Source organism: Archocentrus centrarchus, chromosome 11, assembly GCF_007364275.1.
Source record: "Archocentrus centrarchus isolate MPI-CPG fArcCen1 chromosome 11, fArcCen1, whole genome shotgun sequence".
NCBI lineage: Eukaryota > Metazoa > Chordata > Actinopteri > Cichliformes > Cichlidae > Archocentrus > Archocentrus centrarchus.
The window spans coordinates 4,115,699-4,187,787 of NC_044356.1; the positions used below are offsets into that span (position 1 = coordinate 4,115,699).

Sequence of the window (72,089 nt, forward strand, 5' to 3'; positions counted from 1 at the left end):
AGGTCCAGGTTAAGTGCTAATACCAGGGTTATAATGTAAATGCAATCCTAAATGTGACAGGTACCTGTGCAATTGCTAAGAAAGTGATTGAAAGCCTATTTGAAAATGTACTAAGTTTTATTTCAAAATCGTAGAATAAAATCACAGTTTTTTCATTGTTTTACCCTTAAAATGTATTAACGACTGGCCCCCAGATTTGCTGGATTAAAATCCCTCTAGAATGTGAACCCCTGGTCTGATTTCCAAAAACTAAAGTGTTCTGTAATCTGTGGGAAGAGTTCTATCAATTTAGCTTAGAACTGAAATCAAACTGACAACTTTATCCAAGTACCTACAAATGTATATGGTGTTTTGATGTATTTGTGTATGTGTATGTGTATTGATATATACACTCCTGATCAACATCTTAAGACCAGTAAAAAACTGCAAGAATTTGCATTTTGCACTATTGGATCTTAAGAAGGTTCTAAGTAGAGCTTCACAATGCTTAAAGAAGAAATCATCAAAAAGTCAAAAACTTTTGAGCAGGGAATCTTTTGAAAACTTCATTTACACTCAAACATGATTTTTTCAGCTGATCAAAAGTTTAAGACCACAGTCTTTAAAAGCCAAAAGCTGTGCAAAAATTTGGATTCCATGTCATTTTCTGTCGAGTCTTTACACTGTCAAGACCTCCTGATGGCAAAAGCAAAAAAACTCACTGACTTTGAACATGGTAGGATTGTTGAGCTGCATAAGCAAAGTCTCTCACTGCATGAAAAGTGGGGTTTTTCGACAGTTTCTTGTATGTAATATTGCCGAGCGCCTTGAGCTTTCGGGCTGTCAGCAGGAGGCTTTGGTCAGAACAATAAACTGTAGGGAAACTGCAGTGGACTCTCTGTGTCAGTGCTCCCTGAGCTCCCCCCCTCTCCTCAGGTCTAGGGCAGGCTCTCATATGTAAGGGAGGTTTCTGTGAGTCATACAAATGCAAATCAAGTACTCACCAGTGGTCACCAGTACTCACCAGAGGTCTACCCCTCCCAAGTTGTAACCAACATATTTTTATTTTGAGATATGTATAATCAAATTTACATTATCATCTTTTAAGCCTTTTTCCATTACAATGTGACTACACATAAATTATTATACAGCGAAACATTCAAACAAGACTAAACTCACAATAAATCATTCTAATATATAAATTAGTATTATCTAATTGGAAATATACTTTTGGATGTCATAATGTTTTTGTTTTCTTTATATATATATATATGGATTATATGGTGTGTGGGTGTGGGTGTGTGTGGGGGGGTGTGTGTGTGGGTCTGTGTGCATACCGCGAACTGCTTCCTATAAGATGAAACCAAATAAAAATAAGAAACCAAATCACAACACGTCTGTCAGCTTACTGTGATCATTCCGCCACTCTTAGTATTTTTGTTTTAGAAAGGACCAAGTCTTACCGCAGTTTTCAGATCATGCTGCCGTCTTTTCCTCTTGGGTCCTTCTGTAGGTGAGGCTTTGTTAGAGTCCAGACCATCGAGTCTCTACACAATAGAAGCCATCTTGTCGTCTCTGGAGCTGGAGCACAACCGTGCACCTCCCCTTGTCGGCTGGCAGTATGGTGATGTTTTGATCCTTGCTTAGGGCTGTGATGGCCTTCTTCTCCTGAATGGTGAGGTTGGATGGAGGAAGTCTTGCACTGGAGAGAGTGGCTGAAACTTTCATCCTGATCTGTTCTGCTTCAGGATGAGAAAGTTTGTTATTTCTTATAGCGGTTTCTGTTGCTGTGATGAGGTCTACTATAGGAAGCTGTTGTGGGGCTATGGCAAAGTTGAGTCCTTTGGCTAGCACATTTTCTTCTGGGCCTTCATCAAATCAGCTAAGATGCACAGGAATGAAGGCCAAACACAAACTACAGAGAAAAGGAAGGACAAGAGGAACAACATTGTCATCCCATATGTGTCAGGCTTGTCAGAGAAACTCAGAAGAATTTTCTCCAAGCATGACATCTCAGTATACTTCAAACCAAGTCACACCCTAAGACAAAAACTGGTTCATCCCAAGGACAAACCCGCCAAACACAAGATCAGCGATGTAGTGTATGCTGTTCAGTGCAGTGAAGAGTGCTCGGACCTCTACATTGGTGAAACCAAACAGCCTCTTCACAAACGAATGGCACAACATAGAAGAGCCACCTCGACAGGACAAGATTCAGCAGTACATCTGCATCTGAAGGAAAAAGGGCACTCTTTTGAGGATGCCAATGTTCACATTTTGGACAGGGAAAACAGATGGTTTGAAAGAGGAGTGAAAGAAGCCATCTATGTCCACTGTGAACAACCATCATTGAACAGAGGAGGTGGATTACGTCACCAACTTTCCCCCGCTTACAGTGCTGTCCTGAGCTCCCGTCCCAGACGTCTCAACCCCCATTCACACCTTTGTTCCAGTGACCTCAATAGGCCACAGGAAACAATGGAGCGGAGTCCTAAATTGGTTTCAACTGAAACCACTGATTAAATATGACCCACGCCCCCTTCACACCTGGGCACATGTGTTCACACACATGATCAATAGAGGGTCATAACCACCTCCAGGGGACTACGCCCACAGGGGTTTAAATACCTGGGTCTCTCCACCATTTGGTTGAGAACTGAAGAAGCCTTTCGGATGAGAGGTGAAACGTCTTTAAGAAACAAAAAGAAGTCCAGTCGCCTTTTTCAAGCTCCAGAGACAGTTGATAATAGACCACCCCAACTAGTTTAAGACACTGTATCCAGACAGACCACTTACCCCAAGCACCATTTTATGATTCACTATGGCAGAATGATGATTAAGTTTGGGCCACTTGTGCAGTTATGGTGCATGACGTTTGAAAGTAAACATATATCAACATATATCAAAAACACTGGCTTATAAGACTCAAATACAGAGGATGTACAACTGGAAATTGGGGAAGCCACTTGAGAGAAAAATATGCATTCCAAATGCTTTTCCTGTCATTGTAGGATTATTGGAACATGGTGAACTGCTTTTTGAAAAGCTGCATGCAAAGAATGCTGATCTTGACACTCTAAGCACAGTCCATGTCGCACACACAGTCAGCGTGTTTGGTCAGACCTACAGAACAGGCAGTGTTGTCCCTCTTAACTATGATACAAGAGGTGAACGCCTGTTTGGTGAAATAGTTCACATCCTTCCACAATGTGAGAAAGTAGAGGTATTGCTGTTTGTCAGAGTTTTATCAGTTGAATGTTTTGATGATCATTTCTATGCTTATGTGGTTCCTAGAAGTGATGTATTTGAAATGGTTAGCATAAATGACCTTGCAGATGTCAGACCATTAAGCCTGTTATATCTTGAGGGAGACAGATTTTACTTAAATCCCAGGTAGAAAATTCTGTAGATCATTCTGAATTGCATTTTCAAAATCTGGAAGTAATTTGATATCCAGTTTAACATTGTAGGCTGGAAAAAAATGACAATAGGCATGAGCAATGTATTATTAGTGTATTTTGCTACAGTATGTTGGGAATTTTAGAAGGATGTTTTTCCTTTAGAACTGGTGATTTTATGCCTGAAAAATGAAATGTTTTGTTGAGGACCATGGTTGTAAAAAAAACTGAACAATAAATATTTACCTTTTTGTACAGTTTGTTGTTGGTTTAATTAAAATCCTAATTCAATTCAATTCAATTCAATTTTATTTATACAGCGCCAAATCACAACAAACTGTCGCCTCAAGGCGCTTTGTATTGTGGGTAAAGACCCTACAAGAATACAGAGAAAACCCAACAGTCAAAAACGACCCCCTATGAGCAGCACTTGGTGACAGTGGAAAGGAAAAACTCCCTTTTAACAGGAAGAAACCTCCAGCAGAACCAGGCTCAGGGAGGGGGGGGGTCATCTGCCGCGACCGGTTGGGCTGTGGGATAGAAATACTAGGAATAGATTAGCACATATTAATGTGTCAATATAAGGACCACACAAGCTTTGTAAAATGTACACAGGTTGTGTGGTCCTTATATTGACACATTAATGCGTTATAAATTGACACCACTTGTGTTGATATTAACACATCTGTTTTAAGAATGAACTAGAAATGTTTAATGACTGAATCTTCCTGAGATGCAGAAATAATATCTGTCAACATGATAGGCAGAAAGACAAACATGTTATATCCCTCCAAAATATTCTTTGTTGTTTCTGCTATGAATCAAAAACAAAGGAAACATGATAAATGCTGAAGTCTTACAGTTTCCCCCAGTTTTTTTCTTTTATTGATATATGTAGTATCATCAGTTGCATATATATTTCAACACAACCTTATAGGTTGTGGTACTTCCATGTTTTACAGGTTTTTTATATAAGGAATTCTTGTTAATATGGGAGGTTAATAAAATATACCAGCAGCAGAGTCCAATGGAGCTGTGTATGTGAGCTTTAACAACCTGTTTCCATGAATGCATTGTATATATAATTTAATCTCTTCCTGCGAATGAAGTTGGGAAGGTAGCGCTGAAGTTGGTACCTCCTACTATCTGAGTAGACTAAACATCCTTCTCTGAACAACACTTGAAAGACAACTTGTGCTGTTTCAGTTTCATTTTCAAATTTCTACATTGATCTTAATCTTGTCCTGTAAAAACATTCACACCCGCACTGGTGTGTTTACTGTCAGCACCCACAGTTTGATCAACATTACATCTACCATGTACTCCACACAAATGATGAAGATCTAGTTATACACAAATGTAGTGACATGTAATTCTCTGCAGTTGTGTCAGAGACAAATGACTCAAAAATGAAATGGTATGGGAAAATTATATAATATTATAAAAATAAAAGTTTTGCAAAGTAATAAGATCTACAAGTATCCCAGTATGGATTTATTTACTTTGCTTTTCAACAGAGCAAAAATAATGGGACGATTGTTCATGAAAGAAAAAAAGGACAGAATATTATATGTGCCCCTTCTTGACTTCTTTAGCACAAAAGAACAACAACAACATTTATTAGTCTTTTAATCTAAGATCAAAGACTATTTGAGAGGTTATTAATATATGCAGAAATCTGCTATCCACATGAATGTAATATATAATTTTTACCAAACTCGCTGTCTGCTGTCTCAAAAGTCAATAAAGGACAAATCGAGGTTCGGGGGTGTGTGTGCTGTCCCCCTCGTGCCAAAGAGAGGTCCGGTCGATGCCACAAAGGGACGCAGTAGGAGCGCTGTGTGTACACAAAACACAGTGACAGCGAAGTTTTCAGTTTTCTGGTGTTGTGTTGTTATTTCATTTTTTTTTTCTATAAACGTTTTTGCTTTGCTTATATCGGTAAATATACAGGTGCACGGGGTTGATGAAGGGCTTATATATAAAAATGAAGAAATGACTTGTTCTTACCCTCATTAATAAAGAATATATTGTAGCGTCTGTTAAGATTTTGAAGAAGATGGCGAGAGATTGCCAGCAAAAGTTGCCCTTTTATTAACAATTGAAGGGTTGATGTGTGCCGCAACCACGCCAAAAACAACAAAACGGGACTCACTCTGACTCTCTCTCTCCCTCCCCGCGCACAAATATGTTCAAGGACCACCAAAACGGTGGGGAATCACAGAACTTCTGCACAGAACCATCTAACTTTAACAGAATCGCTACAATATGAAAGTCACTTTGCCAAAAACTGACTGCAGCTTCTACCATGAGACAGAAATGTTCTTTATGACTCAAAATGAACTGATATTTTATAGGCCCGCAGGTTCAGAATCAGAATCTTTATTGTCATTGTACACAGAAGTTGCACAACGAAATTTAAAGGTTATTTACAACAATATAAATACCAGCAATAATTTTTTTGGGCAAATACCGAAAATCACTTTTTGGCACAAGACCGGCTATTTGGATGGCAAATCACCCCACTGCCACTCTGTACAGTGTGGCGGCGTGTACATTTTGCATACATGAAGTGCAGTACACGTTCACATTAAAATTCAAATCAGTTTATTGTACCCTATAAGTTCTAATATATAGGGATAGCTGTTCATTACAGGGTGTACCCTGCATCTCGGACTTGACAGCTGGATAAGGCTCCAGCCCTCCCGCAATCCTGAAAAGGATAAGCGGAAGAGAATGGATGGATGGATTTTTATTAGTGCAACAATACAATGTTTTAATAGGTAGTAAAGAGTATATTTATTACCAAGATCTACAGAATTTTTATAGAACCCCACAAGGGACATGGGAGGAAAAACACGAGGGAAAAACAGATGTACTTCTTCACATACACACACTCAGCTTGAGCTTTTATTTTATAAATATAGATATGATATAGATAAATAGGTGTGTGTCCTTCATCACTGTAGTTGTTTATGAGATGAGTGGCTGAGAGGAGAAGAGGGTGGGGCAGTGCTGTGTGTGTTTGTGGCGATCAGTGAAGCAGTGATGGCGTGAGAGTGAGACAGTCAGTCAGGGTCATTTTTTCATGCCTGTACAGTTTTGGTTACAGCCGACAGGAGCCGCTGAATTATAAATTAAAGGTGACTTTTGCTGCAATCCCTCGCCGATCCTTTCAACGTCCTGATGGACGCTGCCGTATCAAGATTAATGCGGAAGCACACGGCCTAAAATTAAAATCTTGCCAAAGTAAATCTTTTTTTTTTTTTTTTTTCCTCTCATGTCTCTTGTGGGGTTCCATAGTTTTAATACTTCCTAGTACATTACAATACCAAAGAACCCGGTGAAATTAAATTTAATTAAAAATTTTCTTCGTAAGGGGGGAAGGGGTTCTGAAAAAGAGTACGCTTTGTACGCTCTGGAAAATGTTGACATTTGTGAATGACCCCTTAGACAATGAGAAAAGGGGGGGGGTTTCTAGGTGTTTCCTGCATATTCCAGATAGCCAAAGTAGTATCTGTATATTCAGCTTCTCCAAAGGAAGGCTGTACTTCTGTCACTTGAATCCTTTTTGTTAGTCAATAACCTATTATATGTTATGCAAATTACACATCTAGATCTAAATTTATATCTTAATTTAATTACATTTGAATTTTGTGCCTGGTTTGCTCATATTTCTTCACCTGGTGCAGATTTTCTCTTACATGAGGGAGTGGCTCCATGAGTCATACCTGCACCTCTATATAGTGGATCCAAACAGACAGCATTCATTTACTATTTTCACCATGGAGGAGCAAAGAGATTCACCAAAGTAAGTATCATCTGTAAAAGAATGGCATTTTAATATTGTAACTTCCAGCTATTACAAAACCTAATAAGACGACACTTTGTTCTTATCTACACTGTTTACATGCCTTTCTACCTCAGACTCTGACATTTTGTCTCTTCATTCAGGAGGCCATGGGACACCTGTCAAGAGGTCCCAATCATTGAAGATGAACAGACACCATGGAAAATGATCAAAATGCTAAAGATCATCACTTCGATTGCTGTAGCTATTATTGTGTTTGGATTGGCGCTATGCAGCAAGGTTTGTTCTTTTTAATACATTTGTTAAAATATGTGATATTTATTGTGTACAGTAATCCCTCACTACTTCGCCATTCGCTGTTTCGTGGACTCGCTGTTACGCGGGTTTTCAATCAATATTAGTGTAAAATATTTATTGCGGTATTTTCGCTGTTTCGCGGGTTTTTGCGGTACTCGTTCTTCACATGCGTAGTACGTGTTGTACAGTAATGTATATATTTGGTGTATAAGTGTGCAGGGAGGGTTTATAAAAACTTAAAATAGTGTATAACTACTAAAATAATGTATAAGTATTAAAATAAATATAGCATCCCTACTTCACGGATTTTCACTTATCACGGGTGGTCCTGGAACGTAACACCCGCGATAAGTGAGGGATTACTGTATATATGACTGCAGCTGCTGCTCAACACTGATTGTAGGACCATTGTAAGACTGAGTTGATGGAAATAGGATTCTTGTACACTTTTTTGTCTTTTACATTAGGAGCTTATTTAGCTAGATTATTTAGTTTAAATTTGCTTAACAAACTTTCATCTTTGAATGTTTGAATGCTACAACATCTCCATCCATTCTCTTCTGCTTATTCTGTTCAGGGTCGCAAGCGGGGTGTGTGTGTGTGTGTGTGTGTGTGTGTGTGTGTGTGTGTGTGTGTGTGTGTGTGTGTGTGAAACAAAATAAACATTTGATAAAAATTTAACAGGGGAATACTTTGACATATAAATAAACTCAAATTTCAATAAAATTTGTACTGATTCAAACAAATTCTGGATATTTTGCCACAATGGTTTTTCCCCATTTAGCCCAGATCGTTTTAAATTTTACAAGCTCCAGTCTACTTGAAAAAGTAATTCTTCCCATTCTTTAAAATCTAATAAACATTTAAACTCTGAGTCTATGTCCACTGAGTAAAAAAATAAAAAATAAAAAAACCTCATCCCATTTAAAAGGTAGACTTTTAAACTTGGATCTTTAATCAAAATCATTCTGCTATAAAAATGTCACTGATGATGAATTTTTGTTTCAGTTCTATTTATTCATGAAAAATGTAACAATTTCTTTGCTGTCGCTTTTCTGGTGTTTTTTTTTTTTTTTACTTGCTCTTCTGGAGTTTGATGAAAAAAAATATATATACATAAAAATAAATATACAGAGCTCACTCACATGGTAACACTGCTAAGTCATAGAAAATCTGAAGTCATTCTTCAATCAATAATATTTTACGTGAGGTAACTTATATTAAGACCTTTGACTATTCTCAATATTGGCAACAACATTGTTTCTTTATGTTAGCACTGACCACAGACACACAATACAAAACTAGCGTTAGCTCACTAGCTTGATAGCTAACAGTGCAAAAAAAAAAAAAAAACAGCTCAGAGACATCTAAAGTTATCAAAGGCTCAGAACATGCCTGCCATTACTTCTGTCTGCTGTCATCTCATTTTTGAAATGAGACGTCTTGTAAACAACCCCAACTTCCAATGAAACATCTCCTCTTGCATCTTGACATTGTGCCAGGCACCAGTATTACAAAAAAGAAGCAATCTGATTGGCTCTCTTGTGAACATTTCAAGTGCTTATTGGTTCATAGATAGGACCTTATAATTCCAAATTAAAGCTTGATTTTGCAGATAGAACCTTTTTGTTTTGTGAATAAAATGGCCAAAATTATATATAATTGAAAAAAATCTCTTACATATTGTTGATAAGTGGTCAGAGAATAAGAATATGACAATAACTCAATTTTGTCAAATATGCCAGATAGAACCTTATAATTCTAAGGGGACGATTTCTTCTCCTCTCTTACAGACTTCTTTTCTCCTCCTAATCACGTTGTCCAATGAAGGCACAAAGACTCTCTCTGCTGAGCACAAACCTGTTGCATTGCTGTGTATCGCCTGCTCTCTCATCATGTCCAGTGTCTTTCTATTCCTCAAAAGCATCTGGAAAGCATGTTATAAGACATCAAAGCCTCCCAGAAAAACAACTGTAGCCCTCGTAAGCCAACACTGACTGATAAAAACCAAAAGTTTGCACATTTTAACCTTTTTTCTCATCATGATTTCAAAGTTAATCATCTTCTGCTTCTTCTTTAGGTTCTGTTCTTTGAGTTTCTGGCATCTGCAGGTGCAGCAATTCTCACCATTGCAGCAATGCCACACTTGGACATTGTGACCAATGTGACAATACTGAATGGAGTAGCTATCCTCTCTGCCCTCCTACAGCTGGTTGCCCAGTGTACTGCCAAACAAAGGAATTGCTTCCTGCTGCCTTCCACCTTTGGTTTCATCCTCATTTTGATTGGTTACATCCTGTTTCTTCTCTTATACATCATGAAGAATCCTTCTGATATGAAAATGGCCATCTGGGTGGGGCTGGCTGTTGGAGGGTCCATTTTAGTATCTTTCAACTGGTGGGAAAACTACTTCAGAATAATCTCACAGAACAGCAGCTCCATCTTTCTCAAGAACCTGTGCAAAAACATAACCAAATGCCAGAACATGCTGCACATCCTCTCCAGCCTCCTCAGGATCGTGGTGACCACCTGCATAATTGTGGCCTATGTCCCTCTAGCCAAAATGGACTGGGACTTCCTGACATCAAACACAGAGACAAGGATTATAGCCGTCATCATTGGAGTCCAGCTGATCTCCTCAGCACTCTGCCACTGGTTTGGCTTGGCAGCCTGCAAGATGCACGCCCTGCGACAATGCTTCCTCCTACCTCTGTACCTGGCCTCTCTGGCTGTCATGGCTCTGTTCATCATTCCAGTCATTGTTTACTATCAGGACTACAGAACAAGTCTGAATGGGACTGCAAACATCAACTTCACAGACTACTGTGAGGTCGCTGTGGATGGAAGAAAGCAAAGCCTGAATGGCAATGTGTTTCCACAACTGGTGCTGGATGTTACACACACTCTGTGCTTCCTGGACATGTCCAAGACAGCTGATATTGGTATACTCACAGGTAATGAAGAAGAACTATTAAAATTATAGTAATTTGTTATTTACAGTAAAATCACTGGACCTGCATGTTTAGTGTTTGTGTGCATGCAGGTCCAACTCCTAGTTAGTCAAAGCTGTTAAACTTTCTTGTAATATGGTGGAGACAAAGGTAGTGTCCTCATGATGAACATGATTTTCTTTATCCTCCTTCAGGTTCAGCAATGTCCTGGTGGATTGGTCTTGTTCTGGTAACCCTACATCTCTGGAAGCTCAATGTGTACCGCATCCAAAGGACTCAAGATCTGTTCATCAGGAGGCTGTATGAGGGAGCCTTTATCGAGCAGTCCCTGCTCCTCAACATCCGGTTTGATATCCAGACCAAAGAAAAGATGAAAAAGTAAGTTTGTGCCACTGTTCTTTAATTTGTTCCTTTGGTTCATTAAGATACGCCACATAGATATATCATCTATGTGGCGTATCTTGCAGCCTAACCCTCTTGCAGGCATCTTGCAGGCTACCTAGAGAAACCCTATGTCCAAACAGACATGGAATTTCTCTAGGTTGTGACTAGATTTTGTTTTTTTTTTTAGAATGATGCTGTCTCACTTTCAAATTTGCAAATATTTTTATGCCAAGACTTAGGGATTTTGAACCGGTGATGGTGTATCTATGTGCGACCATGTGGCATGAGACCTACGATGAGATGATGAACATTATAATATCAATATTCAGGTGAGTCCCAATGATTCTGCCAAAGAATTATTTAATCTTTCTATTCCTCTAACTTCAGTCTCTCATGAGTTTCTACTATCTTTTGGACTTTCCTCACACGGAAACTTAAACATAAATTTAGTTATTCCTTAAACCACTTTAAAATATTATCAACAAAGGGTGAGATTTGAAATTCAGCCAAAGCAAAGCCAGCTGTAGTGACTAATATGTATGTTACACTCAAGAATAGTTTGCAAAGGACTTTGGCCGAGCCAGTTGATGTTAGTGTGATCTTAACAACTCCCAGATTTACTTTCTTGCTGTGGTTTTCCTCATACTTCCTCCTTATGCTTGATCCCTGCAGACTGGACAAGTACAGACCAAAGGAAAACCCAAAGATCAACGATTTCACCTTTGAAGCTCATATCTACTTTGATGACGCCTTCATAGATGTTGAGGGGAGTCGCCACCTGAATGAATATGCTGAGAACCTTGTGACAACCATTAAAGAAGTTTATGTGTATGTTTACCTACTGTCTGCTGTTGGTGCATTCAAGTCCAGCACTGACCTGACATTACAAATATTAACAAAGAGCTGTCTCTCTCTGTCATCAGTATATTCAAGAACATTGATGAAAAGTTCTTCAGAAAGCAGCAGCAAGTCCCCAATCAGAATATCATAGAGACGCCATATGGAGGTCGTCTTGTCATCACCATGCCTCATGGGAACAACATTGTGGTTCACTTCAAGGACAAAGAACGCATCCGCCACAAAAAGAGATGGTCTCAGGTAGGGAAAAAACAAACTGCAGCCTCCAGACATGTAAGGTTGATCATCTGAACTCTTGAGTTGTGAAAAATTTTTGGTCCACTGATTGTTATTCATTATTTTTTTGCAGATCATGTATCTTTATTATCTTCTGGGCTGGAAACTTATGTCCAAATATTACACTCGGTTGCAGAGGGGAGAGGATGAGAAGGAGCTAATGAAACAGGCCAAGGTAAGATGGAAGAGGTTTGTTCAAACATGGATGCACACATTTCTCATGGTACGTAACAGTTGACCACAGCATCAGTGTGAAACAAAGCAAATTGTATTTTGTTCTTCAGAAAGAGAAGCACAACACCTACATCCTGGCTTTGGATGGGGACACAGACTTCCAGCCATCTGCTGTGATGTTGCTCATCGACCGTCTGAGAATGTACCCTCGTGTTGGGGCAGCATGTGGCAGGATTCACCCCACTGGATCAGGTTTGCACACAGTAACAAAATAAAAGAAAAACTAATGAAAAAGTAGGGCATTGTAGAGATACTATAAAGAATCGGGCTGGAAGAAATTTTAATTTCTGAATGGCCACCATCAGTCTTATGGTACTTATTGATAATGAAAGTGACTTATTCATTTATAAAATTAATCTAGAATCACTTGTTTAGGGTTCAACAAAGCACTCAGGTGAAGGACATCTTGTAGCATTTAAATGAACAAAGAGATGGAAATAAATGTACGGCTGCAAAGTCTCATGCATGCATGAGTTCCAGGATAGCTTCTTAGCATTGAAATTACTGGACTTAGAACAGTGACTTGCATGATGCTTTATTCTGCAGTGCTTAATACTGAGCATTAAGCACTGTCTGCGTAAACCATGCAGCCTTGATGAACACAACAAAAAGAGGACTCAAGGCACCACTTTTTGGTGAGACCCAGCATTATGGGAAAATGGCACAATCAGCAACCCCTCATTTTTTTTCTTTTCTTTTCTTTTTTAAGTCACTACTGCTATGTGAAATGTTAGTTGAAAAAGAACATGCAGGGATGGGAATCCAGCAATTCAGTACCTGAGCACTAAATCAGATAAAAAGTCTGAGAAATCAGAGAGAAACTCTGAGTAAGGACCAGGTGGATGATAGACAGTAACAAATAAAACAGGTTTTTGAGTTTCCCAATTAGGATGGACAAGACTAAGAGTCAGGCTTTCAAAAGAATGAAAACTTTGTCTGGGTCTTTGATTAATTAGTAAGCTGAAATTGAAGATTGCTGCTACTCCTCCTCCTCGACCTGTGCTTCGAGCATTCTGACAGTTACTGTGACTCGGGGGTGTTGATTCATTTAAACTAACATATTCATCCTGTAACCAAGTTTCTGTAAGGCAGAATAAATCAATATGTTGATCAATTATTAAATCATTTACTAATAGGGACTTGGAAGAGAGAGACCTAATGTTTAACAATCCACATTTAATTGTTTTCTTCTTTGGTGCAGTTGATGAAACTGTATTATTTATTGTTTTTGAATTTTTATGCTTAAATAGCTTTTTGCTGATTTTAGCTTTGGTTTTTTGGTGGTCTGGGAGCAGGCACCGACTCTATGGGGATGGGGTTTTGGGGGGATGGCAGGAGGAGAGAAGCTGCAGAGAGGCGTGTAAGACTGCAGCTCTGCTTCCTGGTCTCAACCCTGGGTAGTCAGGTTTTAGGAGGGTTAATAAATTTGGCCAGATTTCTAGAAATGAGAGCTGCTCCATCCAAAGTGGGATGGATGCCGTCTCTCCTAACAAGACCAGGTTTTCCCCAGAAACTTTGCCAATTATCTATGAAGCCCACGTCGTTTTTTGGACACCACTCAGACAGCCAGCGATTCAAGGAGAACATGCGGCTAAACATGTCACTCCTGGTCTGATTGGGGAGGGGCCCAGAGAAAACTACAGAGTCCGACATTGTTTTTGCAAAGTTACACACCGAGTCAATATTAATTTCAGTGACCTCCGATTGGCGTAACCGGGTGTCATTGCTACCAACGTGAATAACAATCTTACCAAATCTACGATTAGCCTTAGCCAGCAGTTTCAAATTTCCATAAATGTCGCCTGCTCTGGCCCCTGGAAGACATTTGACTATGGTCGCCGGTGTCTCTAGCTTCACGTTTCTCAAAACAGAGTCGCCAATAACCAGAGTTTGTTCCTCGGCGGGTGTGTCACCGAGTGGAGAAAAACGGTTAGAGACGTGAACAGGTTGGTGGTGTACCCAGGGCTTCTGCTTAGGACTACGCTTCCTCCTCACCGTCACCCAGCCGGCCCGTTTTCCCTGCTGCTCGGGATCTTCAGGGGGGGGAGCTAACGGCGGCTAAGCTACCATGGTCCGCACCAACTACAGGGGCCTGGCTAGATACAAGATTTTCCAGGGTGCAGAGCTGAGTCTCCAATTCAGAGAGCCTGGCCTCCAGAGCTACAAACAGACTACATTTATTACAAGTACCGTTACTGCTAAAGGAGGCCGAGGAGTAACTAAACATGTGACACCCAGAGCAGGAAAGTGCAGGAGGGACAGGAGAAGAAGCCATGCTGGTAGTGAGTCGGCTAAGAGCTAAGCTACTAGCTGAGCTAAGCTAGCAAATTTCTAAAAACAAATAAAGTGAATAATGTGAATACAGGTGATTCAGCAAAGAGTGTGCTAGATAAAGTAGGTGAAGATTACACTAAAATATGTTATCCAGATAGATCCAGCTATACAGATTAAACAGCTAATAGCAAAACACGACTGTGCTCCGAAACAGGAACAGGAAGTGATACAATACTGCAGTGAGAGCCAACACCAAGTGACAGCGCCACCAAGCCAGTGATAGTGAATCATTCTGAGCAAAGCAAATCCAGTCATCAGAGGAGTGTGCACAGCCTCATCAGCCTTTTTTATCTGCAGCACCTTCAGTATTACTTGCCTCAGAGGTCACTTTTCCACCGATGGGGTTCGAGTGCCAATGCCAGTATTTGAACCACTCAGTGTTTTTTTTCCAATGCAAACGCACTCGGTGCTCAGCCTAAAAAAGGGTTCAACTCAGGCCCTGCAAGCTAGCTGGTCTTGAACCAACCATGATGAAAGCAGCATAAGGGTGTGACTCTGCCATCTCAGCATAAAGTTTTCTACCGTATTACATGTGTATTACATGAGAAAAGCGAAGCAATTTTACATGGCTGTGAATTAGGTTGGGCTCTAAGGCTGAACTTGCTGCTCTGAATCAGTTCACATCACAGATAAAAGGACGCAAAGTGTGTACTTGTTGTCTTGCTCTAATCGCTGTCTGTGTTTACCTCTGTGCTGCACACAGATGCTGCAGTAGTTTAGTTTGGACCATGAAAAGTGTTTGCAGCACAAGAAAGGGGAGTGTGTTCTCCCACGTTTGTGTCCTTTGGCTTCCATGTCCAGACGAGGACCTGCCCACATGAAGACCCGCCCACAGTCATACGTAAAGGAGCAGTTCACAGAAACATGGTCAAAATGCAGGCTTGTTCTTAAGCATTTCCCCGGTTCATTGAAACCGACGCCAGCAGTGGCACGAGCACCGGCCCCTCGGCAGTGAAAATGTCGTCAGAGTGACCTGTCTTGTCACCTACATGTAGTCAGCCATCTGAGTCTTCTGCATTATCGTCATCCGAACCATCTTCTGCACCATAGTTATCTGCACCAGAAAATATCTCCACTGCCACTGTTATCCTCACCTGCACCACCAGAGCAGTCATTGTGACCCCAGTCTGCCACGGTGCATGCATAAGAGTGGCCCTCACCTGAGCATTGTGAGCCAGCATCCGAGAGTCTCGCTAGTCTGAGCATCCAAAAGGTCCTGTTCAGTCCGAGCCTCCAGCTTCAGCCTCACCGGGGCGCTAGCTCATGACTCCTGCCAAGTCACCCAAGGGTCTTTGTTAACATTGCTTTCTCTGTCAGCCATCTGCCAAGCTGCCAAGGTAAATGGTAAATGGACTAGTTTTTATATAGTGCTTTTCTACTCTGAGCACTCAAAGTGCTTATACAACATACAAGAAGGTGTCCTGTCACCTTCTCCATCAGCCACCTGCTAAGCCACCAGAGTCTCCACATCATGGGCCACTAGTAGGGCCAACTGAGGTGTCTCGCCAGTCACCTGCTTCAGAGGTTCTGGTCACTGGTCTCACAGCTGACTGCCTGACTTGCCTCGTACACACTTGCCGACATGTGGCCGGTCTCCAAAACTGCTTCGCCACAGCCACCGGCCCTTACGCTGGCCTCTTGAACAGCTTTGCCATGGCTGCTGCTCACCTGAACTGATCTGACTTTGTTGCTGGCCTCCAGAACTGTTTTGCCATGGTTGTGGGCCCCACGGCCAGCCTACTGAACTGTTTTGCCTTGTGCTTTGGGCTTGATTTTGCTTCTTTTGGGTTTAATTTTACTTTCCAATAGACTTTTCTGAACTGTTAGCTGACATGCCTGAAAATTATAAAATCAAGATTTTAACATGCGTGTGTGCTGTCCTGACAAACCGATGTTAAGGACTTTTTGCAGCTTAATTGACACTTAACTTTGTGGGTGCCTGGGCCCACACAAAAACATGGGCACACACTTGACCTTGTTCTATCATATGGTTTGTCTATTTCTAACTTGATGATCTGTGAAACGGTGCTTTCAGATCATAAGGCTGTTATTTAATAATACTTTGCCCTGTAACTTTGTTAAACCTTGTGCTCCTGTGCAGCGCTGTTGTGTTATCACCGTTTACTGCTGCAGGCTTCTTCGCTGTTTTTGATCAGAACTGTGGTATTCCTGTTTTCTGATACAGAGGAGTTCACCTCCTGGTTTCATTCCACCTGCCAGTCTGTAGATGCAGTGGCGCCACTAAAACCCAGGCAGCCTAAGAGTAATTCTGAGCCCTCGTTGAACAACACAACCCGTGCTGTCAGACGTGAATGCCAACAAGCTGAATGAAAGTGGAAAAAGCACAAGTTGCAGGTGTTCAAATATTAAAGGGCTGGTGTTGTTACCAGGCAACTGTGAAAGATGCCAAATGAGCGCACCTGTCAAATATAATTTTGTTAAACTGACACAAGCCTCACATATTATTTGATCATATTGTTAATGTTTTGAATGCCTCTCAGTCTGCCAGCATTGAGCCTTCCCATGAGGCATGTGAGAAATTTAAAAACTTCTTTGTGGATAAAGTGAACAGTGCTAGGGCTCACATATCACCCCCTACCTTTGACCCCTCAGTCTCTGTTCCCTGCTCTGCTCCTTTTTGCCAGTTTGAGCCTGTCTGTCTTTTCTATATGAGACTGTCAGCCATCTGAAGCCCTCAGGGTCTCCAAATGATATTATCCCACCTTGATTCTTCAAAGAGGTTATTTATGTCTTAGGTCCATCTGTTCTTGCTCTTATTGGCAGCAACCTGTCCTCAGGTGTGGTTCCTAAATCTTTTAAGCATGCAACAATTCAACCACTGATCAAAAAACCTGGCTTGGATCCCACTGTGTTATCCAACTTTAAGCCTATTTCTAAGCACGCTGCACATCGTAAAGCAGCACCTGTCACTTGGTATTGGCTCTCATTGTTCCTGTTCCAGACAGTGTTGCCAAGTCCGCTTATTATAAGCGACTTTGGGCTTGTTTTTTCTAAAGTTGCTTGCAAATCTCGTGAGTCATGGGTTGCATTTTTTGGGCTTGTTTTTGAATGTTAAGTTGCTTATTTGTGCTTGATTTTCTTTCCAAGTGAAACTCCTTGATTATCTCTCAGCGCCCCGTAATAAAGCAAAAGACGAGCGGTAGGTAGTTTGTACCTTCCAAGCCCCCGTTTCCTGTTTATCGTTCCCGCCCATGTTGACCAGGCGCACACCCAAACAAACACTCATAACAGCCCAGAGTGAGGAGGAAGGATAAGAATGAGCTCCAGTAAGTGGGGAAAATATAGAAAAAATATAATAAAGAGCGGGAGAAAGAGAGCGCACTTAAAGAATGGATCTGAGCTCAGACGGGAGACAGTGGCACAAAAAGTGGGTGTGTAATACATGCAATGCATAGGGGCGCCTCACAAGAGGGGGGCGCCAAAACGATGCAGCAAAATTATTTATCTAGTCAGCATTTTCTGTACGTAACAGCTGTGCATATCATATGATCAATAACAGAGGCACGGCGGTGATTAGGTGCCCCCGTGCTCCTTCACCTCCCTTCCTCCTGCCACATGTTCTCCTTGAATCGCTGGCTGTCTGAGTGGTGTCCAAAAAACGACGTGGGCTTCATAGATAATTGTCAAAGTTTCTGGGGAAAACCTGGTCTTGTTAGGAGAGACGGCATCCATCCCACTTTGCATGGAGCGGCTCTCATTTCTAGAAATCTGGCCAAATTTATTAACCCTCCTAAAACCTGACTACCCAGGGTTGAGACCAGGAAGCACAGCTGCAGTCTTACATGCACTGTTGCCAACTCCTCAGCAAGGAAAGTAGTTATTGGCTGTCCTAAAAGTCGCTAGAATTCGCTATACGATGTCATCACCTAATTTGCACAATTGGTTATTTGCATGTAGTTGCAATTGAGGCTGCAGAAGAGAGGAATAACATCTTTGGAGAGACAAAAAGTGAAGAAAAACACCCTAAATATATTTAGAACTACTGGGGCTGGGTGATATGGACCAAAATAATATCTCAATATTTTTTACCTGAATGGTGATATAGGAAATATATCTTGATATTTTTTCTTCCCAAAGGTATAAACAAAAAGGCACTTCTGAGTCAAAGCTACATGTCCCAAATGTCACACAGACACTTTTATTAACATTCAGCTGTAGATGGTAAATGGACTAGTTCTTATATAGCGCTTTTCTACTCAGATATGAGCACTCAAAGCGCTTACACAACACGTTCACATTTACCCCATGCACACGCATTCATACAAGCACTTCCATGATTAATTAATTAAGCTAAGTGCTTTAATCGTCTAACATTCACTCACATTCATACTCCGACGGAACGGTCGGAGAGCAACTTGGGGTTAAGTATCTTGCCCAAGGATACATTGGCACGCAGCCTGCAGTAGCCAGGAATTGAACCACTGACCTTCCAATCAGTAGGTGACCTGCTCTACCTACTGAGCTACAGCCACCCCATACGTGGGATTACTTTTGAGCAGTTTCTCATGTACATGAGAAATTGCTCAAAAGTAATCCACTGGCATATTTAAATAATAATGCTCCTCAAATAAATTAATGCTTTTTTTCCTCCATAACAGAAGACTCGGAGCTGTGCTATTAAAATGGTAACAGAAAAGATTCAGAGCAAAAATAGCAAAAGGCTGACTGATTCTTTAAAAAGCCAGTCTACAGTGAAGTAGACTTCACCAAAGTACTTCCTCCAGTGTAAGATAAAAAACATGTAAACAGACTGAATGAACAAACTTCCATCCTTCAGTCTGCAGGATTTCAGCCACCTCAGTAAATCCATACCCTAACGTACCACAGCAACGGGTACACCTGCTCAATGCGGCGTCATATCCACCGGCTGCATCACGAGGATACGGACAGACCCGCTTCAACTATTAAGGTCACGTGACTCATGGTACATACATTGGGGGTCCGGGCGATGCCAAAGCATCTGAACGGACGCAGTACGAAGGCTTTATGCACACAGAACATGGCGATAGTGGAGGACTTCAGGTTAACAAAAAACTCTCCAAAACTTGCCGAAGGCAATATTTTTAGAAAACACTGCATGAATTTTCATTGTTATGCAGATGATACTCAGCTTTATCTATCAATGAAGCCAGATAACACACATCAATTAGTTAAACTGCAGGAATGTCTTAAAGACATTAAGGCCTGGATGACCTCTAATTTCCTGCTTCTAAATTCAGATCAAACTGAAGTTCTTGTACTCGGCCCCACAAATCTTAGAAACATGGTGTCTAACCAGATACTTACTCTGGATGGCATTACTTTGGCCTCCAGTAACACTGTGAGAAATCTTGGAGTCATTTTTGACCAGGATATGTCCTTCAATGCACATATTAAACAAATATGTAGGACCGCTTTTTTGCATTTGCGAAATATTTCTAAAATTAGAAACATCCTTTCTCAGAGTGATGCTGAAAAGCTAATTCATGCATTTATTACTTTTAGGCTGGACTATTGTAATTCATTATTATCAGGCTGTCCTAAAAGCTTCCTGAAAAGCCTTCAGCTGATCCAAAATGCTGCAGCTAGAGTATTGACAGGGACTAGAAAGAGAGAGCAGATTTCTCCCATATTGGCTTCTCCTCATTGGCTCCCTGTTAAATCTAGAATAGAATTTAAAATCTTTCTCCTCACATACAAGGTCTTGAATAATCAGGCCCATCTTATCTCAAAGACCTCATAGTCCCATATCACCCCAACAGAGCACTTCGCTCTCAGACTGCTGGCTTACTTGTGGTTCCTAGGATACTTAAGAGTAGAATGGGAGGCAGAGCCTTCAGCTTTCAGGCCCCTCTTCTGTGGAACCAGCTCCCAGCTTGGATTCAGGAGACAGACACCCTCTCTATTTTTAAGATTAGGCTTAAAACTTTCCTTTATGATAAAGCTTATAGATAGGGCTGGATCAGGTGACCCTGAACCCTCCCTTAGTTATGCTGCTATAGGCCTAGGCTGCTGGGGGGTTCTGATAATGCACTGTTTCTTTTCATTCACCTTATTTACTTTGTTTATACTCCACTCTGCATTTAATCATTAATTGTTATTAATCTCTGTCTCTCTTCCACAGCATGTCTTTCATCCTGTCTCTCCCCCCTCTCAGCAGATGACCCCCCCTCCCTGAGCCTGGTTCTGCTGGAGGTTTCTTCCTGTTAAAGGGAGTTTTTTCTTCCCACTGTCACCAAGTGCTGCTCATAGGGGCTCGTTTTGACTGTTGGGTTTTCTCTGTATTATTGTAGGGTCTTTACCCACAATACAAAGCGCCTTGAGGCGACTTTTGTGATTTGGTGGTATATAAATAAAATTGAATTGAATTATTTAAAAAATGGAGAAAGATATTTACAGCCAATTAAAAGACATTTTATATAAAAATGATGTCCTTGAGGTTTTTCAATCTGGCTTCAAGCCTCTTCGTAGCACAGAATCTGCACTGCTGAGGCTTTTTCCTGACATCCTTCTGGCTACAGATGCAGGAGCCTATTTTATTTTAATTCTCTTAGATTTAACACCTGCCTTTGACAAAGTGGATTATAGTATTTTAATATCTTTTTTAGAGAATTGTGTAGGTATTCAAGGCACTTCTCTGGATTGGCTTAGGTCATACTTGGCCCAGAGAACTTTTTGTGTAAGCCTAAATGATTTCAGATCATGTTCAGCTCCGTTGTCATGGTGGGTGCCACAGGGCCCGATACTTGGACCTTTGCTAACATTGTCTCTGTATCTGCTGCCCCTTGGTTCCATTCTTAGAAAGCACAAAATCACGTTCCACTGTTATGCAGATGATGCTCAGATTTATATACCCCTAAAATGCATCTCACTGTCTCGATAAACTAAAAGTTTGGATGGTACTAAACGTCCTGAATTTCAATGGAAAAAAAGACAAAGGTGATTGTTTTTGGTCCTGGTGTCACTTGTGGTTCTTGTGTTTTATGATAGATGAAAGTTTTAAGTTGGAGGGTCAGATCAGTGCAGTGGTGAAATCTAGCTTCTTTCAGCTGGTGAAGATAAGAAAACCATTTTGTTGAAAGATCACTTTAAAGCATTAATCCCTTTATTATAACTAGGTTGGATTACTGTAATTCTTTATATAAGTTGGAATTATCCTGTCCTCATGTCTTGTCTTCAGCTGTTCCAAAATGTTGCCAAACTGCCTTTAACAGCAAAATGAAAGACAGAGAGAGAGAGAGTACATTACCTCTCTGAGGTACTGCACTTACACTCCCCTTCACGGTCACTCAGATCAGCTGACCAACTGCTACTGGATGTGCTGAGGGCACAATGGAGGCTTGAGGGGCTTTTGCTGTGGCAGCTCGCAAATTGTGGAATTTCCTGCATTACACATTAAAGAGGCCTCTTGACTGGCCATTTTTAAATATAATCTTAAGGCTCACTTCTTCGGCTTGGCTTTTGACCAAGATGTTGATTTTACTTGTTTATTTTATGTTATTGATTTACTCATATTTAACTTTGATTTTATTTATGCTTTTCTTTTGTGTTTTAATTTTCTTTCTATCTACACTGCTCAAAAAAATAAAGGGAACACTCAAATAACACATCCTAGATCTGAATGAATGAAATATTCTCATTGAATACTTTGTTCTGTACAAAGTTGAATGTGCTGACAACAAAATCACACAAAAATCATCAATGGAAATCAAATTTATTAACCAATGGAGGCCTGGATTTGGAGTCACACACAAAATTAAAGTGGAAAAACACACTACAGGCTGATCCAACTTTGATGTAATGTCCTTAAACAAGTCAAAATGAGGCTCAGTATTGTGTGTGGCCTCCACATGCCTATATGACCTCCCTACAATGCCTGGGCATGCTCCTGATAAGGTGGCAGATGGTCTCCTGAGGGATCTCCTCCCAGACCTGGACTAAAGCATCCACCAACTCCTGGACAGTCTGTGGTGATACGTGACGGTGGATGGAGCAAGATATGATGTCCCAGATGTGCTCAATGGGATTCAGGTCTGGGGAACGGGCGGGCCAGTCCATAGCTTCAATGCCTTCATCTTGCAGGAACCGCTGACACACTCCAGCCACATGAGGTCTAGCATTGTCCTGCATTAGGAGGAACCCAGGGCCAACCGCACCAGCATATGGTCTCACAAGGGGTCTGAGGATCTCATCTCGGTACCTAATGGCAGTCATGCTACCTCTGGCGAGCACATGGAGGGCTGTGTGGCCCTCCAAAGAAATGCCACCCCACACCATTACTGACCCACTGCCAAACTGGTCATGCTGAAGGATGTTGCAGACAGCAGATCGCTCTCCACAGCATCTCCAGACTCTGTCACATGTGCTCAGTGTGAACCTGCTGTCATCTGTAAAGAGCACAGAGGGTAACAGTGGCGAATTTGCCAATCCTGGTGTTCTTTGGCAAATGCCAAGCGTCCTGCACGGTGTTGGGCTGTGAGCACAACACCCATCTGTGGATGTCGGGCCCTCATACCATCCTCATGGAGTCGGTTTCTAACCGTTTGTGCAGAGACATGCACATTTGTGGCCTGCTGGAGGTCATTTTGCAGGGCTCTGGCAGTGCTCCTCCTGTTCCTCCTTGCACAAAGGTGGAGGTAGCGGTCCTGCTGCTGGGTTGTTGCCCTCCTACGGCCTCCTCCACGTCTCCAGGTGTACTGGCCTGTCTCCTGGTAGCGCCTCCAGCCTCTGGACACTACGCTGACAGACACAGCAAACCTTCTTGCCACAGCTCACATTGATGTGCAAACCTGGATGAGCTCCACTACCTGAACCACTTGTGTGGGTTGTAGAGTCCGTCTCATGCTACCACGAGTGTGAAAGCACCACCAACATTCAAAAGTGACCAAAACATCAGCCAGAAAGCATAGGTACTGAGAAGAGGTCTGTGGTCCCCACCTGCAGAACCACTCCTTTATTGAGTGTGTCTTGCTAATTGCCAATAATTTCCACCTGTTGTCTGTTCTATTTGCACAACAGCATGTGAAATTGATTGTCAATCAGTGTTGCTTCCTAAGTGGACAGTTTGATTTCACAGAAGTTTGATTTACTTGGAGTTATATTGTGTTGTTTAAGTGTTCCCTTTATTTTTTGAGCAGTGTATTATGTTTTCTCTTGTGCCGGAGTGTTCCCATGTTCAACACTTTGGTTGGTGGTTACTATTTTAAAGTGCTTCATAAATACAGTTAGCCATCTCCTCTATTTCCTGCCATGCTGTTTCCAAATGTCTCATTCCCTGGTGTGTATATTTTGTTTGTGTTCATGTCAGTTTCTTGTTGCATTGTTGTCTATAGCTCCCTATTTACTGAATGTGCTTTTGTCTGCTCGTCTAGTTAGTCTAAAATTTCCCAGTTTGTGCTGCTGGCCCCATCTGTATACTTTGTTTTGCATCAGCAAATAAAAGCTGAAGTTCATTCTGTCTCTCCATCGTGGGTCCATCTCCTGCCTGCCACACAGCAGACTTGTGACCAATACTTCTGCATTTCCTTTTAAGGTCCTGCTGTTTGGTTCCAGAAGTTTGAGTATGCTGTCAGTCACTGGCTGCAGAAGACAGCTGAGCATGTGATTGGCTGCGTGCTGTGCAGCCCTGGCTGTTTCAGTCTGTTCAGAGCAGAGGCTCTAATGGATGACAATGTGATGAAGACATATTCTACCAAGTCCACAGAAGCAAACCACTACATCCAGTATGATCAAGGTGATGGATGTTGTTTGTCTCATATATTAATTTATGAAATCAAACAGTTTACAGTTCACTCTCACTTTTTCCATGTTTCTCTAATAGTATAAATGTATTTCATTTACCCACAGGTGAAGACCGCTGGCTGTGCACTCTGCTACTGAAGCAGGGATGGAGAGTGGAGTACAATGCAGCATCTGATGCCTACACCAATGCACCAATGGACTTCAAAGAACTCTACAACCAGGTGAAAACCTGCCCAATAATATTGCAGTCAGTGATGGGTTGTTATTCAAAAACCATTAAAAATTATTTGTTACTCTAATGCATTTTTTTTTCTTTTTAATAAAGCCTGTCATGTCTTTCAATTTTTGCAATCAGAATGATGATCTGAATGCACTGTTGTACCAAACATATTTGCATTTACAAGAAGAGCTCTATTTTTTTTCTGAAGGCAATTTTTGTTAATGTTTGTATTTTTTTATTTTTATTTTATTTATTCAGGCCAGGTCTGACAGGCAGAGAGGGGAAAGAAGAGAAAGATAGACAGAGAATATATATATATATATATATACACACATACATACACACACACACATACATACACATTATATATTAAGAGTGGTGGATACATGTGCACACACACGCACACAGTCATGCTGTAGTTTGTAGCAATGTGAACATACTCACCAATGAGGGCAAGAAGCCGCAACCAGCCCTCCTGGAATCCAGAGACAAGCAGGGAAAGACCCGGGGGACCCGGGCCATCCACGGCCCTCCAAGGCCCTCCAAGGCTACACATCCCGATGGCATCCACACACAGACCCCAGAGGAGGAAGGAAGGAGACCCAGACAGAGCTGCCACAGTCAATGGGCAAGAGCCCAGAGAGCCAGAGGCAATGAGCAGCCCACCCCCCCGGCAGGCTGCCCCCCCTGCACGAGCTGAGAATATGACCCCGAGGCCCCAGGCACCTGAGAACCGCTCGACACCCAGCAGAATTCCCCCCCCCCCCACGCGTGCCAAAGAGGCCTGAGCCACCCCCAGGCCACCACCACTAAGGAAGCGGGCCAAGAGCCATGCCAAGACATCCAGCCATGCACCCCAGGATCCACAGGCACCCACATCCCAGGGGAGGTAGTGACAACCAGCTGGGGGCAGCGGGGGAGCGGTAACTCCCGCCCTCTGCAACTGTGTCCCACAGAGGCCAAGGTTCAGCAAGACGCAGAACCAGGACCAGCTGTACACACACACACACACACACACACACACACACACACACACACACACACACACACACACACAGGTCTTGTACACATACACACACGTCAGTCTCACACTCATGCACACACAAACGGACCTTATGTGGGCGAGCTGGTACCAGCACAGCACCAGCGGCATCCCGGGGAAGCAGCCAACCCAGCCCCAAACAACTGGCCAGTCCCCATCCCAGGCAGGGTGCATGAAACCGGGGTGTGGGAAGACCCGCCCCCTCCCTCCTCCCACTCATCGTGATTGGGGTGATGTGAGCGTATGTACTGGGAAGAATGTGTATGACTGTGTGAAAACTTCAGTGCTATTAAAATTGGAGGGACATATAATAAGAGCACTGAGTGACAGCGCCCATACACACCACCCCCCAAGGCCCTCGATGTCTAAGATGTAAGTAAAATTGAGGAGCAGGCAACAGTGAACAGAAAAGTGGGGCCACCTCAGCAGCTCCACTCACTTTCCACCATATGACACACCCACCTCCCAAGGCCCTATGTGTATTATGACGTGTTGTGAGCTGTATGATGTGATTTCTAAGAGAAAAAAAAAGGGGGGGGGGGGGGGGGGGGCAGCATGCAACACAGCGAGCAGAGCCAATGGAGTGGCCCCACCCACTGTGGCACAAGTCCCCCCCCCTCAAAGACCCTACATGTGTGTGATGTGTTGTTTGAGATGGAGGAGGAGAAGGGTCAGGATACATATGACCGGGAGGTAGAAGTCTACCCTCGGAGGAAGAGAGCCAGCTAACTGCTGGCTCATTAAACACCACAGTTCCCTACACTCAACCGCAGGGCGGGGAAGGCAGGCCCGGGGTCTGAAGTGGCCACACCCTGAGGGCACCACTGTGCTCAAGGCCAGCACCTGCCACCCACACTGCAAACACAACACACACACACAAAAAGACTACAACAAACATCACACCCACACACATAAACAGTGGTCCTGAGTCTGGGGCTAACCTGTCCCCTGCGGTACCTGGTGCCCCCCCAACTGAGCACCCCCCCCCCCCCACCCCCCCCCCCCCCCGAGGACACACACGCACCCTAGAATCCCAGAATGCCGGCCAGACATCTTGACGCGGGCCAACCCACCCCACACAGCTACGCACCCGAGGGAGCGCGGACCCCCCAGTGCAGGGAGGGGCCCAACTGGGAAACGGGCGACCCCGGGCACCAGGGCCCCGGGCACCAGGGCCCCAGACACCGCACCCCGATCCCTGTAGATGAGGCCGGCCACCCAGCCCGGGGCCAGCACCCACCACCATAGGCACCCCAGCTCCACACCCCAAGACCATAAGAGCATCCTTCCAAGCCCCCACCACCAACAACTAGGGCCCGCACACAGAAACCACAAAACGGCAGCTATCGTCTCCAGTCCAGGAGCCATCAGATACCCGAATCCCCGGCCCACCCCCAGTCGCCAGCCGGCACACCGCGAGAAGAGACCACAGCCAATCATGCCCACTAAATGATGGAGCTGATCACCGGGGACCAGAGAGCTTCAAATTTGTCCAACTGGTTTTTAGAGGTGGCAGACATTGTTTCCAAACTATTGTAGTCTAAAAGTAAATTCTTATAGTGTATAATACACAAATCATTTTTGGATTTCCAATTCATGAGGAAAGTTTTCTTAGCAATTCATAAGGCATTAGGAACTGTGTGACATTTATTTGCTTCCATGACTAATTCACTTACATCACCTAATATGCACAGTTTTGGTGAGGCTGGGATACTGCAAGTCTTGACATATCCTCTGCCAGAACCTTTGAACAGGCATACAGTACAAGACCAAATAATATGTATATAGTTTTCAGTGTGCTTGCCTGAACAGTCCAGAAAGTCCAGACGTTTGGGTTGATGGAAAGATCTTGCTCCCATTTTATAGTTGAGAGGGAGATTTAATCATAATTTTTTAACATTAATTTATATATTTTTGATAAAAATTGAGGGGTCTAAAGATTTAGAAATTCTGTTACCCAAAAAAGCTTGCCATGCTGAATTTTTCAGCATGGCAAGCTTTTTTCAACATTTTTTTTTTTTAATTTTAAGTAGAAAGTATCCATAAAGTGCTCTTGTGTTATTAGTTATGCTCATGTTAATTTGCCACCTTCAGCGTCGACGATGGGGGCCTTCAACAATGGCCAATGCTGTGGATCTGCTGGGCTCCACCACAATTATTTCCAAGAGGAATCCATCCATGTCAAAACCCTTCATGTTTTACCAGCTCTTTGCCATCATTTCAGCCATCCTGGCGCCTGCCACCACCTGTCTTTTGCTTGCAGGTGAGTGTCATTTTTGTTTTTTATCTAATCTGTGTACATGTGAATTTCTCCCCACTGAATTGTACATAAAACTGAAAATGTAAAAATTAGATGAAATTTTAAAAGGCAAGACAAACGTCTGAAATTCCCAGTCCATTGTGTCCTACAGGGAGTTTGACCTTCATGTTTAGCATTGATTCTACTGCTGCTCTGGTCATCTCTGTGATACCTCCACTCATCTACCTGGGTCTTTGCTTCAAGCTCAAATCAGACACTCAAATCACCATTGCAGCAGTCTTGAGTGTCTTTTATGCATTCCTTATGTTGGCAGTGACAGTGTCTATTATTGGTATGTTATTTTTTAACAGTTTTAACTTTAACTTATGCAGTTATTTGTCTGTTTTATTCAGATTTTGTGTAATGTTTTGTGAAATGTTTAACACCTGCTTGAACCCTAAATCTTGTTCCTCCATGTATCCTCCATCAGGCTCAATGATTAAGGACAAAACCATCCTGACACCCAGCAGCATTTTCATAATCTCTATGGCCATCATTTACATAATCACTGCAGTAATGCATCCTCAGGAATTTCCTCTGTTGTTCTATGGCTTTCTCTACATCCTCTGCATCCCCAGTGCCTACCTCCTGCTCAGCATCTACTCCGTGGTCAACATGAACAATGTGTCTTGGGGCACGAGGGAGACAAAACCTGCTGCTGGTACAGCTCCACCTCCAAGTAGCAGCCTGCAAACAAAAGCACAGAAAGGTACTAAATATCAGACAGAATCAGATGGCAATCATAGTTGTTGTTTCTGCTTAATGAAATGTAGCTGATTTTCTGTTTGCAGCCAAAAGCTTCTTCCAGCAGCTCTTCTCATGGGTCAAATGCTACAAAAAATCCAGCCAGAGATCTCAAGGTGAACAGGTCAGCAGCAGCCAGGAAACCATGGTCCCAGAGCCTGAACAGCCTCAACCTCGACCCCAAAACACTACTGTGGATGACATGAGCATCTCAGAAGCAGAACAGGGGTACGTTCTGAAGCTGGAATATGAATGTCAGTCTATCAGTACGTATGATAATAATGTTTTGTTTATTTTGTCCAATTTTCTTTCAGGCAAGTAGAAAGACATGTTCAAAGTAAGTGCAGGAAATTCAGTACATATATATAAACCAATCAAAATTGGGCACACACATTCATATTAATGGGTGAATGTGTCCAATGTTTTGACTGGTACTGAATACATATATTTTTATGCAGCTGTGCTTGAATAATTTTTGCCTTGCTCTTTTCTAAAGGTTGGGTTGAACAGCTACAGAGTTTGTCCAGTGATATGACGTTGGAAGAGGACTCACTTGACCGGGTGTGGATGCCTTAATGATGATCTCAGTTGTTGTCTTTAAATGATCCCTGTTCAGAATTTATCATCACTCAATCCATAAAAATGATGATCACTTTATGTATAATGTGACATTTATACGTACATGTATGACAATTACTGAGCTTTTAGATGGCCATATTAATTCTGTATTTCATGATGCTTCACATGCTGCAGAAATGTCTAATCAGCAAGTTATTTTTCCTCTCTTTTTTTTTTTTTTTTTTTTTTTTGCCATTTCTTTAGTTTAAAGCAACTTATTGAAAATGTTTCTATGACTTTTCCAGGAAGAGGAGAAATTCTGGGAAGAGCTTAAAAAAGAATACCTTGAACCTCTGCCCAATGACAAAGAACAACAGAAAAAGATGGCCAATGAGCTGCGGGAGCTGAGAAACAAAGTAAGTGTGTGAAGATGAGCTAGATTGTGCACCCTGTATGTTTTTAAGATTCAAAGCTGAGCGCACTGCTACTTTATATATTTGTTACTAAAATGAGCTTTGGTACTTCTCCAGCAGTTCAGTTCAGTTCAGTTCAGTTCAGTTCATTTCAGTTCAGTTCAATTCAATTCAATTCAATTCAATTCAATTCAATTCAATTCAATTCAATTCAATTCAATTCAATTATATAGCGCCAAATCACAACAAACAGTTGCCTCAAGGCGCTTTATATTGTAGGTAAAGACCCTACAATAATAGAGAGAAAACCCAAAAGTCAAAATGACCCCAATGAGCAGCACTTGGTGACAGTGGAAAGGAAAAACTCCCTTTTAACAGGAAGAAACCTCCAGCAGAACCAGGCTCAGGGAGGGGGGGGTCATCTGCCGCGACTGGTTGGGTTGAGGGGAGAGAAAAGACATGCTGTGGAAGAGAGACAGAGATTAATAACAATTAATGATTAAATGCAGAGTGGAGTATAAACAAAGTAAACAAGGTGAATGAAAAGAAACAATGCATTATGGGAACCCCCCAGCAGCCTAGGCCAAGGGTCGGCAAACTGTAATCCGGAAAGAGCCATTTGAACCCGGTTTCCACAGAAAACAAAACAGTGAGAGCTGAAAATACAGCGGCTACCGTGAGTGACGCATATATTGAGGGTGCACAATGTAGCTCATATAGCTCATATATATATATATATATATATATATATAAAATAAATAAAATGATTTTATTTTAATATTTCAAGATCACAATAATGTTCCAATTTAAAACAAAAAACGAACTGACAAAAATAAAATGCATATCAATTGGATACTTATAATTTACCTTCGCGAGCCACACAGAGCCGCAGATTAAGCCTGGATAAGCCGCATGCGGCTCTGGAGCCACTGGTTGCTGACCCCTGGCCTAGGCCTATAGCAGCATAACTAAGGGATGGTTCAGGGTCACCTGATCCAGCCCTAACTATAAGCTTGATGATAAAGGAAAGTTTTAAGCCTAATCTTAAAAATAGAGAGGGTGTCTGTCTCCTGAATCCAAGCTGGAAGCTGGTTCCACAGAAGAGGGGCCTGAAAGCTGAAGGCTCTGCCTCCCATTCTACTCTTAAGTATCCTAGGAACCACAAGTAAGCCAGCAGTCTGAGAGCAAAGTGCTCTGTTGGGGTGATATGGGACTATGAGGTCTTTGAGATAAGATGGGGCCTGATTATTCAAGACCTTGTATGTGAGGAGAAAGATTTTAAATTCTATTGTAGATTTAACAGGGAGCCAATGAAGAGAAGCCAATATGGGAGAAATCTGCTCTCTCTTTCTAGTCCCTGTCAGTACTCTAGCTGCAGCATTTTGGATCAGCTGAAGGCTTTTCAGCACTCAAAAAATTGAAACATTGGCTTTAATTAAATTTATTTTGTCAACAGGTTCCACGAAAGTGTATTATGTTAGTTAAAAGCAAAAATGTTAAGGTAATCTAACTTTATGAACTTGTATTAGATAAGATAAGATAGTGTTTATTTGTCACATGCACAGTTATACACAGTACAATGCACAGTGAAATGTATTTTGTACCTGCAACCATATATACACACACATATAAATAAGAAGAATAAAAATAAAAAAAAAAGTAATTCACACTATACACTATACTCTATATACTATACACTATACACACTTTTTAAATTATAATATTTACATTGTGCAATAATGGTCCAGTTAGGGCTCAGAGTTGAGCAGACGGATGGCTTGTGGGTAAAAACTCTTCTTCAACCTTTCAGTCTTAGCCCTCAGGCAGCGGTAACGCCGGCCTGATGGGAGCAGGGAGAAGAGAGAGTGTCCAGGGTGGCTGGGCTGTTTTAGGATCTTCATGGCCCTCAGCCTGCACTGCTTGGTGTAAATGTCCTGCAGGTTGGGGAGGGTGGTTCTGATGGTCCGTTCAGCTGAACGAACCACCCTTTTTAGGGCCATGAAGTCCTGCTTGGTGCAGTTTCCCATCCAGGTGGTGATGCTCCCACGCATGATGCTCTCGATGGTGCAGGTGTAAAAGTTCCTGAGCACCTTGAGTGGGAGCTTGAAGTCTCTCAGCCGCCTGAGGAGGTAGAGACGCTGTCTGGCCTTCTTCACAGTGATGTTTATGTGATGAGTCCAGGACAGGTCCTGTGAGATGGTCACTCCCAGGTATTTGAAAGTGTCCACTCTTTCCACCTCAGCACCACTGATGACAAGTGGATGGTAGTCCCTCTGCTGCTTCCTGCTGAAGTCCACGATCAGTTCCTTTGTTTTGCTGACGTTGAGCAGGAGGTGGTTCTCCTGGCACCAGTTCTCCAGGCGGGAGACCTCTCTCCTGTAGGCTGTCTCCTCATTGTGAGAGATTAGTCCCACAACAGCAGTGTCGTCAGCAAACTTGATGATGACGTTGGACTCTGACGTGGCCTCGCAGTCATGGGTGTACAGTGAGTACAGCAGAGGGCTGAGCACACAGCCTTGGGGGGATCCAGTGTTGAGGGTGAGGGAGAATGAGGTGAGGTGACCCACTCGTACCACCTGTGGTCTGCTGGTCAGGAAGCTGTGAACCCACCTGCACAGGGATGGGCCCGGGCCCAGGTCCAGCAGCTTAGAGACCAGCCTGGAGGGAACTATGGTGTTGAATGCTGAGCTGTAATCTACAAACAGCACTCTCACATAGTTCCCCTTACCAGTGTCTATGTGTGAAAGGGTCTTGTGGAGGAGGAAGGATATGGCGTCATCTGTGGATCTGTCTGGCCGGTATGCAAACTGTAGTGGGTCGAGGGTGGTGGGCAGTGAGGAGGTGATGAATGTCTTGATGAGTCTCTCAAAACACTTCATCACCACAGAGGTGAGTGCTATGGGCCTGAAGTCATTGGGGCTGCTGGGGTGTGGTTTCTTTGGGACTATGATGGACTTTTTAAAGCAGGTGGGAATCACACACAGTTTCAGTGAGAGGTTGAATATCAGTGTAAACACAGGTGCCAGCTGGTCAGCGCAGGTCTTAAGGACACGTCCACTAATACCGTCTGGTCCAGCCGCTTTCCTGGTGTTTACACGTCTAAACGCCCTCCTCACGTCGCGCTCCGTCACAGTGAGTGTCTCCGCCCCTCCGGCCGGGAGCGCAGCAGGCTGTCGGCTTCCCGACTCAAAGCGCGCAAAGAAGATGTTGAGTTCATCAGCCAGAGAAGCGTCGGCACTCACCGGGTGTGTGTGTGGTGCTTTGTAGTCCGTGATGGTGCGTAGTCCCTGCCACAGTCCCCTGGGGTCAGACTGTTGTAGTTGCTGTTCCAGTCTGCGGCCGTAGCGATGTTTAGCCTCTTTCACCGCTCTGCGGACATTGTATGATGCAACCTTGTAGTCCTCCATGTTCCCAGAGGCGAGGCCGGAGTTGTAGGCAACGGTGCGGGACCTCAGGGCGTCGCGGACAGATTTATCCACCCACGGCTTCTGGTTGGGAAAAGTCCTGATGGTCCTCCTAAGTGAAGTGTCTTCAACAACTTTCCCAATAAATCCCACAACAGTTTCCGTAAACTCCTCGATGTCTCCGCCCGCGCTGCTGCGAAACATGTCCCAGTCGGTTGAATCCAACGCACCCTGCAGAGCGGCCTCTGTTTGATCAGACCACCGTGTCACTTCTCTCACAGCAGGGGGTTCCTGCCTGAGCCGTTGTTTGTATTTCGGCATGAGAAGTACAGAGGTGTGGTCAGACTTCCCAAAAGGCGGAAGAGGCTTTGCTTTGTAGCCATCTTTGAATGGAGAATAGCAGTGGTCTAGGGTCCTCTCTCCTCTGGTGGGGCAGTTGATGTGTTGAATCAACTCCGGTATCAGCTTTTTCAAGTTTGCACTGTTAAAGTCCCCGGCTACGATGAGAGCCGCATCACGCTGGTTAGCCTGATAGGTGGAAATAGCCTCATGTAGCTCGGATAGTGCAGTGTTTGTGTCCGCCTGAGGTGGAATATAGACGGCGCTGAAGATGACCGACGTAAACTCGCGGGGCAGGTAGTGGGGACGGCATTTCAGGGTTAGGAGCTCCAGGTTAGGTGAACATGATTGTTTCAGAGGGACAACATTCCTACTGTCACACCAGTTGTTATTAATCATTAGGCACACACCTCCTCCTCTTGATTTTCCAGTCTCACTCGTTCTGTCCGTGCGATGAACACTGAAGAACTCCGACGGCTGTACGGCGTGGTCCGGTATGAGGGGAGTCAGCCATGTCTCCGTGAGACAGATGATGTTGCAGTCCCTTATGTCCCTCTGAAACTGTATCCTGGCCCTGAGTTCGTCCAGCTTGTTATCCAGTGACTGGACATTAGCCAACAGGATGCTCGGCAGTGGCGTTTGGTGCGCTCTGCGCCTCAGCCTCTCTCTTACGCCGGCTCTTTTCCCTCGGGGCCTTGGCCGTGACCTGGGTCCTTTGTTTGAGCTGGCCCACTGGAAACGCAGTATCTCCCGAGGCCAAGTCGGGTCGGGAGAAAAAGGTGTCAGAATACAGCCAGAGTGCTGTATTCTGATATTAAAAAGAGTCTGTCTGTCATACGTGATATGACACAGAGCAGGCGGACTTATAAAGTCCAAAATTAGAGCTAAACCTAATATATACAAACAACACATTAACATTAATTACATTAATTACATTAACACAATGTGAATTGTACCACCTAGATAAAATTACTTTTGTTTAACAAGAATTATTTAAGTTTATCCAATCAAATTTAGTTATGTTACATGGACATAAACAATATATTTACAGGCTACATATTTTACATTTGTCCTTCAAACATATATTGTATTCATAGCAGTAAAATAATAAATTTAAGTTCAATTAATTGAAATACGTTTCCATCCAATTTATTTTATACTAATTGGTTTGACCTAATTCTAGTTTGTCAACAGGTTCCACATAAATGAATTTCATACAACCAACATATTTTGTTATTTCCTTTATTCACTAATATTAATTTAACATTTTGCTGCCACTTGGTCCAAAATATAACCCTTAGCAGACATTAGGGTGCAGCGGTTCGACACCAACAGTTGTAAACAGCATTTATGCATTCCAACAATAGAACAGGCTTTGTACAGGCAGTTCTCTTTTTTGTAACAACATAATAATCTAACCATATCAACCATAACAACACATGTTGTCAACTTTCATTTTAATATTGTGGAGGGACTATCTTGAAATGTAATTATGTTACCAAACATGTCAACTTGTGTTGCAGCATTGTTACCCAATATTAACAATTATAAACCACCTTGATGCAGCATAAACAAATGTAACATCCTACAAAACATCCAATTTGCCAATACTATTATATAACAATATAAGAAGCTTGTAGTTCTTTTTTTTTGGAGACAGCATAATGGTCAAACTATAACAACACACATGCTTTAATTTAGTAGTGTGGAAGGGAAAAAAAAATTGTATAAAATTTTTCTTTTTACCAGAGCATTCAAATCAATGTTTGGTTCATTCAAACAGTTTGTTCTTGAGCATCTGTACCTTGGGTGAAAGTTTGACAGCATCCAGTTGAAGGAAGAGCTTTTGAAGTACTTCAAAGAAGTACCTCAGTTCCTTAGGATAACTGAGGTTCATTGCATATATTGCACCCATTAAGAGTGCACATGCAGAGGCGACGTCTCCCAGGTCATGTAGAACTTCAACACCCTCAATGACAATTCCAACATCAGCTGGAGGAGTGGTGGCATCACCTCCCTCGACTTTGATGATGTAGATGCCCAGGGTAAGCTCCTCAAGGCCTCTCTCTACAGCCGTACCATCAGTATCCTTTACATAGGGGAGAAAGAAAAGACAATCAATCTATGAAATCACAGATTTTGCAGAATTCCAAAGAACAACTTTTGCCTTTCAGGTTTCCTTTGAATGAAAACAGCATGATACTTCAAAAAGTGCTATTTGTGTAAAAATAAGATAAAGCAGTGCCGAGTGATTCCATCAAAATTTTAGAGTGGTTAGCATGAATCTGTCAACTGAGTTATTTCATCTAATATAGATATCTTAGTGTTGGCAGTCGTTATAAAAGAATGAAGCACTAACGAAGCCACACCCAAGGCACCAACATCAGTGGTCTTGGGAACACCCCCAAAGAGATTAAAATTGATTTATTATAGGTAGAAAATAAACTTAACATTACAAACCAGGTATTCTTTGAAGAGGATGTTCGGGTCTTCGTTGAGGTAGATACAAAGTGCCCTCAGGATGCACTCCCTTCTCTTTTCAATACTTTCATTCTAAATAGAGAAAAAAACACAGAAATATTATTCTGACTGTTAACTTGTCAGCATACTTGTCAAAACTGACTAGTCAACATCAGTTTATAATTCCATATTGTTCACTACCAATAGCAAAACATACCTGTGTGATTGGGATCAAAATCCTGCTAATGTTAGTCCCTGCAAAGCCTCCTTTCTTCTTGAACACTTTGATGAGCTGGGCAGTGTGTTGGTCAAGCTGTGCATGGAACCTTGAGACAAGGGGGGCAGTAGTGATCCTCACAAATTCTGCTTCCACCTGAAAACATAATGTCCACAAAACCATAAAACATTTAACATTTAAAACAGAAATACTCTCACAAGAATGTACAAAAAAACAGGCTGTGCTGCAATACAATAGCATTTGCTGTGTTATTTTTACATAAAATGATTAACATTCCCGTGTAACTGGAAGCCATAACAACTCTCTCCCCTGACCTCCCTGTCTCTACACTGTCACTATCCATTAAAGCATAATTGAAAAAAATTGTTGACTATAGCTGATTTAAAAAGCATTTCATACCTCTGCCACAGTGAACAGTCCTGGCCATCTGATCTTGAACTCTGCCATCATGGGCTTGTCTCTGACAACCTCCTGCCTTCTGTATGCGAACGTCTTAGCCATCTTTTCTTTGATAACTTTATCATTATGTCTCTTCTTGACCTCAGATAACAACGCCAATCTTTCCCCTTCAAGGCTGTCCTGGGTCTCTCCAGCAGGATAGGGAGGACAAAAATTTACTTCGGTTTTTTGACATCGTAGGCAGGCTGACATCTATCTGCAGGTTTGTGCTTGAGGGAATTGATGCTCAGTTCTGGGCACCCCAACTTTCTAAGTTTTGTCCTGTAGTTTGCCATCTTATACTTAAGGCTTATTTTCCAGCCGTAGAAACCACTGAAGGATCCCTGTTCTCTCAAACATGGATGTGCTTTGATCAACGCTTCAGCAACAGATTCAGTTTCCAAGTTTGAGGGATTTGCCTTGAACTTGATGATTTCCTGAGCCAGACTTTCCAAGATGTCTGATTTAAGTTTATGACCGGGTGTCAGAAGAACTCCATTTGATATGAAGTCCTGGTTTGCACTTCGAAGTTGCATCTCTACGTCATATGAAAACTTTGGAATTTGGAATTCTGTCGGCCAATGTGATGATCGAGGAGATTCTGAATCAGAGGAGAGTATTATTGTGTCAGAAGATAAGAACGATGCATCTTCTCCACTCTGATTCATGCTGCCTTGGCTGAGGTCTAGAGCATCTGACAAGTGAATGATTTTCACTGTGCTCTTGTCTTGAATGTCACAAATTTGGTTAAGGTTAACAAACTCGTTGTCAAAGTCACTGTCCATGTACTGGAGTCTAATGTCCCCCTCTATATCAAACTGACGTTTGATCTCATTTGTAAGATCCTCAACAGATGCTGGCAAGCCTGATTCTATGGTCAGTTTTTCAGCATTGTTGGAACCAAGGATAATCCGCAGTTTTACTGGTGCAGCCATCATCCAAATGCGTCAGTCTGGAGAAGATGAAAACGCACATATAAAGTAATTAAATATGTATAGATTAAAAGCATTCAAATTAGAAAGAAACCAACTGACAACAAACAAAAACAAACAAACAAAAAATGCACAAAGAATGTATTGGTAAAGGAAACTCAATTTATAGAATGGTTTTAAGAAAGAAAAGTCTGACTGTTAACATACCACGGGCAAGCTCAGCAGTGCCGTCTACACCACATCAATGAGTTAGGAAACAGCTGTCACACCCAGGATCTGAAATTCATCACGTTTAAAGGATCCATAAATTAATGTAATACAAAATAAAACACACATTCAGATTGAGGGCAAGAAAATTAATCTGTCACCTGATAAATGTTTCTTAAAATAAAAATTCTGGCAATTCAATTCACAGTAATTAAAGTAGCTCGTTGTGATCATACCTGTTATACAGTGCAATGAGCAGGCAGGTGGAAGCAAGAATCAGGACTCACTCAAATCAAATCAGGACCTGAAAAATTGCAACAGGATTATTACAAAAAGAGAGAAAGAGAAAAAAATATATAAACAGGTTCACAGATTAATCGTTAGTGTGCTATGTACAGGGTCCTACAACAGATATTTACTTTAAATCTACTTCCATGTCAGTCCTCAACATGGCTTTCATGCACTCAATTCAATGAAAAAATATATATAACAAAACAACACTTTACAGATTTGGCTAAAAGCACCCTGAAAGATTTTATAGTGTACATAAATATACAAAGTAAACTTTCAAATTCATCAAAAAGTGGATCAGTCCTGTTGTACTGCCACGAAACTGATGAGTGCCATGCCCCCCCCACTAGTCTGCCAATGGAAAACTTGAAGCAGCCAGGTATGGGATAAATCGCTGGTGAAATAACGCTTGACATCTCAGACAGGATAGAATCGTTCTCTTAAAATATCCATGGATAGAATATGACAGTAAAATGACTCACCAAACCACACTGACCTAGTTAAAGCAGTTTTCAGAGCTAATATAGCGTATATCAAACACAAACAAAAAAGGAAAACCCTGTTAACGTGTTTAGGGGATGGGGGGGGGTGCTCGTTATTGTGCACTTGTTCGCTGCTCTCTGAAACACAAATACTTTGGAAATATAGAAGTGTTGTATCACAAACACAAAATTTAATCTTGGCCAATATGAAATTACTACAACAGGTATGGATGAAAAATGTCCTCTTACCTCTCTCAAGTCGGAAAATGAATACCGTTAGCACTTAGCAACTTCACCGCCAAAAAGCAGCGAAAAAGAGAGAGTTTGCACATGCGTAGTCTGAAGCACTTCAATCCTCTTCTTACTGCCACCTTCCGGGTGTAGCAAGTATTGCAATCATAATTCATTTTAATTAAATGGTTTGTGATTAACCAGCACGTAATTATTTTGTACTCACAACGAAAGACAAAATTACATGGACTTTATTAGAAAAAAATATTTCAACTTAACAAAGACATGTATTTTAAGTAAACTGAAAACATCAAAATAATATAAAGTGCACAACCCACCTATTTCACTTTTTTGAGTGAGGGAGCTTTTAGGACAGCCTGATAATAATGTATTACAATAGTCCAGCGTAGAAGTAATTAAATGCATGAATTAGCTTTTCAGCATCACTCTGAGAAATGAGCCTAATTTTAGAAATATTGGAAAATTCAAAAAAGTGGTCTTACATATTTGTTTAATATGTGTATTGAATGACATATCCTGGTCAAAAATGATTTCTCACAGTGTTACTGGAGGCCAAAGTAATGCCATCCAGAGTAAGTATCTGGTTTGACATCATGTTTCTAGGATTTGTGGGGCTGAGTACAAGAATTTCAGTTTTATCTGATTTTAGAAGCAGGAACACCATGTTCGAACAACCACCTGGTGGTGAGTTGGATAAGGTGGCGGGGGAAGATGCTGGACAGACCTGGCGCACCTAAACGTATTGTGAGGGTGCGCTGGGAATACCTGGCCTCAGCCTCAGTCCGTGAGATCTTCAACTCCCACCTCCGGCAGAACTTCGACAGCATTCTGAGGGAAGGTGAGGACAACGAGTCCGAATGGACCATGTTCTGCACCTCCATTGTTGAGGCTGCTGCTCAGAGCTCAGAGTGGTTGGTGCCTGTCGTGATGGTAACCCCGAACCAGATGGTGGTCACCGGAGGTGAAGGGAGCCATCAAGCTGAAGAAAGAGTCCTATCAGGCTTGGTTAGCCTGTGGGACTCCGGAGGCAGCTGACAGGTATCGGCAGGCCAAGTGAAATGCAGCTCGGGCAGTGGCCGAAGCAAAAACTCGGGTGTGGGAGGACTTCGGTGAGGCTATGGAAAAAGACTTTTGGACGGCATCGAAGTGATTCTGGCAAACCGTCGGGCGACTCAGGAGGGGAAAGCAGTGCTCCACTCACACGGTTTATAGTGCAGGTCTGGTGATGCTGACTTCAACTGATTCTATAGTCGGACGGTGGAAGAAATATTTTGAGGACCTCCTGAATCCCATTGACATGCCTTCTGTAGTGGAAGCAGAGTCTGGGGACGAGGGAGATGACTTGACCATCACTGGGGGTGAGGTCAGTGAGGCAATTAAACAACTCCTTGGTGGCAGGGCCCCTGGGGTGGACGAAATTTGCCCTGAGTTCCTGAAGGCTCTGGATATTGTAGGGCTGTCTTGGTTGACACGCCTCTGCAACATCGCGAGGAGATCTGGGGCAGTGCCATTGGATTGGCAGACCGGGGTGGTGGTCCATATCTTTAAGAAGGGAGACCGGAGGGTGTGCTCCAACTTTCGGGGGATCACACTCCTCAGCCTCCCCGTTAAGGTCTATGCCAGGGTGCTGCAAAGGAGGGTCCATCCATTAGTCGAACCTCAGATCCAGGAGGAACAATGCGGATTTCGTCCTGGTTGCGGAACGCTGGACCAGCTCTTTATCCTCTCAAGGATATTCGAGTGTGCGTGGGAGTTTGCCCAACCAGTCTACATGTGCTTTGTGGACTTGGAGAAGGCATTCGATCATGTCCCTCGGGATATCCTTTGGGAGGTCCTGTGGGAGTATGGGCTGTCTGGCCTGTTGTTGCGGGACATTCGGTCTCTGTACAGCCGCAGTGAGAGCTTGGTCCGTATAGCCGGCAATAAGTCGGATTCGTTTCCTGTGGGTGTTGGACTCCGTCAGGGCTGACCTTTGTCACCGATTCTGTTCATAATTTTTATGGAAAGCATTTCTAGGCGTAGCCAGGTGGTGGAAGGCTTCTTCCTTGGTGGCCTCAGAGTCTCATCTCTGCTCTTTGTAGATGATGTGGTCCTGTTGGCTTCATCAGGGGGTGGCCTCCAGCTCGCAGTGGAACGGTTCGCAGCCGAGTGTGAAGCGGCCAGCATGAGAATCAGCACCTCTAAGTCTGAGGCCATGGTCCTCAGCCGGAAAAGGGTTGAGTGCCCTCTCCGGCTCAGGAACGACTTCTTGCCCCAAATGGAGGAGTATCTCAGGGTCTTGTTCACGAGTGATGGGAGAAGGGAGCAGGAGATCGACAGACGGATCGGGGCTGCTTCTGCAGTGATGCGGAAGCAGCGGACTGTCGTGGTGAAGAGGGAGCTTAGTGTAAAAGCGAAGCTCTCGATTTACTGGTCGATCTATGTTCCGACCCTCACCTATGGTCATGAGCTTTGGGTAGTGACCGAAAGAATAAGATTGCAAATACAAGCGGCAGAAATGAGTTTCTTTCGAAGGGTGGCTGGCCTCTCCCTTAGAGATAAGGTGAGGAGTGCAGCCATCCGGGAGGGGCTCAGAGTAGAGCCGCTGCTCCTCCACATCGAAAGGAGATAGTTGAGGTGGCTCGGGCATCTGATTAGGATGCCTCCTGGCCGCCTCTTGGATGAGGTGTTCCGGGCATGTCACACCAGGAGGAGGCCCCATGGTAGACCGAGGACATGCTGGGGAGATTATATCTCTTGGCTGGCCTGGGAACGCCTTGGGGTCCCTCCAGATGAGCTGGAGGAGGTGGCTGTGGAGAGGGAAGCCTGGGCTTCTCCGCTTAGGCTCCTGCCACCGCGACCCGGCCCCGGATAAGCGGAAGAGAATGGATGGATGGATGGATGGATGGATGGAAATTATTGGTCATCCAGGCCTTAATGTCTTTAACACATTCCTGCAGTTTAACTAATTGATGTGTGTCATCTGGCTTCATTGATAGGTAAAGCTGCGTATGATCTGCATAACAGTGAAAATTGATGCAATGCTTTCTAATAATACTGCCTAAGAGAAGCATGTATAATGTAAATAGAATTGGTCCTAGCACAGAACCATGTGGAACTCCGTAAGTAAGCCAGCAGTCTGAGAGTGAAGTGCTCTATTGGGGTGATATGGTACTATGAGGTCTTTGAGATAAGATGGGGCCTGATTATTCAAGACCTTGTAGGTGAGGAGAAGGATTTTAAATTCTATTCTAGATTTAACAGGGAGCCAATGAAGAAAAGCCAATATGGGAGAAATCTGCTCTCTCTTTCTAGTCCCTATCAGTGTTGAAGCAGAGACACATCTAAAACCTGCAGGATACCGGCCCTCGAGGCCTGGAGTTGCCCACCCCTGATGTAGAATGATCGAGGGGTAGTTTACTTGAATAACGTACCTTTTATTATGGTTTGGCAAAACTCACAACAACATAGCTAGGCAATGGGTAAACAGTTACAGTTTGTGTGCGTGCCATAAAGCAATATGGTGTAGTACACAACCGCAGTTCACAGTACACTTTTCAAATCAATAACATGACATCTCCTCCTTTTTCTTTCTTTTTTTTCAAGAGTGCATCATAACAGTAGCAGATTCTTGTTCATTAGCATAGCTCATTTCCACACTAGATTATTATTCAAACATGGACTATGTAACATGCTTTGTTATCATATGGAACAGTTCATATAACTCTGTAATCAGCAAAATAAGGTTCAAAACAAAACGCAGTATTCCCTCCAAACTTAATGCACGTCTTCTCTCTGTCTTTTTTTTTTTTTTTTTTTTTTTTTTACAAAACTCAAATAAACTGCATCACAGAACAGGCATTAATGCTCTACTATTATTCACAACATATTAAGTCATTAGGTTTCTCTTTCACATCCCTGCTCCCTCCCCACCCTCCAAAGGCCATATAGTAGATGACAGACACTAAAGGTCCAGTCTTATGACTGGTTTGCACACACGTCTAGAACTGGTTTGAACTTGCACTGGTGAGTCTGATTGTGTGTGCGTGACAACCTGACCAGAGTCAGAGGGGGTAGTCTCAAGAGTGAGGGTACATGCAGACTTGGACGGTTCGGCTGCAGTACACTCAGCTGGTGGGGGAACTGGAAGCCATGGCAAGCTGTGAGGAATGCTCCCGACGAAGATGGCGGCGATTCCCTGAAACAATGTTCCCTGCGGTGTGTGGATGAGGTAAGACCTCGGGGTAACACATTCCTCGGATACTACTGCAGGTGTCACCCATGTCCTTTCCTGATCCAGCTTGGTGACAACTGCATCACCTGGCCGCAGTGGAGAAAGTGGTCTGGCCCCATGGCGGCAATTGTAGTAAAAAGACTGTTTGGCCTTTTCAGTAGCATCCCTTTGCAAAACAGTCTTTCTGTTGGGCCATTTAGGTTGAAGATTTTTCTCTAGGGTGGGGAGAGTTGTTCTAATCTTTCTCCCCATGAGGAGCTCAGCTGGACTGACTCCTGTTGTAGCACAGGGTGTTGACCGATAACACATGAGAGCTAGGAGGGAGTCTTCCTCTTTAAGGATTCTCTTAGCGGTCTGCACTGCTCTCTCTGCATGACCATTTCCTTGAGGATGGTGAGGACTTGAGGTTAAATGTTTAATGTCCATTTGTTGTGCTAGTTCTTTGAATTCAGCACTGGAAAACTGAGGTCCATTGTCACTCACCATCTCATCAGGAATCTCAAATCTAGCAAAGATTGCTTTCAGTCAGTGAATAATCTGAGTACTTGTTGTGGAAGGTAAGTGCAGTATCTCTATAAAACTGGAGTAGTAGTCTGATACTTTGAGGTAGTTATTCTTGTTGTGTTCACAGAGGTCGAGTGTGATACATTTCCAAGGTCGACCAGGCAGAGATGTTGAGATGAGTGGCTCTTTTTGCTGTGTCCGTCTCAGCTCCTGACAGGTTTGGCATTGCATTACAGTCTCTTTGAGCTCAGTAGAGAGCCCTGGCCACCAAACAGAGGAGTTTGCCCGGTCTCTACACTTTGTAAGTCCTTGGTGTCCATCATGTACAGGGGTTGGACAATGAAACTGAAACACCTGTCATTTTAGTGTGGGAGGTTTCATGGCTAAATTGGACCAGCCTGGTGGCCAATCTTCATTAATTGCACCAGTAAGAGCAGAGTGTGAAGGTTCAGTTAGCAGGGTAAGAGCACAGTTTTGCTCAAAATATTGCAATGCACACAACATTATGGGTGACATACCAGAGTTCAAAAGAGAACAAATTGTTGGTGCACGTCTTGCTGGCGCATCTGTGACCAAGACAGCAAGTCTTTGTGATGTATCAAGAGCCACGGTATCCAGGGTAATGTCAGCATACCACCAAGAAGGATGAACCACATCCAACAGGATTAACTGTGGACGCAAGAGGAAGCTGTCTGAAAGGGATGTTCGGGTGCTAACCCAGATTGTATCCAAAAAACATAAAACCACGGCTGCCCAAATCACGGCAGAATTAAATGTGCACCTCAACTCTCCTGTTTCCACCAAAATTGTCTATCGGGAGCTCCACAGGGTCAATATACACGGCCGGGCTGCTATAGCCAAACCTTTGGTCACTGGTGCCAATGCCAAATGTCGGTTTCAATGGTGCAAGGAGCGCAAATCTTGGGCTGTGGACAATATGAAACATGTATTGTTCTCTGATGAGTCCACTTTTACTGTTTTCCCAAATGGACTACCGAACCATTCTGGAGGACCATGTGCATCCAATGGTTCAAACATTGTATTATTGTAGGGTCTTTACCCACAATACAAAGCGCCTTGAGGCGACAGTTTGTTGTGATTTGGCGGTATATAAATAAAATTGAATTGAATTGAAGGCGGTGCCGTGTATCAGGATGACAATGCACCAATACACACAGCAAGACTGGTGAAAGATTGGTTTGATGAACATGAAAGTGAAGTTGAACATCTCCCATGGCCTGCACAGTCACCAGATCTAAATATTATTGAGCCACTTTGGGGTGTTTTGGAGGAGCGAGTCAGGAAACGTTTTCGTCCACCAGCATCACGTCGTGACCTGGCCACTATCCTGCAAGAAGAATGGCTTAAAATCCCTCTGACCACTGTGCAGGACTTGTATATGTCATTCCCAAGAAGAATTGAAGCTGTATTGGCCGCAAAAGGAGGCCCTACACCATACTAATAAATTATTGTGGTCTAAAACCAGGTGTTTCAGTTTCATTGTCCAACCCCTGTATTTTCTCGAGGATCTCTGCTCTTTGTGACTTTGGAATGACAATCCTGCATCCTCGTATTACTAGACCATTTGTCTCTGACAGTTCATTTTTCACTTTTGCATATGCTCTGGCATTCGGTGGAACTTTATCTCTGGATTCTGGCCATCCATTCCTTATGTACTTTATGACAGTTTGTAGTTCACAATCTGTTGCGGTGGCTGCTTTGATGCTGTCCATTCAACCCTTAGAGGCTGGAATGCCTAGCATTACAGTAGCTATGTAGCACTCCACCTCACTGTGTGTGTCAGTCTTTTCTTTGGTATAAGTCTGTGGGCCACGAGACAAGGCATCAGCTACTACGAGGGTTTTACCTGGCATGTAGACAGCTTCTGGTTTGTATCTCATGAGTCGCATTAGGAGACGCTGGCATCTCAGGGGAACATTGTCTAAGCTCCAGCTGTTAACGAGTGGTACTAGTGGTCTGTGATCGGTAGCCAGTCTGAACTGATCTAATCCACACAGGTACTTATCAAACTTCTCGCAAGCCCATACACCCTCCCATTCTACTCTTAAGTATCCTAGGAACCACAAGTAAGCCAGCAGTCTGAGAGTAAAGAGCTCTGTTGGGGTGATATGGGACTATGAGGTCTTTGAGATAAGATGGGGCCTGATTATTCAAGACCTTGTAGGTGAGGAGAAGGATTTTAAATTCTATTCTAGATTTAACAGGGAGCCAATGAAGAAAAGCCAATATGGGAGAAATATGCTCTCTCTTTCTAGTCCCTGTCAGTACTCTAGCTGCAGCATTTTGGATCAGCTGAAGGCTTTTCAGGGAGCTTTTAGGACACCCTGATAATAATGAATTACAATAGTCCACCCTAGAAGTAATAAATGCATGAATTAGCTTTTCAGCATCAGTCTGAGAAAGGATGTTTCTAATTTTAGAAATATTGCACAAATGCAAAAAAGCGGTCCTACATATTTAATATGTGCACTGAAGGACATTTCCTGGTCAAAAATGACTCCAAGATTTCTTACAGTGTTACTGGAGGCCAACGTAATGCCATCCAGAGTAAGTATCTGGTTAGACACCGTGTTTCTAAGATTTGTGGGGCCGAGTACAAGAATGTCAGTTTTACGTGAATTTTAAGACATTCCTGCAGTTTAACTAGTTGATGTCATCTGGCTTCATTGATAGATAAAGCTGAGTATCATCTGCATAACAATGAAAATTGATGCAATGCTTTCTAATAATACTGCCTAAGGGAAGCATGTATAATGTAAATAGAATTGGTCCTAGCACAGAACCCTGTGGACCTCCATAATTAACCTTAGTGTGTGAAGAAGACTCCCCATTTACATGAACAAATTGGAGTCGATGAGATAAATATGATTCAAACCACTGCAGTGCAGTACCTTTAATACCTATAGTATGCTCTAATCACTGTAATAAAATTTTATGGTCATCAGTATCAAAAGCTGCACTGAGGTCCAACAGGACAAGAACAGAGATGAGTCCACTGTCAGAGGCTGTAAGAAGATCATTTGTAACCTTCACTAATGCTGTTTTTGTACTGTGATGAATTCTGAAACCTGACTGAAACTCTTCAAATAAACCGTTCCTCTGCAGATGATCAGTTAGCTGTTTTACAACTACTCTTTCAAGAGTCTTTGAGAGAAAAGGAAGGTTGGAGATTGGCCTGTAATTAGCTAAGACAGCTGGGTCAAGTGATGGCTTTTTAAGTAGCAGTTTAATTACAGCCACCTTGAAGGCCTGTGGTACGCAGCCAACTAAGACTGATTGATCATTTTTAAGATTGAAGCATCAATAATTGGAAAGACTTCATTGAACAGTCTAGTAGGAATGGGATCTAATAAACATGTTGCTGGTTTGGAGGAAGTAACTATTGAAGTTAACTCTGAAAGATCAACTGGAGCAAAAGAGTCTAAACAACTGCCAGCAGTGCTGAAAGCAGCTGAACATGAAGATAAATCTTTGAGATGGTTATGAATAATTTTTTCTCTAATGTCTAAAATTTTATTTGTAAAGAAACCAATGAAGTCACTGCTAGTTAAAGTGAAAGGAATACTCGGCTCTACAGAGCTCTGACTCTTTGTCAGCCTGGCTACAGTGCTGAAAAGAAACCTGGGGTTGTTCTTATTTTCTTCAATTAATGATGAGTAGCCAGAGAGCCACAGTATCCAAAGTTATACGCAGTGAGGATGTAAACTATTGACGAGATAATCGACCTCACTGGGAGCAGAGTTTAGGTAGCTGCTCTGCATTGTGTTGGCACTGAAGAGCATAATAATGAAGAAATTAGATTTTTTTTTTTTTTTTTTTCAAAATTTCTTTATTAAAGTTTTCCAGGTTTACCAAATTACAGAAATGCGTAAAGAAAGTGCAAAAAATTATGAAAAGTTAAATTCAGTATTATATCCAATCCTTGTAATGTTGTAAGCCAATTATACAAAGGCAAACTGAAAAGAAGTAACGAACCAGGGAACATTAATTACCCCCCCTGCCCCCGTAAAAAAAAGTTAAAGTATGGATGGTGCCTATAAAACATTCAATGATATATAAACTTGACAAGTACAATGGGAAAGTATACACTCACATATACCCTCATACCTCCCATACTACCACATTAACACACACACACACATACACACACCCTGAGACACACATGCAAGGGCTCCAAACCAAGCACCCGAGGGCTTAAACTGGCTTACATATCAATAGCACTTGGTGCATGCCACACAAAAATAAATAAATAACTAAGTAGAATTTACACAAATAACTTTGTATCTACCCAAATGCGTATGCATACCCATACACCCATATAGGCACATACTTGAATACATGCACGTATCTGCACCCAAGGACACAAATAGATATATACACATACGAGAAAAAACAAAAACAAAAAAAAAACAAAAAAAAAGGAGTGATCCCGCCCGTCCACCCCATCCCCTCCAGCACTAATCCGGACAGATGTTGTACTCCGCTAAGTGTTTCAGCACCAGCAGCCATGTTTGGTTAAATGCCCTTAGTGATCTAGATCTGAGAGCACGTAACTTCTCCAACTTAACACAACTCAAAATCTCACGCAGCCACCAGTTGTGAGTGGGGGGAGAAGAACACTTCCATTTCAAAAGAATTGCTCACCTGGCTAGCAAGGTGCAGAATGCAACTACCCGTTGCTTGGATGCAGGCATCAGAGAACCAAAGGAAACTCCAAACAAAGCTAGAGAGGGATCCAAATTAAAAGTAACTCCCAGTGCCCGACTGAGTGTAGTAAAAATATCAGACCAAAAGGCTGACAGTCTGGGACACGACCAAAACATGTGTAAGTGATTAGCCGGTGAGTGACCGCATCTGGCGCACGCATCGGAACGTCGGAAAATTCTAGCTAGCCTAGCATTAGTGAGATGGAGTTTATGTAGCACCTTAAACTGCAAAAGCCAATGCCTAGCACAAACAGAGGAGGTATAAACCCTTTTCAACACATGAGACCAATGTTCATCAGAAATGGACATTGCCAGCTCCTGCTCCCAGGCGAGTTTGAGGGAGTTCGCTAGGCCAGCAGTCGCAGAATTAATAATGGTATAAATTTTAGAGATCAATCTCCTTTGAGCTGGATCGCAAGCAAGAAGGACATCGAGCATGGTCTCGGGTGGGCGTCCAGGAAAGTGAGGGAAAAGGTAACGAACAAAATGCCTGATTTGGAAAAAACGGAATAGGTGGCTACTGGGTAAATTAAACTTCTCCATCAAGCCTGAAAGGATATAAAAACTCCATTCACATAGAGGTCATTAATGCTCGTGATGCCTTTCTCTGACCACAACTGGAAAGCTTCATCCGTGCATGCTGGCAGGAACTGGGGATTGTGAGCAATAGGGGTAAAAATAGAACCAGTGTGAATGCCAAAATGTCTCCTAAACTGGATCCAAATCCTGAGAGAATCACGAACGACAGGATTTGTCGAGAGTCCTTTAAGAGAGATAGGAAGTTGAGAACGGACTAAAGAATGAAGAGAATATTGTGAGGATGATATCTCAAGCTGTAACCAGGATGGGCCTACATTGGGGGAAGTACCTTTAACCCAATACAGAGGTTTTAGAATGTTACAGGACCAATAGTAGCTACGAAAGTTTGGCAACCCCAGCCCCCCGTCCGCCTTCCGGCATTGAAGAGATACAGTCTTCAGACACGCGGGTCTATTGCCCCAGATAAAGGGGATCAGTATTTTATCCAGCATAACAAAAATGTTTAATTGATCAGAATAGGAATGTGTTGAAACAGATACAGAAATTTGGGCAAAATGTTCATTTTTATTAGGTTAATGCACCCAACAAGAGACAGGGGGAGAGAAGCCCACTTCTCCAGGCTCGCAGCGGTCAACTCTGATTTGAAGCTTTCCTTTTCAGAGGAGCCACAGAAAAGGGTAACAATGGAGGAATTAGATCCTTAAACTTAGTTACAGCACTTTCAGAAAGACTTCTACTGTAATAAAACTTATTCCCCACTGCTGTGTAATCCATTAAAGTAAATGTAAATGTTACTAAGAAATGATCAGACAGGAGGGGGCTTTCAGGGAATACTGTTAAGTCTTCAGTTTCTATGCCATATGTCCAGAGTAAGATCCAGAGTATGATTAAAGTGGTGGGTGGGCTCCTTTACATTTTGAGAGAAGCCAATTGAATCTAACAATAGATTAAATGCAGTGTTGAGGCTGTCATTTTCAGCATCTACATGGATGTTAAAATTACCCACTATAATTATTTTATCTGAACTGAGCACTAAATCAGATAAAAAGTCTGAGAAATCAGACAGAAACTCTGTGTAAGGACCAGGTGGACGATAGATAATAACAAATAAAACAGGTTTTTGATTTTCCCAATTAGGGTGGACAAGACTACGAGTCAGTGCTTTCAAAAGAATTAAAACTTTGTCTGGGTCTTTGATTAATTAATAAGCTGGAATTGAAGATTGCTGCTAATCCTCCTCCTCGACCTGTGCTTCGAGCATTCTGGCAGTTACTGTGACTCGGGGGTGTTGATTCATTTAAACTAAAATATTCATCCTGCTGTAACCAGGTTTCTGTAAGGCAGAATAAATCAATATGTTGATCAATTATTAAGTCATTTACTAATAGGGACTTGGAAGAGAGAGACCTAATGTTTAATAATCCACATTTAATTGTTTTATTCTTTGGTGCAGTTGATGAAGCTGTATTATTATTGTTTTTGAATTTTTATGCTTAAATAGTTTTAAAGACTAAGAGTCAGGCTTTCAGGAGGTCACTACTAGTTAAAGTGAAAAGAATACTCGGCTCTACAGAGCTCTGACTCTTTGTCAGCCTGGCTACAGTGCTGAAAACAAACCTGGGGTTTGTTAGATCCCACAGGTATATATCTGTGACAGCTTCTCCGTTTCAATAGGGTCCTGGCCACATGTGTCAGCGGGGTATTACCCTCATCTGCAACTCTGTGACACTACTTAAAGCTGTGGCGGGGTGACTCGCCTGGCTTCTTACCACTGATAATCCTAACGTCTGCCCTGCTTCTGCTATACTCCGATGCTGCCAGTCAGGAAGGCTTACGCAGCTGACCCCGAAGTAAAGTCCTGTTAGTTTTAGTGGCTAACCCCTTTTGATCAGTGCACTTGGAACCGTGCCAGGATTCATTTATCGGCTCGGACAGTGAGCCCAAGGGACATAAGTAAAGTTGAAGTGGATACTTAAAGACTAGTATGTTCAAACAGAGCTAGATGTTAGAGCTTAACTTGCCTAGAGTTTTACTATGGCATGAAACTAGGTGTACCTTTAATGAGGAAAATAATTCTCAAAACAATTATACTGACTTTTTAAGAGTCAAATTTTATTATGCAGGTTTCAGCTCAAGCAGTTTGCAATTAGCTCAAAATCACTTCTCAATCAAGTCTCAACATTCAGTAATCAATTCGAAATTCAGATCTCAAAATCAGTATAAATCAATCACTTAATCTTGATCAAAATGAATACTTATGAGCTGGGTTGATGAGGAAGGGGGTTGAAAACGTCCAATTATCCCAATTAATCACCCAACGTCCCGTCTGTTGCTGCCTCAGTGAAGTCGGGAAAAGGGATAAGTCCCTTTAAGATATTACTTTTCTTCTGTTAACTGTCCTCTTTTCTAATCCTTGCTGTTGTGCAGATATCCTCCTTGAGATCCAGGAGATAGGTACCTCCAATCTTCATCTGAAATGACAGGAAGAATGCACGCAAAACCGTCCAGTCAAATTAGATATCCACAGCTGGGTTGGCTCTGTCCATTCTGCAGTTCAGTCCTGGTGCTGGGAAGGGCTCCCAAGATTCTCGTCCGATGCTTCTGTGCAGCACCTTTTATAGTTTAAATCTAAGACACATCCTAGTTTTAAAACATCATCATGACAAACTCTCACCCCACTGTCCACCTTCCAATTATGGTATTTAGTTTTAACCATTACTTCATCCCCTCTCCTATTTGGGTTTTTAGGTACTTTTTAGGTTTTTTGTCAACATGTTTTTCACTTTGCTCTTACTCATCCTAGGCAACAGCTTCAGTTCCTCATTTTACCCTGCTCAGTGATTTTTCCAAGATTTCACAACTTCCTTAACATGTACTTTAAATCATTTGTGTTACACACATTCTTATTAATAAAAATCATACAGATTGTTTGTTACATTCATTTAAATGAACCTTACAATTTTATAAATCAGTATTATGATTGTCCACATAGCACCAGGCATAGGCCATCGAGTAACCAAGATCTCAACCTTAACTGACTCCATTCGACAGGTTGTTCTTATTTTCTTCAATTAATGATGAGTAGTAAGATGTCCTAGCTTTACGGAGAGCACGCCGTAACAGGAAACCTGGGCAGTTAATCTTCTCTTATTTTTCTCATTACACACAGATCAACTTTGTCTTCTTCATCGTGAATGCTATTTGGCTCGTGGCAACCTTCATCCTTCAGATCTTCAATGGCACTTTATCCATCCAGATCCCAAAGTTAGACATTAACCTCAAGGAAACTGGAGGTCATATCCAAATTGAGCCTGTTAGTTTCATGTTCATTTTGGGATTTGCTGTTTCAGTTTTGATCCAGTTCCTTGCAATGTTTTACCACAGGTGACAACTTAGATCAAATCACTTTTTCTCCACAGTGTTTTGGTTCCCACAAAGAGAATCTAACATCCTTATTGTGTGTCCATCCAGAATCTACACCCTCATCCATTATGTAGCCTTTGTGGACACAGAACCAAAGAAAAGAAGAAACTTAAAAAACAAGATTCATACCTGCCAGGCAAAAAGGTATTTGCAACTATATTACTGAATTGCAAGGCATAGATAGCTTGTATTCTTTAAATAGAGCAGGAGTTATTATTCAGTTTATCTGCAAATACAAGTCAAGTCAAGTCAAGTCAAGTTTATTTATAAAGCACGTTTAAAACAACAGCAGTTGACCAAAGTGCTGTACATTTAAGATAAATAAAATAACTTAAAACACAATGTAAAAGAGATAGTTAAAACAGGAAGCATAAAATTATAAAAACAAAAATAAAAATAAAAGAAACAACATCAGTAATGTGTCCAGTACTCATTTTGATTTAAAAGCCAAAGAATAAAATGGGTTTTCAAACGAGATTTAAAGATGTCAACTGTAGGGGAGGTCCTGATGTGAAGGGGCAGCTTGTTCCATAATTTTGGAGCAACGACTGCAAAAGCCCGATCACCTCTATGTTTTAATCTTGACCTCGGTACAGTTAAGAGCATTTGCTCAGCAGACCTCAGTGATCTGATGGGAGTGTGCAGGCTTATAAGATCAGAGAGGTAGGTAGGTGCTAATCCATGCAACGCCTTAAAAACAAATAATAAAACCTTAAAATCAATTCTAAAACTGACTGGTAACCAGTGTAAGGATGCAAGTATGGGGGATATATGGTCTCGTTTATGAGTGCCGGTTAGTAATCGTGCTGCTGCATTTTGAATCAGTTGCAGACGACGAAAGTAGCGACAGACTGACACCTGAATAGAGACTGTTACAGTAATCGAGTCGAGATGAAATGAAAGCATGGATAGCTTTCTCAAAATCCGTGGAACAGAGAAATGGCTTCACCTTTGCAAGCAGACGAAGATGGAAGAAGCTAGATTTGATGACGGTATTAATGTGCTTGTCAAAACTAAGATTTGTGTCAAGGATCACCCCCAAGTTCCTTGCACAGGGTTTATTATATATCTTTAAGGGGCCAAGGTCATAGAAGGTCAGGGGTACCAAACACAATGACCTCGGTTTTCTGCTCATTTAATTTAAGAAAGTTTTGAGCCATCCATGTTTTAACTTCCTCCAGACAGTCCAGTAAGGCCTTCAAAGGACTCACTGAGTTTTTTTTCAGTGGCAGATAGATCTGCGAGTCATCTGCATAACAGTGGAAGGGGATGCAGTGTTTTTAAAGACTGAACCCAAGGGGAGCATATAAATTGAAAAGAGGGCTGGGCCAAGAATGGACCCCTGGGGCACCCCACATGAGAGCAGGCTTTCAGAGGAAGAAATCTCTCCCAGCCTAACTGTAAACTTCTGTTCGTTAATAGGATTTGAACCATTTAAGTGCAGTCCCTTTAATACCAACAAAGTGCTCCAGTCGAGATAAAAGGATACATGATCTATGGTATCAAAGGCAGCACTAAGGTCTAAGAGTACTAAAATGGCAGAGTCCCCCAAATCAGTAATAGTTAAAAGGTCATTTAAAACTTTTAAAAGTGCGGTTTCAGTACTGTGATATGCTTTAAACCCAGACTGGAATACTTCAATAACACCATTTTGGTCTAAGAAGGTCTGGAGCTGAAGGAGGACAACTTTCTCCAAGACTTTTGAAAGAAATGGCAGTTTAGAAATTGGTCTGAAGTTGGATAAAATGGTTGGGTCAAGGTTTTGTTTTTTAAGAATAGGTTCTACCACAGCGTGTTTAAAATCAGCAGGGACACCAACCAGAATTAAGACTGCTATTGATAATAGACAGTCTTAAATACATTCCTTTAATTTCTATATATGTATGATTGCAGCTTCTGTGTTTAGATTATTACCAATATTCACCTTCAGAAGAGTTCCAGATATGGAGGTTTTAATGTGTTTGTTCAACTGCCTTCAAGGATGATGCCAGCTCAAATGCAGACTCAGTCTACGGCTCCATGGGGAGCCTTGACATCAAGGACAGCGATGAGTCAGACGTCACCACAGGATCTGATGAAGAGGATCAGGTGTAAACATCTGGTGCTACTGTGTAACACGTTAAAGTAGTCAATGTGTGTAAGAAAAAATGTGTAAGTGTGTGTGTCAGTGAAAACACTACACTATTTGCTCTCTTCTCTTTCCCCTCACACCAGCTGCTCTTGGTGGATGACAGCTCCTCACTCAGTCAGATTCTGCCAGAGATTTCTTCCTGATAAGACAGTTTTTCTTCCTACTCTCAGCAAGTGTTTCCTCATAGGGGGTTATGTGATTGTTGTGGTTTCTTTCTAATATTATAATGTATTTACCATACAGTATAAAGCACTTCATAAAGACTGTTACTGTGATTTGGGGTTTAAAAATAAAAAATGGTACTGAATCAGGTTAGTTATTATTGTATGTCAAGGATATGAAGTATTTTTCTATACTGTATGTCCTGGTCAATGTGGGTTTGCAGCTTCCATTTTAATATGTTTTGACATCAAAGACCCACAGACAGTAACTAAACTCAAAAGTGGTCAGTTAGGGAAGTGGCAAGAAACAATAAACTCAGCTATACTTGAGACGGACGGGTGCCAGAACTAAATACTAAACAATGGAACAGGGAATAAATGTGCCTGGTCAGCTAACGATGGTATGAGACGTGTTCTGGAGAGCTCTGCACCAGCCTATAAGCTTTTAATTTAATATTCATTTATTTTTGAGAGTCTTTGTTTATTTGGTGACATAAATATATACTGATAAATACTAACTAACAATGACAAAGCATAGGACAGTAAAGACCCGAGAAAAGAATCGAAAAAACTGAAGGAGAGGAGAGCGGATTAGCAAGTGAGGGTAACGAGCATGCATCAGCTGGGGAGCTAAGTGAGGCTGGCCATGCTAATATGCAGACTGCTAACCCGTTGTCGGCTGACATCATGAAAGCAATCGCAAGACTGAAAACATCGGTGGATAGTAAGTTAACTGCCATCTCAATAAGATTTTGGTTGACAGAGCGCACCGGGCCCGGGGACCCAAGCCTGCTGACAGTAATCGACCTCGCCCTCTCATCGTGAGACTGCACTATTACCCAAACTTGTGAGCTCATACTGAGGCTTGCTGCACAAAAAGCTCCACTGCAGTTTAACGGAACAAAAGTTTTCATCTTCCGGATCTGACTGCGGAGGTGCTTGAGCGGCGCAAGAAGTTTGATGAAGTTCGTAAGCAGTGCAGAGCGGCTAATCTACATATTAACATATTAACATAAAGGGATTGTTGTCTCAGTTACATTTTATTTTGAATGTAAATCATTCATTCAGATATGCGGGTTTACGTAGTTTATATATCATTGTGTTAGTCTTATTTATTTATTTATTTTTTTACTGAATGAGCAGTCTAAGACCCGTGACACATGTTTCTCATTACGATCTTATAGTTTGTGAATGTATTCTCAGAGTTTTCTGATTATGTTTATGCTCCTTGAAAAATATGAACATGGTAGATACCTGGAGCCTTAAATGTTTATAATATCTTTGTTTAATGGGCATGTATATAGGCAAAGATGTCTCTTGGTGCTGGTGTGGAGCTGTGAGGTGGATTGGTCTTAACCTCGCAGCTAATATGATGTTCCGGTTAGATAGATTGGGTAGAGAAGAGTTTCAACTGGGGAAACTCCTCATTTTCAGCGGGTTGGTGTTTAGTGTGTATATGTTTATTTTTTATTTTTTCATTTGGTGGTAAAATTTCATTTATAATAATTACAGAGTGTATAGAAACTGGATAGTTGTCCAAAACAAAGTAAGTAATATCTATGGTTAACATAGTTGATAAGAATAAAATCAGGTTGGTTAGCTGGAATGTGAAAGGGTTAGAGTAATAAAGTAATAGCTCACCTTAGGTCATTGGAGCCAGATGAAGTTTTCTTGCAGGAGACTCATGCCAATCGTAAAGCTCAGTCCATTCTCCGTGCTAATTGGCTTGGTCAGGAATATAAGGCAAATTTTGCAGCTGAAGCAAGAGGGGTGGCCATTTTGTTCAGAAAGAATTTTCCCTTTTCTCATAATAAAGTTATGGTTGACTATGGTTGAGATACTTAATTGTTGCAGGTCTCTTGAACTCTCTACCTGTCACCCTTGTAAATATATATGGCCCTAATTTTGACTGTCCTGAGTTTTTTCAGAAGACGTTTAAACTATTACCAGATGTAGATACGTCTAATATTATAATAGCAGGGGATATGAATATTGTATTAGATACCCATTTGGATAGGAGCTCATCAGTTTACACAAAGCAGTCTAAATCTCTAGTCATATTGTGAGAAGCTCCTTGAAAAATATGAATATGGTAGATACCTGGAGATTGTTTTCTCCCACGGGCAGGGTTTATTCTTTTTTTTTCCCCCGGTACATGGGTCATACTCCCGCACTGATTATATTTTTTTGGATACTAAACTTACTTCAATCATAAAGGATGTTACCTATCATCCTATTTTAATCTCTGATCACGGTCCTGTAGCCACAGATTTGGATTGTGGGGATTTGGTTGGTGTGTGGTGCAGAAATTGGCGCTTTGATCCTACTTTGTTAAAAGAAGAATCATTTCATAAGAAACTGGTGAAGCATATTTTGGATTATATTGATGATAATGATAAGGGTGACGTTAATGACGCTATTTTGTGGGAGAGTATGAAAGCGGTAATTCGAGGCCATATTATATCTTTTACTGTGTCTAGGAACAAGTTTTGCGACCTGGCTTTAAAGGACCTGGAAGCAAATTCGCAGCAGCTGGAATATACTTACCGACTTTCTCCATCCAAAGAACTATTAGCCAAAATTGGTAAAATAAAATGTGAATACAATTCTCTGCTTGGGAAAAAGGTCTGCCTTCAAATTATGAAGTGCAGGCAGAACTTCTTTGAATTAGGTGATAAACCTCATAAATTACTTGCACGATTGCTTAGAAAAACAAGAGCATCACAAACAATACTTTCAATAAATGATAAAAATGAACAAATAATTAGAGATCCTCAGCAAATAAAGGAGTGCTTTAGGGATTTTTATTCTAATCTCTATATCTCTAAATGTTCAACTAGTTTATCGGTAATTGAGGATTTTTTGGAAAAATGTAATCTTCCTAAATTAGACAATGCGGCAGTTGCAGATTTGGATGCAGACTTCACATTAGATGAGATCAAGGTAGCTATTCAACAGCTCTCAAATAATAAAGCCCCTGGACTCTGGCTTTGGGGCGGAATTTTATAAGGCCTATACTACGTTACTGTCTCCTTTACTGCTGCGTATGTTTAATTATTCAAAATTATCTGGCTCATTAGCAGGTTCTATGTATCAAGGCGTAATCTCATTGATTCTAAAAAAGGATCGAGATCCGCAGTTAATCACATCATCTCTTTCCTCTCGGTTGAGACTAAAATATTGACAAAAATTTTATCGATCCGTCTTAAAGAACATATCTCTAAACTTATACATCCTGATCAAAGTGGGTTTATTCCCAATCGACATATTTTTTTTAATTTACGTAGATTATTTAACCTTATATATAGTCCTGATGGGGGGTCAGAAGACTCCGTGGTGATGGCTTTGGATGCAGAGAGGGCTTTTGATCAGGTTGAGTGGCCATGTATGTTCATGGTGCTATCTAAATTTGGATTTGGTGAGTCTTTTATTAATTGGATTAGAATTTTGTACAAAGAACCAACAGCATCAGTAAGGACTAATAATAATATATCAAAACCCTTTCGGTTATATAGAGGCACACGTCGAGATCCTATTTCTCCCTTTATTTTTGCCTTGGCTCTAGAACCTTTGGCTGCTCGTATACGTCTAAGTTCTGATATATTACCAATAACACATCAAGGGGTTCCTCATAAATTTTCAGCTTATGCTGATGATGTTGTTTTGTTTATTTCAAAACCAAAGACCTCAAATATACCTTTACTTCAGCTGATAAAGAAATTTGGTACTTTTTCAGGATATCAGATAAATTGGACAAAAACTGAAATTATGCCATTGTCGGAGGCTGTAGATATGGATCACCTGCGAAAAACTCCATTAAGGTTAGCTTTGGATAAATTTGAGTGTCTTGGTATAGTAGTCACACGCAAATTATCACAACTCTTAAAGCAAAACTGGGATAAGAAAGTTAATCAACTGAAAAAAAATATTAAGTTTTGGACCACACTGCCTATTTCACTGATTGGGCGAGTTAATGCCATAAAAATGGTTGGGTTGTCCAGATTTTTATATATCTTTCAGTCAATCCCGGTGTGCATCCCTCAGTCCTATTTTAAAAAATTAGACTCTATCATATCTTCTTTTGTTTGGTCAGGTAAGGTTCCTAGAATTTCCAAAAAACATTTAATCAAACATAAAATTTGTGGTGGCCTGGGACTTCCAAATTTTAGTTTTGTCTGCAAACTTAAACATTTTCTCATTCTGGCATAGATGTACCCCAGGAGTTGACTTACAGGGGCAGCCCTTATGGTTAACAATAGAACATCTGTCTTGTAAGCAAACTTGCCTTCCAGCCTTGCTTAATAGTCCAACAAAAGTGAAGAGTATTTTCTATAGTAGAAACCCAATAATTCAAAACTCTTTAAAGGTTTGGAATCAAATCTTAGGTATAGCTAAGGCCCCTAAAATGTACCTAGATGCCCCAATATGTAGCAATCACGCCTTTAGGCTGGGGCTTGAGGACATTACATTTTTGACATGGCAAGGTAAGGGTATTTGCTCCCTCAAAGATATGTATATTAATGGACATTTAGTATCATTTCAGCAGCAAAGAGTGAAACGTAATCTTCCAAATTCACATTTTTTTAGATTCTTACAGCTGCGAAATTTTATTAAAACCTCGATCCCGTATTGTGAAATGATTCCTCAGCACTCGGTCCTTGATAGTTTTGTGTCTCTTGAACCATACACTAGAGGTGCTGTTTCTCACTATTATAGTGTTTTATTAAATATAAATAGTCCCTCATCTGATAATTATAGAGAGAAGTGGCAAGAAGAATTGGGGGTGGAAATTTCAAGTACTGTTTGGCAAAAATGTATTGAAAATATATATCAGTTCTATCAATGCTAGGCACAATTTAATTCAATTTAAGGTGGTGCATAAGTTGCACTTTTCTCCCATTAAATTAAAAAAAATACATAAGAATGTTTCTGCTCTCTATGTCAAGTGTTGTAAGGATCAGGGGACTTTAGCTCATCTTTTTTTTCAGTGTCCAAAACTAGGGCCCTTTTGGCGTCACTTCTTTGAATTTTTGTCTGGGGCAGTTGGTAGGGAGGTCCCATGTTAAAGCGTTGTTTGGAGTGACTGAACCAGAAGGGGTGAGGGACAAGAAAGAGGCACAGGTTATGTCATGGTCTACACTAGTGGCCAGGAAGGTGATATTGCTTTGTTGGAAATCAGATAAACCCCCCTTCTTTTGAAATGTGGTTGAGAGAATTAAGAAATGTGCTTCATCTGGAGAAAATCAGATTTACCTTGACTAACCGAGAAAGTGTGTTTTATGATATTTGGCAACCAGTACTTAGTTTGATGGAGAGATTAAAATAATATGCACTGTGTATGTATTTTATGTATATGTTCTGATATACCACCTGTTATTTTGTGTCCTCCCACTGTTGTGTGTTAGGTTGGGAGGTGGCGTTTTTTTTTTTTTCTTGTTTATTTGTTTGTTTTTTCTTTATGTGGAAAATTAAATAATCAATAAAAATATTATAGAGAACAATGGAACAGGGCAACATAAAGGGAGGTGACACTGTCAACCACTAGCGGAACAAATTAGAGCCAGGCCGGGGGCGGGGCGGGCCCTTTATAACCAAATAATAAAGCTCAAAAACATACACGCTTACACACACACTTGGCACCATGGAAAACAACCATGTCATTTTGAAGTCCATCAAATGGACATGAAATATAACACACCAAGAGAACAACAAAAACATTAGGCTACATGGTAACTAATGATAAATCAACACAAATTCAAAGCAGTTCAGCACCATGGATAGCGATCGGATGATTTTGACACCCACTTTATCTATTTTAACTCAGAGCCTGTATCATTAGCTTTTAACTCTGGTGAAACTGGCACAGCGGCCCACATGTTGACAAATACACTGCTCAAAAAAATAAAGGGAACACATCCTAGATCTGAATGAATGAAATATTCTCATTGAATAATTTGTTCTATACAAAGTTGAATGTGCTGACAACAAAATCACACAAAAATCATCAATGGAAATCAAATTTATTAACCAATGGCCTGCATTTGGAGTCACACACAAAATTAAAGTGGAAAAACACACTACAGGCTGATCACGCTTTGATATAATGTCCTTAAAACAAGTCAAAATGAGGCTCAGTATTGTGTGTGGCCTCCACGTGCCTGTATGACCTCCCTACAATGCCTGGGCATGCTCCTGATGAGGTGGCAGATGGTCTCCTGAGGAATCTCCTCCCAGACCTGGACTAAAGCATCCGCCAACTCCCGGACAGTCTGTGGTGCAACGTGACGTTGGTGGATGGAGCGAGACATTATGTCCCAGATGTGCTCAATTGGATTCAGGTTTGGAGAACGGGTGGGCCAGTCCATAGCTTCAATGCCTTCATCTTGCAGGAACTGCTGACACACTCCAGCCACATGAGGTCTAGCATTGTCCTGCATTAGGAGGAACCCAGGGCCAACCGCACCAGCATATGGTCTCACAAGGGGTCTGAGGATCTCATCTCGGTACCTAATGGCAGTCATGCTACCTCTGGCGAGTACATGTAGGGCTGTGCGGCCCTCCAAAGAAATGCCACCCCACACCATTACTGACCCACTGCCAAACCAGTCATGCTGAAGGATGTTGCAGGCAGCAGATCACTCTCCATGGCGTCTCCAGACTCTGTCATGTCTGTCACATGTGCTCAGTGTGAACCTGCTTTCATCTGTGAAGAGCACAGAGGGTAACAGTGGCGAATTTGCCAATCCTGGTGTTCTCTGGCAAATGCCAAGCATCCTGCACGGTGTTGGGCTGTGAGCACAACCCCCATCTGTGGACATCGGGCCCTCATACCATCCTCATGGAGTCGGTTTCTAACCGTTTGTGCAGACACATGCACATTTGTGGCCTGCTGGAGGTCATTTTGCAGGGCTCTGGCAGTGCTCCTCCTGTTCCTCCTTGCACAAAGGTGGAGGTAGCGGTCCTGCTGCTGGGTTGTTGCCCTCCTACGGCCTCCTCCACGTCTCCTGGTGTACTGGTCTGTCTCCTGGTAGCACCTCCAGCCTCTGGACACTACGCTGACAGACACAGCAAACCTTCTTGCCACAGCTTACATTGATGTGCCATCCTGGATGAGCTGCATTACCTGAGCCACTTGTGTGGGTTGTAGAGTCCGTCTCATGCTACCACGAGTGTGAAAGCACCACCAACATTCAAAAGTGACCAAAACATCAGCCAGAAAGCATAGGTACTGAGAAGTGGTCTGTGGTCTCCACCTGCAGAACCACTCCTTTATTGGGTGTGTCTTGCTAACTGACGATAATTTCCACCTGTTGTCTATTCCATTTGCACAACAGCATGTGAAATTGATTGTCAATCAGTGTTGCTTCCTAAGTGGACAGTTTGATTTCACAGAAGTTTGACTTACTTGGAGTTATATTGTGTTGTTTAAGTGTTCCCTTTATTTTTTTGAGCAGTGTATTTTAAACACATAAAGTTTTTCTCTACAGAACGTGTTTAATCGTAAAGATTGCATTAAACTCTCACATGCTCAGCTGTCAGTTTCTCTGCCATTAGTACATTGAGTGAGTGGTGGGCAGATCGATCCAAATATCGATAATATCGATACCAACGTTAGTATTAATCAATACCAGTGTAATGAAATCGATACTTTAGCTTCAGTTTCTCTCCTGCAGGCAGTGCTGTGGTTTCATGAAACCGCTGACTGTGTAAGTGCCGCTCCTGTCACAGCACAGAGCAGGCACACTTAGCTCCTCCCCTCCCCACAGTGTTTTGACGTTATCCGGTCTTTAAGTCTGACATCATTTCCAGGTCAAAATGCTCCTAAATAAACAGCAATGGCATAACCATTTACTATTACCATTACTTTACTATTACTATTACCATATACTGTTCACTATTAAAGATGATTGTAATTTACCTTATCAACTGCAGCCATTTCCGCTTCTCTTTCTCATTGGTAAAATCACAGTCGAGTGTGTTTTTTTCGAGTCGGATTGGTTAAAATAACCAGGGACACAGCATTGCAGCATATTGATCATGTGACAGCTTGGACCCAGAAATGGAATTCTACATCATCACTTTACAACCAGATACCATCACGTGACATATAACATATTTTACTTGGGAAAAAAAGGAATTTGCTATAAAACATTTAAAGAATATTCCTTTTTTGTATAGCTTATTTATTTAAAAAAAATTTTGTATTATACTTTATACTATTATACTTTTTGAACATGCTACCTGGAAAAAAGTTTGCATTTGTTCCTGAGTGATGATTTTGTACACTTTATTTATGAAATAAAAAAAATCCAGACATCAATGAATGGGGAAAATTGTCTTGTTAATGTTCTGTTGTTTCAGAACAAAAACCTTTATTTTGATGAAGTATTTTCTACTTGCCTATAAACTTTGCCCAGTTTCATCCTGCGTTTTAACTAATTAATGATCCAAAGGAAAAAAAATCTTGATAAATAGTATCGGTATCAGTATTGGCGATACTGGCAGTGTATTTACTTGGTATCGGATTGATCCCAAATCTTGCAGTATGGCACACCACTACAATGAGCAGCACATACACGAGGAGTGATTGACAGTGCTAAGACCTTCCTCCTGCCTATAATTGGTTGTTTTTGACTGGGAGCAGTTCAGGGAGGAGGTGGAGGAGCTCCTGTCTCATACTGTCTTGACATGGTGACAGTTTTAATAAATATGTAAAAACCAGATACTTTATAAAAGTTACATACTGCAGCAACAACTAGGAATACTCAGAGAAACTCTGAACCAGGAAACATACCTGAGTGAGACGATGTGACAAAGAACAGGAGGACACAGACGATACACACACGAGGTGATCAGGGTGCGGAACAAGACAAAGTAAAACTGAATACGATACAAACTAAAACAGAAAGCAGACATGGAAACAAATGCTGACTTGACACAACACAGGGAAGCAGACACACTGAGGGACTACAACACCTACACTAGAGCAACAAGATCATAACTAGACACAAAAGGAGGACTTAAACTACAGGACAAGGAACAGAGACCAGGACTAAAATCCACTTAACAGGAGAACAAACCAGAAACAATGAAACACCAAACAGAACCAGGAACACGTGAAGGCTGAGAACTGAAACCAGATTAAATAGAAAGAAAAAAAAAAAAAACAAGAACAGAACTCAGAAAACTAAGAAGCCTGAGGATAGAAACAATGAAACCAACCAGGAATTAGCAGAAAAAGACAAAAATTCAAAACTGCAACAACACAATAAACTAGGAATCAAACAGTAACATTAACAATATTGATAGGTTCAGATCATTTTAATAAACTCAAAGAACAAACACACAATGCTTTTTTAACTTGCGCAAGGAGGAGAGATCCGTTCCTTAAACTCAGCTCTTGGCTGAGCGGAAGTGATCTGTCCCGAGGGACGGCTTCCTGCGCAGGGCTTTTATTCGGACTTTCACAATAAAATCCAATGGGTTACACAGAACTCAGTTTACAGCATGTAGTAAACAACATTCTCGGCTTCTTCCTTACCATATATGCTAGTAAGTGTACCGTGGAATGTACATACGTAACATGGCATACGTGAGATACGTATCCTATGTGTGTTCTGTAGGCTTGAAACAGCCTTCCGGTAACTACATCTTCCTCTTTATGAAATGTCACCATGTGTTTCCATTTCAAACATAAAAACAATAGTATAATGTGTACATAAAACAACTTATAAAAGCATACAAACAGAATATATGATAATTCATAATAAACAGAATGGAATTTATACTATAATTCCAACAAATATAAATTTAAAAAATTAAAGTCCTAAAATTCTAAACGCTGGGTCATAAACCCACGACCATGATACTAAGATCCAAGCAAAACGCAAATTATCTAGCAACACGCTGAGGATGCTGACACAGGCTGACAGCTTGTTTTTGACAAAGGCACAGCGACATGATAAATACCATAATTAGCCAGCTAGCGATAGCTAAGTACGTTTGGAGCTGGTTAGGATAGGATAGGATAGGGTAAAACTTTATTGGCATTACACATACAACATATTGTACATATAACGAAATTTCGTTCAGAACAACCATCCAGAAAACAGACAAGACTAACATAGGGAGATGTTCCCAGAAAAAGAAGACAACACACAACATGGGGTAGTTAGGTTAAAAAAAAGTCATCTGGTACAGTGCTCAAAATGAGCACAATACCAGGGTCCAAAAAACCACCTTAGCAAAGCATATTTGCACATTTAAAGCCAGGATAGCAATATGGTGGGGCGAGGGAGGAGCAGGAGGGGATGCAGATGGAGATGAGAGGGTGGGGGCATTGTGGAGCCAGATGCCAGCTCCTTGCCAAAACAGTTCGCTGATAGTGATGGAAGTTCATCAGCGGCCGTGGTACACCAGATCCAGCTTCACAAGTCACAGAGAGGGGTGGGTTGAAGAGCGACCATCACACATACAAACTAAACTATTGTAACTGCTCATGGAAGCATACCTTTGTCTTTTTTCTTCCTCTAATCGTCTCCTTTCCCTCCTCTCTGCCTCACAGGGACAGCTCCTTTCTGACACATTTCTGTTTCGTAGCTTCATCCACAAATGACTGAAACTGATGGACCATCAGGTCACCTGGAGCACTGCTGATGCGCATGCGTGCCCAAACTACCTGAATTCACACTGACACACAGTCAGTCAGCAAGTGGCCTACTCATTAAATTAGTGTTGTTACAATTGTACAAATATGAAGAGGTGTTTTTTTTTTTAGGACCACTGGCATTTTAAAAAAGAACAAAGTTTAATCACAAATGTAGGTGAGCTTGGGGGCCCCCTGGTGGTCAAGGGGCCCTATGCAGCCGCATATGTCGCCTATGCCTTGGGCCGGGTCTGCCGAGAATGAAGCAGTTGCTGCTTTGGACTTCATATGTCACATGATTTTTTTCATCCTGAAGCAAGCTTTGAAGCAGTGGTTCTCTGGAGTTGTGAGCCCAGGGTTCAAAGCACAAATCGAAGCTTCAGTTTCACATTCTCATCACTAGTGATCAGTGCACCATGTGCTTTGGAAGTTTAGTTGTTTGATTATGCTGAGCTTTTGGTTAACTGTTTGCCTTGTTTGTTAATCTTTCCTTGTTCCTTATCTATTTTACTGTAGTGATGGGAATTTTGGCTCTTTTCAGAGAACTGGCTCTTTTGGCTCAGCTCCTAAATGGCTCCTCAGATTGTAGTTAAAAAAATCTGTAAAATGAATTACTTTTCCTCACCATTCCTGCGTGTAGCCTCTACTGTACGTAAAGTGCATCGTCCTCTTGCTCTTTCCGGTCTCTGAGCAAACTTCACAGGAGACTCTATCTTTGTATTTGATCTGTGTGGACTCAATGTGTGGTCTCCCACCCTGTTGCTCAGGGCTTCCACGGGGCTTTAGTGCCCTGTGGAAGCTGGTATGGGAGAGCTGTCATTTTCTTTTGATGACCCTCTTTTTTCTCCTGTTTTTTGTTGAATGATAAGGAGCTGAGATGCAGGTTTGTACTTTTTGCTGTATAGTTATGTATTTAATGGGTTTTTCTTTTTCTAGTTTAGGGTTGTTTTGTTATGTTGGCTTCCCCTGATGTTATCTGTGCAATAAAGTTTTTAACACACCTTAAAAGGCCAGCTTATGTTCTTTCATCCAGGCTTATGTTAATCTCCTCACCCCTAGACCTTTGTTGGGGACGTAACATAACATAACTTGAGGTGTTACGAGCATGTCCTACTTCGAGGAAGCCCCAGGGCAGACCCAGGACACCCTGGCGAGATTATGGCTACATTTGCACTGCAGCATGAAGTGACCCAAATCTGTTTTTTTTTTTGTTTGTTTGTTTGTTTTTTTAATCCTTTTGCAAGCTGTTGATCTTTTCATGACAGTCTCTACAACACAGATATGATTTTTAGAAATGCGACCCAGGCCACTTGGATATGTGGTCCTAAATCTGATACATATCCAATCTTTTCAATTGTGACCTGTGTCTGTACGGCCAGGACGCATTCAGCCGACCTGTACGTCACTGACACTCGACGGACGTCACTGTTCTGTATCCTGATCCATGTTTACTTCTGCAAGCAATGAGCACATTTGCTACATGTGGCATTATTGTGTCCTCTACTGCGCATGTGGGACACTTTTAGGTAGTTTGTAGTTTACACAGGAGATCACATACAAGATTGCATGTATGTGAAAGACGACCCAGAAAAAAAAAATCAGATTTTACAAAAAATAGGAATTGGGCATTGAAGGAAAGAGTGTAAATAAGATGCACCATAGACATACCATAAATATAACAATTTAAATAGAACTATAGTATAACGTAGCATAGCGCAGCAATAATCATCACAACAAGGTGAACGTGGTGAAATAACACTACACAGAGCAGACAGAAGACTGCATAGTAGAGGCAGGAAAATCCCATGCTAGATGAGTTACTGGAAAAGAATGTGTGTTTTGGTCTGATGTTTTGTGTCTGCAGGATCCAGATGGCGACCGTGAAGAGCACAGGAGTAGGAACTGATAAGCATGCTTTGCATCCCCCGCTATACAATGCAACATCTTGCGTACTTCAATAACTGTGTAACAAGGTTGTCTAATCCTGAGTATAAAAATTGGACTAAGATAGAGAGCGAGGTCAGACTTGTGTGAAGCTGCCCCAACTGATTGTATTAGGTAGCTCAGACAATTCTGAACCAGAGTACTCTGTAATACTTCGTGTGTGTATTAAACATCTCATTGATTGTGATCCAGAATCTGACCAGTGAATTTTTTCCCAATTAAGGAACATGCAGGGACTCAAGGTGATTCAGGAAGTACGTTTTGTCCCTTCAGCTTTAAGTCCTGCACTGTGAACGCAGCCTAAATCTCCTGGCTGGCCGAGGAATGGCTTGGGGTCCCTCTGGATGGGCTGGTAGAGTTGGCTGGGGAGAGGGAGGTTTGGGCTTCTTTGGTTAGGCTGCTGCCCCCACGACCTGCCCCTGGATAAGTGGAAGAAAATGGATGGATAATTAAAAACATTTTTTCATTTTAGTGAACAATGTCTGATATGTGGTGCTAAACAATACACAAATTTCTGTTGTAATATTGTATCAAGCATGGTGGCTAAAATATTCAAACAAACATACAGCATGAGGTGGGGGTGAAGAGGAAAGAGGTCAAATGGTTTAAAACCGCACGGATCATGAGGTGTGTTTTCTTGTTTTATTTTTGCATTTGTATTTTGGCACAAAAATCAATGGAAAATTGATATTTTGTTGTCTAGGGTTTTGTTTTGTTTTTTGGCAGTTCATGTGCACATTTATGATTCGTGTCACTACATTGTGTTTTTTGAGAGGAGCTGTGAGCACTTCTCCAGTGTTATCACTTCTCCACTAAAGAAAGTGACAGCTAGAAAGAACAACATGAGTGGAAAGATTTTTGAGGAGGAGAAAGGGAAGGAGGGCCTCCATCAGGGCAGGCCGAGCAGGAGGTGTACTCTTTCCGTACCGGTCTCACAATCCGCTTGTCATCTTATGCACCATCCACTTGCAGTGTAACTACATGCTGAACCGACAATAACTTCCCTCCAAAAGTGGTTTAAGTCAAAGACATTTTCCATCTGAATCAAATCTGTTTAAGAAGTGACAGGTTCTCCATTCATTTCAGAGTTTGGTCGGTGAAAGAGTGGAGAAAGTGCTGTGTGGCTCTCAGTGCAGTGACCTGCTCACTTCTACTTGTTTAATGTCTGCTTAGTTTGAATGTACCAACTCAATATTTTTACATTCCACGCAATAAAGGTAAATGTGGCTTTTTTGCATGTGCTACAGATGGCATCATATTGACTCTGAAATTATTAAAATCTAAAGCAAAAGTTGTCTCTAACATTTTTTTTACTGATAATAAATAATGAAAAAACTCCTGCAGCTGTTGTGAAAATCCCAATAAAGGGAAATTATTTTCAGTGCTGATGGTTTTTTCAGTATATTCCACAATTAACACCAACATTATTGTACTGAAACAGTTTTTAATTTATTAAAAATTATTTTGCTCAACACAAAACCCGTTAGTGACTTTTCAGACATCACCACAAGAGGGCGCTAGATACCTGTCATTCAGCATTTGTTGCATTTAAAGATCACAGATCCTCATAACTAAAGCATCTAAAAGGAGAATTGCTAGCCTCCTGAAACCACATGTGTGTGTGTGTGTGTGTGTGTGTGTGTGTGTGTGTGTGTGTGTGTGTGTGTGTGTGTGTGTGTGTGTGTGTGTGTGTGTGTGTGTGTGTGTGTTTGTCGATTTAAAGTCAGTTTTCTTTCAGTGGAGCTGCAGATGGTGAAGGTTCAACCACTGCTGAGGCAAAATGACTAATCTTAATTAAAACAAAGATTTAAGGTTTTTTGTGGGAAATAATCAATTATACATGACTTCAATGGAGAGGACTTTGTCTGCCCCGAGGATTGGTGCTACACTTAATCAACTCTGTTATCTGGCCCAACAAGTATTTGATGTTTGATGGGTTTAGCTTGAACAGTTTGTATCTGTGCTTTCAATTCGCACATTCTACATCACATCGTTAGTAATAATGATGTGACCTTATGAGTAATAATGGTTATTTACATTCTTGAGTTTGTGCCAACACTGGAAAAGACACTGCCAACACCGAGGTTATGAAAGTATCTCAGTGTTCCCTTCAAAACAGCTGAGCTAATAAATTTCTTCAGTAATGTATAATAAACAAACAAACTGGTACATAATGAATGTGCTTCAACTTCAGCTTAAAGTTGTGTCACAAAAGTGTCTCACCTTATGTAGGCAATTCATTACCTTTCTAACACCACAAGTGCAGCTAAACTGTAAAGTTACAGCTGCACCAGTTGTGCATCACGTTGCTACTCAAATTTACATGTATTCATTTGGTGATACAGAAATTTATAAATGTTATACTTGATTCTAATCTGGTGCCAAATCTCTTTTACACTGCTAAAACTGCAGTGACAAGAACACAGAACAAACAGCAAGAATACAGTGGTATGCCAAAGTTTGGGCACCCCTGATAATGTTCATGATTTTCCTTTATAAATCATTGGTTGTTCAGTTCAGCAGTTTCAGTTAAATATATCATATAGCAGAAGAACACAGTGATGTTTGAGAAGTGAAATGAAGTTTATAGGATTTACAGAAAGTGTGCAACAATTATTTAAATAAAGTTGGGCAGGTGCATAAGTTTGGGCACCTTTGTCATTTTATTGAGTTAAATACCTGTAGCACTAATTACTGGAACACAAAATTTGTTTTGTAAGCTCATTGACCCTTGACCTACATACACTGGTGGATCCAATTATGAGAAAGGGTTAAGGTGGCCAATTGCAAGTGTTTCTCCTCTTTGCATCTTCTCTGAAGAGCGGCAACATGGGAGCCTCAAAATAGCTCTCAAATGAGCTGAAAACAAAGATTGTTCAACATCATGGTTTAGAGGAAGGATCCAAAAAGCTCTCTTAGAGATTTCAGCTGTCAGTTCCCACTGTGAGGAACATAGTGAGGAAATGGAAGAGCACAGGCACAGTTCTAGTTAAGGCCTGAAGTGGCAGGCCAAGAAAAATTTCAGATAGGTGTAGTTTCTTGATCTTGATGTCATAATGTTGTGTATTGAAGAAATCCTTCGCCGACAGTCTTAATGTATAACATAGAGTTTATTTACAAAAAAGACAATGTCAAAACCGATGCTTTGTAAAGCCATCGGGGGAAAGGAGGCCCAATCGTCCTAACTCCACTAAACAAAAGAAGAGACAAAGGTTATATACCATAATGTTGGCCAACCCCCACATCCTGCCTTTCCATATATGGCTAAGAAACAGCTCCAGCCTCCTAACCTATAGCTGGACATCTGGACAATCCCTTATATGGCAGCCAGAGAGCCTACAAGGACATTCTATGCATTCTTTCTGTGGGGGGAGTTTAAATCACATCTCCTTTGCCTGAGCCTTTAAGGAAAGAGACAATACATACATTCCAGTAAAGACTTTAAGAAAGAGAACACATATGCATACATAGAATTTTAGCATAGCAGTACAAACACCATATATAGTATTTTCTGAATAACCAGGTATATCTTGTTTCCAGCATGTATGTGAAGTCATTCTCTCTTAGAGAGAGAAAGCAATAAGAGGTTACACTCTCTGGCATAGCATGAGCCAGAAAAGACAATTACATATTAATGTTCTCTTGATCTGTAATAACAGCCCTCATGCACGGGTGTGTGCATTTCTCTGGGAGGTGTCTTTTCACAGAGACAAAGACAAAATAAAACAAAATGTTCAAAAAAGCTAATTGACTAAGGAGTAGGTACAGTATTGATTGGTGCATGTCACTGCCTATTTATGGCAGACATGGTGTGAATTTAAGGAAAGGCACAAACGTGCATCTCTTGAAAGTATTTGACCCACATACAGTAGTACACTACTCTGCATTTAATCATTTGTAATTATTAATTATTAGTTATTAAGTCTTTTGTCCTGCCTCTCTCTCCTCAGCTCCCACCAGTCTTGGCAGGTGACACACACACACACACACACACACACACACACACACACACACACACACACACACACACACACACACACCATACAGCAAAAATTTATGTTTGGTAACAATAATAACATGGAGTGTAAAAAAGTAAATAAACCAATAAATAAAGAAATAAACCTGAGATTAAAGTTATTTTTGAATGGTAAATTTTCAAAAGTTTCATAAAAGAGTCAAGTGATGGGGTGTTCAGAAGGGAGAGAGGGTGCTGCTGCCACATTGAAGGCTCTGTCCCCAAAGGTATGGAGGTTGGTGCGCGGGAGAGAGAGCAGACCCATGGCTGAGGACCAGAGTGTCCAAGACTGTTTGTATGGGTGGAGGAGGTCAAACAAATACTGAGGGACCAGGGCATTGAAAGATTTAGAAGTGAGAAGAAAGATCTTACAGGTAATGCATGACTGTACCAGAAGCCAGTGGAGAGTTATAAGGGTGGGGGTGGGGGTATGTAGCCAGAACTGGAATAGCGCTGTTCAGGATTATTTTGTTATCCTGAACAGAGCTCAGGTTTAGATTTGGACTGCCTTATCTTAACGTATTCTATTATAGTCAATAGTTTTGGCAGGTGTCATGAAACAATGTGCTCAGGTCATCCGTATCACCACTCACACACTCAAGAATGACACAGCTATGTATGAAAACAGAAAAGCACTGAACATCAGTGGAAGGGTTAATAACATGGCATGTGCAAGCAGCAGGGTGAGCTTTTAACTGCAGTACAGCCAAGAGCAACTTTAAAAAGAACAGGTATGTGTCATACATGACTGTGTCCTAGATCTCCAGGTTAAGAACAGGTAAGCCCTGTGTTCAAACCTGATCTAGTGTATGTCTGCATTCTTGAGGGTTACCAGACATGAACTGCACCAGATCAAAAGAATCAATGAAGGTTAAAAGTTCTAGCTATAGGGTGGTCAGGACCACACATGGACACACAATAAGGATACAGACATACTTAGGCATAACTTCAGACAAGAAAACAGAAAGTCATAAAGTCCTTATTGTATTTAGGAGGCTGAAAAAAGACAGCACACAACACTGTGTAAGAGCAACCCAACTCAAATAACAGCAGTTCAAAGCTGGTAAAGAAGCTCCATCCAAGCCTTACATCACCGAGCCCAATGCTATTGGCGCAGTGGTGTTAAGCACACTGCCGCAGGACTCTAGAGCAGTGGAGATGGGTTCTCTGGAGTAATGACTCATGCTTCTCTGTCTGGCAATCC

General features: G+C 41.8%; 1 protein-coding gene across 1 annotated transcript; it reads left to right on the forward strand.

The window, feature by feature from the left end:
• Positions 1 to 7,162: 7,162 nt before the first annotated feature.
• LOC115788476 (chitin synthase chs-1-like) lies at positions 7,163 to 54,100 on the forward strand. Its single transcript, XM_030741512.1, is given in 23 exon segments — positions 7,163 to 7,188; positions 7,332 to 7,467; positions 9,279 to 9,467; positions 9,566 to 10,439; positions 10,631 to 10,814; positions 11,054 to 11,149; positions 11,493 to 11,648; positions 11,744 to 11,918; positions 12,028 to 12,129; positions 12,239 to 12,380; positions 24,055 to 24,255; positions 24,369 to 24,484; positions 27,620 to 27,788; positions 27,937 to 28,116; positions 28,255 to 28,533; positions 28,616 to 28,796; positions 28,883 to 28,905; positions 29,065 to 29,129; positions 29,432 to 29,542; positions 51,736 to 51,950; positions 52,038 to 52,084; positions 52,087 to 52,133; positions 53,970 to 54,100. Coding segments are annotated over 23 exon segments (3,828 nt in total). The 3' UTR covers positions 54,084 to 54,100.
• Positions 54,101 to 72,089: the final 17,989 nt, after the last annotated feature.